The following is a 63355-nucleotide window of genomic DNA, read 5'->3' as shown; positions in this document are numbered from 1 at the left end:
GGGAAACTTTCTCTGAGGCAATGTGCTGTACTGACACAGCTGACTGCACTGCTGGCAGCACAAAGATGCAGTTATTTCTCAAGAGGAAGCTTTATTCTCTTAATGCACCAACTTCCAGCACAGATGCAAAGGACACACAAAAAGTCAGGGTCAAGATGAGTCTATAAAAGAAGACAAATTTCTGGACCTATATCACACCATGACAATCTGGCAGCAAGAAGTAGCTCAAATCTTACTTCACTTGAACCTCCAAAGTGTTCAGGTTACAAATACTATGATCACATTCAGGAGGTGAAGTGCATTTTAAAGACAAATTGCTAAGCATTAAGTGAATATTTCTTAATTTACTTGCAGATTGAAAAATCTCTGCAAGCTTATGAAACAGGCAGTTATCCTTGCCATGCCATAACAAGCAGACAGGAATTCAGCACCCACTTTTTGGAAGCAGTCTTCAATATCCTGTACCCAACACTCAACACCAATAACTGTCTTTAAAGTCAGCAGCAGCATTTGGCTGTCACATTTGTGGCAGTCTGACTCCAGGCACTGTGGTTTCAGGCACAGGACTGAGGAAAATCAGCTTTGCTAATAATACACCCTGCACTGCCACATTGGGAGCACAGATACATGTAACTCCAAAGTGGACTGAGATATCCTCTGCCATCAAAACAGTTCATCTGCTCTTTCCTTATACCCCCAGCAACAGATCCCCCTGACAGCCCTCAGTGGATCACAGGAGTCCCTTGGATTAGGTCTCACTGATCCAATCCAGAAGTACACTTGCAATTAGGTTTCCTGAGAATCAAAAACAGCAGAGTTCAGATTGTAAAACTGCTATAAGCAACCATGGGAGGGGAAAGTACACAACTGGAACACAAAATATGCTAAGCAAGTAGAGATCTCAGAGACACACAATTATTTCTCCAAGTTTTAAGATGTTGTCTACTAGAATGAAGAAAAAAACCAAAGCAAACAAGAAAACACCCAGAAATGCAATTGCCAGGGACAAAGACCTTAATCCACTGGTGAAAACAGGAAAGGACTGGAACTAGTGGTGGATGTAGAAGTCCACAAACAGCCGAGTTAATGAACAATCTTGTGATAGTTATCTTCTATAAAACTTTGAGATCCAGTTAAATCTTCATCTTCTAAGGAATGAGAAGTCCTCACCACACACAAAGTACATCCACCTTTTCCTAGAATGTTTCCTGAAAACCCCAAACTGCTGGAGGTAAAGCTACTGTCAAAAAGCAGGCAATTAAACACCACCTTTTTCCCAGCATTATTTCCACTGTAACTTCATCTGCAAGTCTAGGTGAGAAGTGCAGAACCACGCATGCCACCTAAACTGTTACTCCAAAATACAATACTGTCAAACTAGACAGGAACAGGGTGTTGAACAAACTGTAAAATGTTTTGACTCAAAGTGTTGTACAGCAGATGGAGCTACAAGGATGGCCCACAAATAGCCACCTACACTTGAGAACACCCAGCAATGACAAATACACAGAATCTACCCCACCAAGGGAGTGTCTTCAATTTTCTTCTACTGCAAAATGACATGCAGACGTTCATAACAAAGCAACTCTCAAAGTTTCACACCAACAAAGATTTAAAAGAAATAAATGCAATTAGTTTGCAATGCTTATTCGGGTGTCACATAGAAGTTCAAGTTCTTCTGACCAATATCTATAATTGTGTCACCCTGGCTTCTCTTAAGAGCTATAAAAGCAGGAGAGGGGTGGGAACTAATACAGTAGTTTCTCCCTTTTATCAGAACTAAGTGCACTGCAAGGGTTCCACAGGTTCCCCTTCACCTCTTCTATGTTCCTCTCTCCAGAAAATGATCCATCTGGATGACCACTGGATTTGCCAATCAGATCCAGAAATGCTGCCAACTGCCTGATGACTTTATTGAGCAAAAGAGAAGTCACTTTTCCACATGAAAACTTAATCTCCACAGCCGAGTAGAAGTATTCATAGGTTTTAAATTCAGTGCCTACCTTCTTTTCCTTCACAGAAATGAAGGACTTGCAGGTGAGTTTCTCTTGATAATTCCAAAGACTTTGAGAAATCCTGTATGAGAAAAACCACAGAATTCCCTAACTGCTCACACTATTTCACATCAGTTCAAATTGATGCTTGTACAGCCTTAAGAAAATCACTACTGAAATAACCAGCTGCATTCAAAAATAGTTGAATCTACCAAAGTTATTAACATAACAAACCAACAAACACTAGTTTGGAAATCTTTGGATTAAAATACAGGTTCTTTTTATCTTTGAAGTTCAAATGAGGGTTCTGAAAGAGAAATTTTGTATTAACCCTAGGCAGATACATGCTAACATAATGTAATTTTTACTTTGACTGTACTCACAGGGAATGGCCACCATCATCTAATAGCCTTTCATCCCATTTAAAAATAGGTCTTCACACACATAAGCAGGTTATGAAATAACTGACTGACACCAAACGTCAAACAGGCTTTCAAGAAGTCCATCAGATGCCTCTAAAAAACATCTTGCACACTCCCACAAGTCTCAGGCTGGAACAGCTCCATCACTGACACCCTCCTGGTGCTGAGGAATGCAGTGGGCACAAGGATTTCCATGGCAGTGCACATATGGCAAAGTGATAACACAACAGTGCACAGAACATTTGTAAGAGTACGAGCAGATTTTTGGTTTCATTAATAAGACGGAAGAGATTTAATAAATATGTTTTATTTTAATCCAGAAGTAAGATATTGGAGGCCCTCTTTTGTGTGGGCAAAACATTCCTGGCCACTTCCCTATCACCAACCTCACATGTATATGCTGAGGGTAGAATTCCAAATATTTCAAGAGCTGTAGCATCTCCCTTTATGTGGTACCTTCTCATCCTTTACCTGCCTAGGACAGAATAGCTTAAAATTCCTGCAGGACAATATAGGGTTGACCTCCTATACTCCAAAACGTCTGTGGAGTATTTTTAGAGGCTCAAACAAAATGCATCTTGTCTCCTTTCAATTCAGACAGTGGCCCTAAACTAGAGTGATTTATTAAACTGAGAATTGAGGGCCAAGTTCCATAAACAAATTTCTTAAAGAAAATTTCATTCATGACAAACAAGTCTTGTCCAGAACACTGTTTACAAGCGTCCATAAATACAAATGATGTGTGGAACTGGGATAAGACTGAGAATGGTGTCCATGTTGTAGAAACTAAAAAGGGGAAATGCACGGCATCTGCAAATCAGCCACATGGAAAAGGTTAAATGCTTCTCTGCCACACTCTAAAAGTGAAGTCATCAATCCCAAAGAGCAAGTCACTGTGTCACTGCCACTGGCTGGCATCCAGCAGGTACTCAAACATCAAAAAAATCATGTCCAAATGCAAAACTCCAAAAAACAAAGTGCCAAAACCAAAAAAGTAAAGCAACACTCCATTGCAATACTTTCTGAGAACACAATTCCACCAAGAAGATGCTTTTCTTGGGATGAAATTCCTTATCTTAACGGAACATCAAAATAGCCCTTCTTAGGTAAGATCTTCTCTTTTCTCGTGGGCCTGTCATGTTAGGTGTTCAGCCACAATCTTCCACAATTCCTGCAGGAGCAGAAAAAAACACAGAGGTAATTAGATAACCAGAAATATTGTATCTGGCATGTTTCTCAACAACAGAAGTTTTCAGCTAATTGACTTCTTCACAGAGATTAGAATATTATGTCTTGAACTCTGAACTGGGAAAGGAATCACTAAAGTGTGAAATGAAAGCTCTCCTACAAGAAAATAATTAACAAAATGATATTGGTCCCATTTTCCAGTTCAATCACAAAAATGGCATTTTACAAAGTAGAAGGCTCTTATCCTTTGAGGAACTGAGTGGAATCTCAGCCACTCTACTGCTGCTGATAGAAAATCAGCTCTGTCCCAGCCAAAACCAGGACAGGCCAATCTAGCACAGATTATGTAAGCACAAACAAGGATCATTTTAAATCAAAAAACCTAAATGGAAATAAAAGATAATGTTTTTTCTCCTGTTCTCACTTCATATTACATAAACAGCTGCTAACTAATTTGAGATGATTAGCCTGACACATTACATTTATTTTCATGAATGCCACTTACCAACTGCTCTATTCGCTCATAAACAAGGAACTGGCAGAAATCGAGCTTCACGGGCTCCACTGTGTATTTCATTTTTCCATCTTGAAGATTCTCCAAATCATTCAGAGTATTTCTAAAGTGGCTGTAGGCTTCACATGTAACATCCATATGTCTTAAAGTGAAGTTCAGCCTGGCAAAAAAATACTTCACTTAGAACCTCTCTCCTATACTGGACTCTCAGGTAGATGTGTAACTTCCCTCAGCTAATAAAAAAATGGGGCTTGTCAGCATAATTAACTCCCTGCAGCAGCCAAAAAAATGTACACCCCCCATTCCTGAAAAGCAGAAAAGATGTTATGTCAGCATCAATACACAGTAACTCCTGGGTGAATCTTTCCATTGATTTTAGGGCACTTTGCCACAACAGAATCATTGGCTTGGCTTCCTGTTCAAACACCTGGCAGCAAACCACAGGAAGAGTTATTGCTCACATATCTCTGGAGATTTAAGCAAAGCCTATTTGTGTATCAGCTTTTGAATGGACTCCAAGGCACAACTACTTAAAAGCATTCATTGATTCCTTTAAAGCAAACAAGAGAAACTGTTCTAGAGTTGCTTAAGCCAGGAAATAAATACCCTAATCCTAAACCACTTCATTCCACCCTGTGACCTCAAAAGTATATAGCAAATGTTGTCAGGCATTTTAGAATGTATCAATGTAGCCATCTATTTATTCCCATTTGCACAGAGGTTATCTCAGGTGAGGCAAAGACAGGGCAACAAAAGGCAAACTCTTGTTAAACTCAAGTTCTGAACTGATAAAAATTAAGCATGTAGAAAAAAAAAAAAAGGCAAAAAAAAAGCAGCTTATCCTGAGTATATACTGCAGCCCATGATCATCTGATACAATGAAAATCAGAAGCCAACCATTAATTAAAACACACAAAGTGTGCAGTGCTTTTTCTATTAAGTTCTTGGTAATGCTCACCTCTTTTCCAGTGCTAAGTAAACTGTGCAAGAATTTCTCAAGTTGTGTGTGATTCTATACACAGTCCTGAACAAGGCATCTGTCAGGTCATCATCATAGAACACTACAAAAAACAAAATTAAGAGTATGTGTATAATCAAGGATAGAATTTTTTTAAATGTCCATTATGAAACAACAGTTTGATTACTCCAATCAAACAAGTCACTCTTTTATCTAAGTGCAAAGTACATTTTTAATGGCAACAACTGACCCTGTAGGAGTATTCACTGCTGCTATTTGTGCCAGGCTTTCTTTAAACTCTCATCAGAATGGGAATCATTTGTCAGACAATTTACGAGCTTTGACAAGGATTTTCTCAGCCTGGAAATAATCTTACTACAAAGCTAAAAAAACAGGGTATTAGAGAGTAGAGAGCCTCTTTTCTTACAAAAACCCACATCAGGCCATAATTAATTTGCCATTATAACCAAATCTCCTTTGGAAGCAGTCTTGCAACTCCTTTCAATGTCATAACTCAATCCAATTCTCCTTTATCTGTAGATCAAAACAATGGTTTTCCTGTACAGATAAGCTAGCCTGTAATTTTAAAGTCCTTCACATAAGCAAGAAAAAAAAGCTGAAAAGTGATATCCAAAGAGATAGACTCCATAGGAAAGTGCAGCATCTGGAACTGTTATTCACATTATAGAAAATCTTAGTCTAATGACTTATTTATTATTTTTGCACAGAAGTTATGTAATATAAGACAAGGATAGGACAACACAACTCTGATGATTCCTTAGTTATTTGTGATTATGTTTAGTCAAAGAATTAACACACCAAAGAAAAGGAAGAGCTACTAGTTTGCAACATCTGTTCTCTTAATTGCTAATTCAGAATTTGGCCTTTAGAAAAGAAAAATACAGGCAGGAACACTTAAGGCAGAGCTTTAGCAAATTAGGTAAGGATCTGACCTGCTAGATTTTAAAAAACAAACTAGGTATGTTTAAATTATTATTCACAATGTTCGAGTGTTTGATTTAAAAGCTTACTGTTTGTATTTCCCTACCATCAGCTGCCATTATCACAGAACAGTGATCAAGCAGATCAGCAATCTCTTCTTCAGACCAGCTATAAGGAGCTTCAGGATCTGTAAGAAAAGAGTATGGCTTTGGTGTACATCATTAAATATCTCCAATGACTGGAGAAAAGGAACTTCTTAGTTCCTGTGGGCAGCTGCTACTCCATAAACAGAGCACTCAAGGGAAATCAAAACCTTCCCTGTTCATTTTCTGAAGTTCCCCCAGTCCTCTGCTTTCTCTCCAACCCTCCCAAGGCTGACTGGCAAGCAAAAGTTTCACTTCAGAATTCACAATCCTGTAGCAAGATCACTGCTTTAAATACATTTAAAGCAAGCACACCTTTAAACAAAACCCCAGATGTCCTTATGTAAGTTTTGATTGATCTTCCTATTTTAACATGCCTTTAAAAATTGATTCTTCATGAAAAGAATCTTTATCTGAAAGTCTAAAAAACATAAAACCTTTTTAACTGGCGGTATCAAATATTATCATTAACCAGAATAGTCTTTGAGGCCCAAGAGAGGCTTTTGAATATGTAACAGCAAACACCAAGCCCAATCTCCAAGGACCCATTAGAAGGACCTACCAGTGCAGAATTCATCTTTCAGCCAATCCAGTTCTTTCACTTTTATTTCCCCTCCTGGAGGTGAAGAAAAATCACATCAGTCACAAATGGCCTTTCAGACAGCAACTGGGCTAAAGGAAAGAGTCAAGATCTGACCCTACAGCACCTACCTCCTGACTCCATCAGGTGTTTGTTTAATGCAACATTTTGTTCACACATGGCCAGAAGATCTTCACCAACATCTGGAAAAGAAGTGGCAATAATCTTAAAACCAAAAATATTTCGTATGGGCCATGCATGCCTCTCAGACTAATACTCAAAATTGTTTCTCTCAAGCCCATGAGATTAAGGAAAATTCAGAGCAGCTCCGTTCACTGATGAATGCTTCCCTGGCATCCTTCCTCTTTCCTTTTGTCTTTCATCCTAAGCTCTGGGCAACCCTTGAAGAAAGAAGCTGGATCCCTACACTACCTATTTTAATCTGGACACACTATCTTGAGTTCACTGCAACGTATCTTGCTTTTAAACTCTTGAGCTTTCTCAGCCCCTTGAGAAAGTTCCTGTTATTTGTCAAATTGATATGCATTAATAAAAAATTTTCACTATATCTGAACAGATGAGTCTGAAAACACCAGGATGAAAGCACTACTTTGAGAAGTTTCATGAAAATATTTAACTGAAAAGAAATACCTTACCTGTGCAATAAACTCTTTTGGCAACTGTTCCCATGATGATGCTGGTAATCCCAGTGCCACCTCCAAGCTCCAGCACAGAGCAACACCTGAACGTGTCCCTTTTAAAGAGAATGTAATCAGCCAGAAGGAAGGCAGCACGCCAGACCTGGGGACAAGGGAACCACTTAAAACTGAGTCAGCTCTGCAGCACATGCCATGAAAATCAAGACACTGCAAGGCAGGACACGTACTTGTTTACCAACGTCTTCTAAGGGGGTTGCCATAGTGTGCTCTGTGTGGAAAGGAGAGTAGAGCAGAAAACAATTACCTCAAAATTGTTCACACCAAGTTTCACAGTGGCAAGTTTGAAACTCTAAGGCTATACTCCCCTTTCAAATATAGAATTAACACTTCATTCTATAGAATAATGCTAGGTAATGCCAAACAACCACTCTAACTAAGGAGCACTGAGTTTCCCTGTGGTCTTCAACTAACCAAATCATTTCCAGAGAAAAAAGGTAAAATTTTATTGGCAACGTCACAGAATTATGTTCATTATTTTCTTTCACTTAACAAACTGCTGTTCCATTTCTAAAGAAAACCTATTATTCTTTTATTTTACAGGAATGTATTTTCCACATTTCTCCCTGACTGAAAACTTATTATTTACCTATTTTAATAACATCACTGCAAGTGCACTCCTGCTCTTCATCTTCAAAAGCATCTTCTTTCCCTTTCATCAGAATCACAGGGCACACTATATCCCTCAAAAGATCCTCTGCTTGCAAATCAGAGGCACTTCGAGGCCTTCTGACCACTTCCAAGTCTCCATCATCATCCAGCAGAGCTTCTACTCCTTCATTATTTAATTCTCCTTTTTTCACATTACTCCCTCCTTTGTCACACAGTTCATCTCCACTTCTGCACTGGTGTTCTCCTCCTGTGGTGATTTCTCTGGCGTGTTTCCCAGATGCCAAATCTTCTGTGCTCCAAAGGAGTTTGAAATATGACAGGAATACTGTAAGAACACAGTGTGGGGGGCAAAGGTTAAACACCAGATGAGGCAGAATCTGTGCACAACTTCCACATGCAAGAGATTTCATTACAAGTATTGAAAGCCTAGAGAGTAAAAGATGATACAGATAACTTGAAATATAGCTTTATTTGCTATGAAGAAATATTTCTATTATTAAGTTCTGTTAGCAGAAATTAGTGAAGCACTTTCATAGTCCACTGGCTGACCCTCCATCCACACAGCCACAATGGGCACGTTCATCTCATTTAGCAATATTTATTTTAATTATTGGCAGAGGGGATGATTTCTTACATCATCCAAAAGTTCTGTTCACAGAAGTTCAAAGTAAGTTGAAAGCAGAATAAATGTAAGTTAGAATTAGTTTCTTTCAGTGAAGATTCCTATCTTGTAAGAAAGAAGCATGTTCTAATGAAGTTCAAGTTGAATTTTTGCTTACTGCTTTGAAAGTTTTTAAGAATTCAAGCCTTGAAATTGGCTCAGTATGTAAGAGTAGAAATAAGTGTACAGGAGGCAAAGCTGACACTTCTGTAATTTTTTTGTAGGTGTTCAAACTGATTATTCAAAGAGATTAAATGACTGAAGCTATTCTCACTGACCAATTAATTAAAAATCTTTCAGAATAATCCCTCAGTGACATCAGCATCTATTAACATTTTAAGTTATTGAAACATGGACCTGGCATTTTTAATTACAGGAATCTGTACTGCCTGAATACCATACAATTTCACAACTTATGGAGTTCTATTCCAGTTTCTTTAGTAGGCAAGGTGTTTCCAAGGTGGCCTACTGAAATCTGACTGAGGTTCCTCTCTAGTGAGTCGATTTTTAGCTAGACCTAATAAAATCCTCAATGCCTGTCTTAGCATGAGGAATTTTTAAAGTCTCCACTGTTTCCATGATGGCCAGATGAACCTAATTGGACTAGAGGATGCCATCAGTGAATGAAATGCTTTGTTCTCCAAGTCCATCCTGATCTTCTGCATTCCTACAGCATTCAAAAGGTGGAAAGTTAAACTGACTCAAAGGGTTAGAGACTAAATCCCTATAAACTTCCCCAAAACACAGCAAAGTGGCAGTGGTAGATTGTTATAGCATTAAAGGCTGTTATACTACAATCCAATTCTTGTCTCAATAAGCAGAGGAATTTCCCAGACAGAGCTCATTCAGAGTAGGTGGAACACACTGTCACTTCCTTCTGTTGCACCCAGCACAGTCACAGCAACCACATGTCAAACAGCACGAAAACACACCACAGCATTAATTACCTGGGTTTTGACCTGAACAGGGTAAAAATTAGTATTCATTTCTTTGTCAGGCCTACTTTGATAATTTTTCACATTGTCATACATCAGAACAGCTGCAGAAGTTACTCTTTTTATGTCACAACTGGGTTTGAAAAAACAATTAACACTTCTGTCACAGCAGGACTTTGGTACAGATCATTTTGCCAGCAGCTTCAAGGTCAGTTCCCTTGACAACTTTATAGCAACCTACAAGCTGGCAATCAGCCAGGGGCTTTTGCCAACTCATTTCCTCTACAGCCTTGATTCTTCAAATTCTATGTCCCTTAAAGCCATTGCTACTTTGAGTTTTCATGTTGACATTTTTTTTGAAGCAAACACCCCCCCCCCAAAAAAACCAACTCCATCAACAAAAAAAATCAAAATTAAAAAAAAAAAAATAAACACAAAGCCTGAAGAAAGCTGTTATGCTCCCCTGGAATAGATGGTAAATCATCACATAAAAATTTAATTAAACTTTATAACTTAATTACTGATAGTTTACATTTTAAACGTAAGTTACACTGTATAAAACCCCTGGGTTGTCACCTTTTGTTTGTGTATAAGAAACATCACAATCTTATTTTTAATCATGATTCTCGAAGTGCTATATTGACACTATTGCTCAATGAACAAATAGATTAAATTAAACCAGTAAGCGAGTAAATTTGGTTACTTTTTCTCAGAAATTTAATTTTTAAGACAGGCTGTCTACAAGTTTTCATTTCTGGAGTTAATTTCATGATGAGAACACAGCCTGTGTTCCTCTTTCTACAGCCTGTGTAGGAAATGATTCTGCTTATAATTGGAATAAAATATATAACTATTTATATCAACCACTTAGAGGAGATGAGCCTTACAAAGAGATGAGCCCCATCAGTGTGACATCCATTACCTGGCTGTCCAACTGCATTCAGTCGAACCATGAGGTGTCTTTTGCTTGGGCAGTGCAAGTGGACATCAGACAGCACAGTGTCACTTCTAAACGTGGGGTTATCCATCTCCTTCTCTGCCACATCTGCCACGGGGCGCTGGTGAGAGGAACATCTGCAGTGCTCACAGTCCCTTAGGCAGTGCTGCCACAAAGGGATTCCATTCTCTGCCATTTACAGGTATCCAGGAAGTTTTGCTCACCAAGGGAACCTCAGGACATCGTTTCTGAGCAGGTGTGATCGTGTGAGCTCCACCACAGGACAAGTTACTCATCAGGGTATTCAACCTAAAACCAAACACAGGCAGCTTTTAGTTGTAGCCTGACACTGAACGTTGCTCCAGCAGTTCCTAAGAAGATAAAAATCAGGTGACACTGCTCAATAAAGCAGCAATGCCCCAATGCTGTCTTTTACAGCATCCTCATTTATTTAACTGTTAGTAGTTCAGTGGCAGCCACTGTGTATTTTAGGAAGAGCTACTAATTTGCTTGTGTTACAAACAACCTCCCCTGAATAAAACCAAACATTACCACGACTGCACAGAATTACAATCCTAAATCAAGGTCTTCAAAGGGAATAAGACCATTTCCTGTGTTGGCATTAACATCTCGAATGATTATGCTAAATTTGTTATCATCCAGTCGCCCGTATCCCACCTCTCCCGTTCCCCATGAGATCCCACCTCTCCGCTTTTCCCGGCTCAGATCCCACCTCTCCCGTTCCCTCTCAGATCCCACCTCTCCCGTTCCCTCTCCGATCCCACCTCTCCCGTTCCCTCTCAGATCCCACCTCTCCCGTTCCCTCTCCGATCCCACCTCTCCCGTTCCCTCTCAGACCCCACCTCTCCCGTTCCCTCTCAGACCCCACCTCTCCCGTTCCCTCTCCGATCCCACCTCTCCCGTTCCCTCTCCGATCCCACCTCTCCCGTTCCCTCTCAGACCCCACCTCTCCCGTTCCCTCTCCGATCCCACCTCTCCCATTCCCGCTCAGATCCCACCTCTCCCGTTCCCGCTCAGATCCCACCTCTCCCGTTCCCTCTCACATCCGACCTCTCCCGTTCCCTCTCACATCCGACCTCTCCCGTTCCCTCTCAGACCCCACCTCTCCCGTTCCCTCTCCGATCCCACCTCTCCCGTTCCCTCTCAGATCCCACCTCTCCCATTCCCGCTCAGATCCCGCCTCTCCCGTTCCCTCTCAGATCCCACCTCTCCCATTCCCGCTCAGATCCCACCTCTCCCATTCCCGCTCAGATCCCACCTCTCCCATTCCCGCTCAGATCCCACCTCTCCCGTTCCCCGCTCAGATCCCACCTCTCCCGTCCCCTCTCCGTTCCCACCTCTCCCGTTCCCCGCCCGTATCCCACCTCTCCCGTTCCCCTCTCCGTTCCCACCTCTCCCGTCCCCGCCTGTCCCGTCCCCGCCGTGGCTGTGTGCGGAGGTGTCGGCGCCGTCCGTCCCCTTCCGCTGACGCCGCTGCCGGCGGCCGCTGCGCGCTGTGCTCGGTGTTACACAATTACCGGCGCTAATCCCCCGGGAAAAGCCGCCCGGGGAGAGGCAGCGCCGGCGGCGCGTTCTGGAGCATCCGCAGGACTTGCTCGGAGTTACAACACGCGTTCGCTGCTCGCCACCTTTTATTGTTTGTTTTTAGCGTCACTTGCGCTGTCTCGGTTCAGCTGTAATTCCGTGCGAAATCTACAAACGGCTTGAAAACAAAATGAGAAAACCTTTGCGGAGGGAAATAGGCGTTTTTTCCTTAGCCCAGATAATAGCAGAATTCTAGTAGCACTGTAAGATTAGCTGAAGCAACAGCTGTTCACTTGTTTGGGTGATTGGGGGGGCTAGTTGCTTAATTCTGAAGTTTTTAATTACGTATAAACCAGATGAAATGAACAAGACTGAGTTAAGCATTGAGTGGAAACATCATAACACCACAGCAGCTGGCCCTGCTGCCCAGCCCTCTGTGCAAAGTCACAGACAGACGTGTGCTCCAAACTCTCATCTGTGCTCTAGTTCACATTCCTTGGGAAGTTCTGCCAGGACTGTTGAAGTTATCTTTTAGCAGGAGGATTTTGTTCAAAAGTGGGTATTTACATATTAATCACTTGTCATATGATGCTGGGATCAATTGCTGTAGATGATCCTTGTATTTTTCTTGAGTAGTAGAAAGTATTAGTCAATGCTTAAAAACCCCTTGGAATAGAATTTCTGGTCTCTATTTCTATTTCTCCTTATCATCTGCCTCCCTCAACAAAGGCTAAGAATTATTTTAAAAAATTATTAAAATAATTAAATAATCTTTCCCTATTTTACAGTCAAGAGTTTTGAGTGGCAATGAAATGGAAAACACAGAAACCATTCAGATATCTCATTGCAGTTTCTGTGGGGAATTCTATTGGATGAATATCTGATAAAAATGCTTTGGAGATTTGTTCTCCTTTTATCTGGCTCTTGTGAAAGAGCAGAAGATTATTTTACTTCCCGTGGTGATACACTGCCACATAAATTATTACTGCAGTGTCTTTCTCTGCTGGCATGTTCCTCACTGCTGTGGAGAGCTAAGCAGGCAAAGCAGATTATATTTGTCACAAAATCTCACCAGTTTGCAGCAAGAGGCACTTACTAGTACACAGGTTTAGTATAATTAGAGGAGTAGCTAAAAATCTGCATTACATGGGGACTTTTAAACACAAAGGTACATTATGTGAGAAATGGAGCTGCTGCAATTGCTTTTCTAAGAAATGCTGATACATGTGCATAATATTTGGGCAAAGCAGGAATATCTTGGGGCTGCAGAAGGTCTGTGGCTACAGATGTTATAATTTGGGGGATGATAAAAATTGTTTAGGGAGCTGCAGTTTCTGTCCTACACACAAGAAGGCTTCAGCAGCAAATTCCTGAGATGTACCTCTTTTTTAAGGATGCACCTCAGTTACATTTCCTGTCTTCCTCACAGCCATGTGACCTAGGAATTGTTTAAATTTACCTCATATGCCAGACAACTTTATCTCACATGCTAGACGATTTTTCTGAGGTTTAACTGCTTGTTTGAAATGATGAATTGGGTCAGTCCCGTCCATTGATGAAGTCCCAAGAGGCTGGCTGTGCTGGTTGCTTCAGGTATGTCCCTCCTGTTAATCCCATTTTGAATTCAATGTCACGTGTTGACACTCTATGGGGATTTTTTTGGCAGATCAGGTAATACTAAGTCAGGACACTGTATGTCTTATGATTTCTCATCTGTGATAAATTGTGACTGGTCAGTCTTTTTTTTAATTCATTGCAAGTTGTGACTCTTCAAGAGTGGATGTGTACTAGTGCATGATGAAAAGATTCAATCTGAGAAGGAATAGCCAAATCTTAGATCTACCAGCCAATAGTCAGGAATTTCCAAGGGCAGCAAATCTGAAAATTGTAATCATGTATATTGTCTAACAGCTTTTCTCTTTTGAGCCACAGGGGAAGTAATTGTGGTAAGTTTAAAAGAACAATAAACTCCAGAATCCCATTAGCTTTACTGGAAGGCTGAATCGTAAAACTGCGTTTGAATTTAATTCTTCATTCCACGAAAAGAACAACAACAACAACAAACCCCAAAACACAAAACCAAAAAATAAAATAAAACCTAAAAAACAGGAGAAAAAAACGTGATATTTCCTGGAAACGGATTGTGAAAGAATTTAGGTGTGTTGATTGTGCTTGTTGCCATGGCAGCGATTAATTACAGTCATTAGTGCACAGTTGCATTGACTGGCTTTCCTACAGTCAGGTGGGTAAACACTGGGAATCCCTCCCTTCTTCAGTTTACAAATAATCTACTTCCAGTAATGCAGTCACTTCTTCACAAATACAGACAGGGCAGAGGAAATGAAATAAAGAAAACAGAGGAATTCAGTGGGATTCTGCTGCACCTGCACAGCACAGGTTCAGAACAGGTGAGAAGGAACTGCCCTAGAGATGCATTTTACCCGGGAAAAGTCCTGGGAAGCAAAGCTGGTGATTCCCAGGGCACAGTGCCCTCGGAATCCTCCAGCACCGGAGCAACCCAGCAAGCAGAACAGAGAGGGTAAAAGTTACTTCCACAAGATTTGCCATTCTCAGGCTGAAGCAGACTGATATTTTGCTGCATCACTCTCCGGGGTCTAATAATTGACTGAAACTTTGAGAGCATATTCTGAATTATCTTTGTTATTCTGGGCAGCAGATTGATGTTGGCAGATGCAACCAACACCTAGTCTGTGCAAAGCAAAGTGTTCCTTCTCCATATACTAAGCCTAGATTGAAATTTTGAACCTTTTATGCTAAAGATCCTAGTTTGACATTCAAAGGCTTCAGGGAATTGAAACTGAGTCTTTAGAAACACTAATATGCACTACTGGCTTTTTCTTTCATTATAAACGTTTCCCAGTGAACACATGGAATTGTTTTGTTAGCTATGTTTTCAGTTTTCTGACTTTGCAGGAATTATTTGTTTCCTAGCGCGGGAATGAATGCCTAAAAAATTACGGTGATGTGGAAATGAAATCTTTATGTAGAGTTTATTTACTCTTGATATAAATGTTTGTCATTTGAGTCTGGTCAAAAAGGGATCTGGGGTTAGCAGGCTCTAACTTAGGTTTACTGTGAAGTTATTCTAGACAGAGTCTGCAAGGACCTCTGCATATCTCGATGGCTAAAATAGATTATTTAATAATGTTTCTAAAAATGAGCATATGTGCAAATTTTGTGGGCCCCAAGATTAGAACAAAAACTCTCACAGACACAGAGTATCACTGATAAGCATCTTGCACAACACCTGATAAACAGCTTGTGCCCAGCTGGGTTAAATGTTCCTGCAGTTTTATACCCTTTGCTTTCCCTTGGATTTAACTCGATCTGACCGTGGCAGATCATTGCAGGAGAGTGATGATTCAGGGGTATGAGTGCCTCTGGTTCAGATTTATGAGAAGAAAACTGGTGAAACCTCTGTCTAACACATGGTATTTGTGGGGCTAATCGAAACTTTTAAGTAACTCTACAAATGTAGTTGGAAAAAAAGAGACAAGCTTGGGATCCCAGTTAAGACCCCGAGGCTTGTTCATTTTGTCTCACTTCATTAGTTAGTCTAACAAAACATTTCACTTTGCTTCATGAACTTTGTATCACCCAAACATTGCAATTACGAGGAGGTAGCAACTGACTGGTTTGTGGAGCTACAGAGGCATTTTCACAGATTACAAGTGCAACTGGGAGATGTGAGAAATAGATGGCAAGAGCTCAGAATAATGCTATAGCTGCTTAACAGTGTATTCCTGAGTATAAAGACTGTTATATTCCCAGCCATATACATCTTTCAGTGGTTTTGCAGAGCAAAATGTGGTCTGTAGTGTTGATGATTACTGTGCTTATTTGAACACTCTCTCTCAAGGAAAATGTTCCTTTCATCAACTGATCCTACTGCTGAAGCCCTGCTGGTTCACGATAGCTTGTTGCCATGGATGGGTAATGATATCACACATTCTGCCCAGTGTCCATGCCAGAAAATAAATGAGAATGACTTTTTTAATTACTCAGAGTTACTTAGCAATTCCCTGGAAGGCCTGAAGTGAATTACAAGGAAGAAAACAAGATGCCCCGTTGACCCTACCTGCACAGTATCTTTATGCCAGTGAAGAGACGCAGTAAAACACCAGAGTAAATTCTCTGCAGGTTTGAAAACCAGGTTCTATTACTGAAATTCACTTTGTTACTCAACAGATTTCAGCGGGCCGAAGATGAGCAGGAGGCTGGGTGAAGTGTTGCTTTAGGACTCAAACATGAACAGCTTTGTAACTATAGTTTGTGGAAGAGGGAGCTTGTGTCTTTCCCTCCACAGTGACACTCTGACAGGAGAATGACCCCGAGCAGGATACAGACACCACTGCACCATGTCGTAAATGCCACGCTACTGTTTTCTTTCACACCTCCTTTCAAATTAGGTTAGAACTGGCCTTTTGGGGTGGACATCTGCAAGGCACAGAACAAGAGGGAATCTCTTGTAAACACACCAGCAAGGCTGCAGGAACACCAACCCTGCCTCTGCTCCCCAAACCTCGGCTTTGCTTCCTCCTCCCTCAAAGACAGCGGTGTTCGGAATGCGGGAGCTTCCTCCCCTCCGAGGTGAGCCCATGGCGGGGCTGCGGGGCCGTGTTTGTCACAGCTCGTCCCGTGCTCTCCGTGAGGCAGCGCCGGCACGCCCGATGGCGCGGGGCTGGCTCCGCACACGCCTGCTCGGGGTGCTCGGGGCTGGGCCCGGGGGTCAGCGGGGTCTCAGCGGGGTCTCAGCGGGGTCTCAGCGGGGTCTCAGCGGGGCCGGGTCCGGCCGGCGGCGGCCTCAGGGTCCGCGATCCGCCCGCGGGGCGCGGAGCAGCCGGGGCGGGGCTCGGCCGCGCTACCTGCGCTGCCGCGGGGCCGGGCGAGGCGCGGCGGCGGCGGCGGCACCATGAGGGTTAACTTGGGCGCGCTCTCCCTCTTCGTGGCTCTGGTGGGACTTTCGAGCTTCATCTTCCTCGTGGTGGCCATCGCCACCGACTTCTGGTACATCATCGATGCCTCCAAGCTGGAGGAGTCCCGGAACGGCACGGACGCGCTCAGCTCGCACTCGGGGCTCTGGCGGACCTGCCGCGGTGAGTGCGGAGCCGGGGCAGCTCCGGCTGAGGGCTCCGGTGCGGGCATGAGGGGCTGCGGGCCCCGCCTTCGGGCTCTGCGTGCGGGGATGTGGTGTCCGTCCGGCTGCGGGATGCGGTGTCCGTCCGGCTGTGGGGATGGAGATGCGGGATGCGGTGTCTGTCCGGCTGTGGGGATGGGAGTGCGGTGTCCGTCCGGCTGTGGGGATGGAGATGCGGTGTCCGTCCGGCTGTGGAGATGGGGATGCGGTGTCCGTCCGGCTGTGGGGATGGGGATGCGGTGTCCGTCCGGCTGTGGGGATGCGGGATGCTGTCTCCGTCCGGCTGTGGGGATGGGATGCGGTGTCTGTCCGGCTGTGGGGATGGGGATGGGGATGCGGTGTCTGTCCGGCTGTGGGATGGGGATGCGGTGTCCCTCCGGCTGTGGGGTTGGCGATGCGGTGTCCGTCCGGCTCTGGGGATGGGGATGGGGATGCGGTGTCCGTCCGGCTGTGGGGATGGGGATGCGGTGTCCGTCCGGCTGTGGGGATGCGGGATGCGGTCTCCGTCCGGCTGTGGGGATGGGGATGCGGTGTCTGTCCGGCTGTGGGGATGCGGGATGGGGATGCGGTGTCTGTCCGGCTGTGGGGATGGGGATGCGGTGTCCCTCCGGCTGTGGGGATGGGGATGCGGTCTCCGTCCGGCTGCGGGCTCCCGGCTGCGGCTCCGGCCCGGGGGCAGTGCCCGCTGCCCGCGGAGCTCCGGCTCTCCGTGGTTCAAGGGACGGGCGCTCCTCGGCCGTGCCCGGGACCCGTGGGCAGTGTCCTTGTCCATGCCCCCCGTGTCACTTGACGAAGGAGGCATGGGGAAAGCGAATTTTCTGCTACTGTAACCTAATTTTACATTAACTTTTAATTCAAGATAATCCAATAAACGTTAACCGTTTAGAAGGAAGGAGATGTCTTTTCATTTGGTTCAGGAAATTAAAGGGCGAAAGTTCTGGGTTAAAGCCATTGAAATGATAAATAATAACATAACGAATAGAAACAGGAACATTATATAGTCTATTTACGTAAACAATACAATTAATTTAAATATAAGCGTTAGTATGTATCATAAAATAGGATTATTATAATCCTGTATATCAATATATAGGGTTTTCCCCATGTAGTTTATTGACATGCTAGGCATTTAACTTTTGGCTTTGATTCCACTCTTAAAATCCAGGAGTGAGTGATGTTTGCCATCGGCAAGAAAGGACGTTGCTTCCAGAGGAGCAGAGAGAAGGAACAGGTTACAGAAATTCTCTCTCTGCTGTGCAAGGAGCAGATGTTTCCCTGTTGACTCCAGCGGTCAGGCCCCATGGGAGCAGCTGATGCTGCAGGCTCAAAACCCTCTCATTTCCTTCCCTACCTAGGAATGACTGTTTTAGAAGCAGCTATTAGTATATGAATTATATGTACATACAAAATAAAAATCAAATATATATGTATATATAGCAAACAGATATAATAGTGTAATATTTTCCTCCTTGTTTTTCCCCTTTTTCTAATATAGCGAGGAGTGAATGTTACCCTTTGATCAACCCCTTCTGGCACGAGAATGCGAACATCACCGATTCACACAGACACCTTTTGTGTGAGTAGCCTTTATATTATTTTGTATTTCCATCCACCCTTCTCTCCGTCCCTGGCCACTTACAGGGACTCATTTCTCATTCAGAGGGGGAATTCACTGAGAAGGTGTTTTGACTCTGCTTCCGTGCGATATCTGTCACTGCCTGTGGTCTTTGAGTGTGTTTACTGTGGAAATAACCATCTATTAGATGACAAGTTCAGCTAATTTCTTCCACAGGAGCAAGACTCCTCTGACTGGAATGGCACAGGAAGGTACACAATTGTTAAAAATGAAAGGCAAAAGTGTTCACAATCACCTCAAAGGAGTCTGATGACTGAAAATGCTTAACAACACATTTAAACTAATCTTTATCACAGCTACTTTTCTAGCTTTTCAGTGGGATTCCTGGCACTGAATAAAAGACTTAAGTATGTGAGAATTTAAGAAAATAAATCAGTGATCAAAGCAGTGTTCAAAGTCTTTGAAGAACATCGTGTTCAAAAACATTAAGGTTCTAATATATTTACTTCTTTTTCTTTAGATTCATTTGTCAATGCCAGAATGTTTCAAAAAGTCCAAACGGAGCCCTTTTAAATATTTACAGTCATCTCTTAGAGGATGATTTACGTCTTTGCATCATATATTCAGCACAATCCTTTCCTCACACACCCTCGTGTGTGGGCTTTTTACAATTTTTTTTTTTTAATTTATTTACTCAGCTCTTCTCTCTGACTCTGCAGAACACATGAATTTGTCCTGTTTCTTCAAATGGAACTCTTTCCCTCAAAAGCAGCCATTGCCTGGGCTCCAGAGAGGCATGAAGAGTCTTTTTTGGAGCAGCATCTCGTGATGCAGCTGCAGGTGGAGCACACAAAGGAAGCTGGGAGATGCTGGTGCTGCTGGGGCTGTGTCACAGGGGAGGCACAGGAGGGTCAGATCCCGGTGAGCTGCTGGAACAACCATATAACACATCAGCAGCTTCAGTTCTTACAGCCCAGCACGTCTCTCTGTGCTGTCAAATAAGAAGTGCCATTTCTTTAATCTTAAACGAGAGGGTTGTGGCTGTTGGACTGCACTGAAATCAGTGGGAGTGATTGTCTGCTGGATCACTCCAGCCTCTGAAGGGTCACCCTTCACTGAACTTGCCTGAGCATGTTTTAGGTGTCAGCACCTCCACTGTTGTGTTGGTGATAGTCCAACATTTCAGGATGAAACCATTCGCTTTTCGAAAGTTGTCTGCATATTTGCAAAAGGTACATCTGTTATTTTTTTCCTCAGGTGAGAGACTGCAGCTCTTCAGTTAAATAACAAACAAAACCAAACTAAAAAGCAGTGCTCTTTTGGTTATAAAAATGATGTTGGCTTGGAAACAAAGGATGGCTCTTTGTGAGTCACGAAGTGTGAGAAATAGTGGATATGAATAAAATTGGATTAATAATTATGTTTACAGACTCTTCAGGGCCTTGAGGAATTTTTTTTCTCTTGCTTTCACGTCAAGTACTATTTTTATCTTCCTGGAAAAAGACTTCAGGTCTGCAAAGACACTTGAATATTTTATTAAAAACAGGTGTTCTTCTGCCTAAAAATGATGAGAGAAGAAGTCAAAGATACTTCAATTGAAAGAACCTGCTAGGTTTGATTGGAATGCTCTACCAGGTTAACTTTTTGATTTTTTTTATTTTGCTCAGCTTCAGTGAAGTTCAGTGTGGTGAGGCAACAGATCCTCAGCAGTAACAGCTGAACATAGAAAGTAGCATGTCAGTACTTCTTCCTCCCAGGAAATACAGGTATTTATTTATAAGTGAGCTCTAGATTCATCAGGTCCTGAGATAGTACCTTCTACATCAGCCTTACTCGTGCTCTTAAATGTTTCTGACTGTGGCCACTGCATCATATTCAGGCAGATCATGGCAAACCATCCTCATTTACAACACATTTTAACTAGAATTTTAGAGGGAAGTTCTGTGATCGTGGATTGCAGTGTGATTACAGTAGTTTCTTCATCTGCTGCTGTATGTGGCAACCAAACTAATTGCACAGCTTTAATTGGTTACTTCAAAAAAATGACATTTTTCTCTCTGTGTGCCTGTGAAGGTGTCTGTGAGGCACAGTCACGTGGGATAATCTCATTCCATCTGGCTGTACACACATATTTCTCACTGTTTGATTGGCACTGGATTTCCTGAGCTCTGGCAACATCAAACATGTTTCTTTCTGACTTTCCTAAAAAACACTTAAAAAGGACTGCTCCTAAAGTAGGCACTTAAGTAACACATGGTCACATCTCCCATTTTTCAGGGTTTGAATGCACTTTCTGGCATGTCTAAACTAGACACAAATGCCAAGGAGGTTGGAGAAAAGTCTGTATGTAAATGCAAAGACCTGGGCCTAAGGGGAACAAAAGTTCTGGCCATTGCCAGAAGACAAACCCTTCATTAGAGAACTAAAAGCCTTCATGGACCCTTCCCACCCACATTTCCAATATCTCTCCATCCCAGCAGATTCCTTTTAGGCTTATTGTGTGCTTCAAATCGAAGCTCCTGGGAAATTAAAATAATTGGAGTGCACGAGTTAAAATCTTGTGCTAGCAGCAATATTACCCAGGCAGTCAACCCAGGCCTTGTTAAGGCTGGACTGTGATGTATTTTCATATCACAGGAGCACTCCTGAGCTACTCCTCTAATGGATTAGACACAAACACACTCTCTCCTCTGCATTAGCCTTCCATTTCTTCTCTTACCACTCCCCCCAGCTGAACATGCAGTGGTGTACCCTCTCTCGCCCTCAAACCCATGATGGATAGAATACTTCCCTGTTCCAGATTACAGCATGGCCTGGTTATTTATTTGTTCAAAACATCAGCCACTGTCTAAAGAAAAATACCACTCAACTGCCTGCCACTAGCTTTTCTGAAAGTTCTGCATTAATAAAATTGTTTTTCACTGGAGATGACACTTTCCTCTGGCCTGAACAGGAATAAAATGAAAGTATCACTGTCTTTAATTTAGACAGTTTATTAGAGTCTCTGGTGCCTACTAGGATGTAAGATAGCCCTCTGAAACTCCCCTTAGAATTTAAATTTGTCAGCAAAGACACCTCTGATATTTTGCCTTGCCATGTGTTCTCTTGTGCAGCTATGGCAGACAAGATGCAAGAGCAACATTTTTCATGGTGAGCTGAATCCATCTCTCTCTAATGACAGAAGAAGGATGTCACTGACTTCAAGGCAGCTGCACTGAAGTTCTGAGCAGCTTTGCCATTTTGCAGTAGCTGAAATATAATGTCCAAAATCAGATCTAGATGTTGAGGATCACACACAAAGAGAGGGAAGCTGCTGAGTAGAAGGAATGGCAGTGCTTAATCAGCTGAAACCTTTTCCCCAAGAGTTTGAGCTTTTAAGAAGATTTCTTAAAAGAAAAACCCAAACAAGAATCTCAACATGTTACACTGGTGAAAAGTTGCATATAGATATTTTCCATTTACCAAAACCTACATTGTTAACAATGAGTAAATACCAGTACAGATTTAGCTGAAGGCAGCACCAGTGTAATCCTTGCAAAATGAAAAGATCGCAACATTTCTAATCAAAACCAGACTATTTCTCTGAATCTCAGCTTTGCACATGAGCTGCTGCAGAGCTGGGGCTGGAGTTATAAAAAAATAATGTGAGAGGGGACTGCTGTTCTTTCTGTGTGACACACAAACCATCTGCATTAGGCACAAGGTAAGATTAAGCTTGTAGCAATCCTGATTTTTCTCAGACACTTGAACACCATGGCCAGTGGTTGGTTTCCTTTTACAGGTCCATTTTTAAGTGCCCTTCCTCTCTTCCTGACCCATCCAGAAATGAGTACTTAATGGATATACTTTCCACTCATATTGTTTTTTCCTGTTATAAATCAAGTTGTGCCCATGCACAACCGCTTCAAATATTTTCCCCAGAGTATTTTTATTTTTTCTTTTTTAGACATGAATGTAACTGGAACCATGAGGCTGCAGACAAGTTGGTGCTTCCTGCAAGGAAACAATCTTTGCAGCAGAGGCAGCTCTGATACCTCAGTTGTTTTAACGGAGCAGCTGCCTTGGTTTCATCCTCAACAAAATGAGTTCAATAGCACAGATAAACTAGCCTGGATTTCCTTACAGCATGTGGACCCTGTAACAGTCATGCCCAGCTGCTTTCACACTTCACCCTGCTCCTCATGGTGCTGCTTCATTTTTACTGAGTTGCAGGTTTATAATGTTATGAAGAATGCTCAATTCTTTGGCCACCGTGACATTTTTTCCTGAGGATTTACACCTCTTGGCAAATTTTTCTTTTGGTTTTGAGCTAGCAGAAGGAACCAGCTGGGGCTGGAGCAAGAGCCATTTCAGAGGCCAAGTGAAATAAGACCCAGATGATACACATAGAAATTCTGGTTTAATTGATCTGGTAGGTGTGTACCTGTTTCTGAGCAACAGTGCACTGTTCCTTCTGAGAGGTGCCAGTGAACATCTGCTTCAGTACTTACTGTGGATATTACAGTAAATACATACAGAAATCTGAGATAACTGCAGCACCACTGCAGCTGAGGCCTAACAAGTGACAAGTTCTGATGAATGTTCTGGTTTTCAGACTCATTGGTACCGCAGCAAGAGAACGTGATCCACGGTGCACTGCTCACATTCATCATTCTTACCCATTCCTGCTGCTGCAGGTTTTTGTCAGTGCCACCTGCTCCAGGTCTAACATAATTTTATTTCTGCTCTCTGCAATTGGTCTTCCGCTTAGCTCAGAGATTTTCTAGGAGAAGCACTAAGCCCAAACATGTACACACAGACCAGAGCCTGGCTAATCATCCTAGAGACCCCTAACTCTGTGAGCAATCCTCCTCACAAGGTGATAACTTTTCTCTGGAGAACAGGAGGGAATCCACTCCTTCCTGTCCCTGTGGCCCAAGCCAGAAGAGTCACTTTTAGCAACAGAAGAGTTCTTTTCAGTTGTTCATTGGTTTTCTAAGTTGTTCTCTTGCTTTTTTCCTAGCAAGCAGGTCAGACTTTCCTCTGTGCACTGTTCCTTCCTGGCTTTGCCAAGTCCTCCTGGAGTAGCCCCATTGGTTTTAACAACTGCCAGGAGCCTGTTTCAGCCGGAGGCTTTTGTCTTTCTAACTGGCTGTTTAGTTACTGCTGGGGTAAGATAAACAGGCCCTTAATTAAGCTCTTCTGAGCCGCTGCCATTTGGAGTATTTCTGATGAGGTGATATTACAGATTTCTAGGCACTATTTGCTGTTATAAGCTGTGCAAACAAATCCAAAGTTAGTTTGAAGCAATTAAGCTCCAGGATGTTAACAGGAGATGATTAACAAAAGTGCTGGGCTTGCGCTTGGTTACTTCTGACAGCGCTCAGTGTCTCCATTTCATTCCACAGATTTCTCTCACAAACAACTCCTCAACAACTGTGTCGGGTGGTAATTTAGAGACGCCTGCCAAATTGTCATTTTGGACGCACACTGCAGATGTCACTCTTACAGATACTTGGCCAGACCTCTAGAAAAAGAGCTTTGGTTAGCTAATGTAAAACTTCAGTAACTATGAAGAAGCGATTTGATTCTTTTATGCTTCAAAAAAAAGGGAGTGTTTTTGGGAAAAGTTTGTGAGTTTGTTTCAGTATTTCCAGGATTAAACCATTGGATTTTTCATGTTGGACTAAGAGGGAACTCAGGTGTTGAGAAACAGATGTGGGAAACTGAATTCTGTTTTACAAGAAAGTGCACATGCCTCTTGTGCAAAATGCTTAAGGTTTTTTTTTTTTTTCCCAATACTAGATTAATTTCATCAATATGAAGATGTTTATATGTTTAATACATAACGCATAAATGCATATTTCAACAGACACTAAAAAAACCCACTGAAATGACTGCAAAATTAATGTTTTAACTTCTTTCACAGATGATTATTGAAGACAGAAACACAGTAAAGATATTTTAAGTCATGTTCTTCTATAAACTAATTCTGTTCCTCTAATCAAGGAATATAATGGCATAATATCATATGCCAGATGGCATGAATTCAGATTCCTGAGTGGTTTCCATGGCAGCATTTTAGAATAAGTTTTCCAGGCAGTTGCAGATTTCATAGTACAAATGCGTATTAGATATTGAACTAGAACACTGGGGATTATAAAAGTACTATTTAACCAAATAGAATTCACTAAATATTTGATTTTAAAAAAGCTGCAGGTGATTAATGAGAAGCAAGATCCCAGCTGTGTGTAGGAAAAGTGAGGCTCTGTCACAGCCAGGTTTGCAGGTTTCAGCTGAGCTATCCCTAAACCCTACATTTTCATTGAAGAGGACATAAAATTCAGAGTTATTCTGATATTTCAACTCTCACAGATCATTAATGTAACCTAGGACACTCCCAAGGATGCTCTGGAATGGTTTTCCTTTCCCTTTCCTTCACAGGGTTCCATTCAGAGCTGTGTTTTGCTCACCCACATGTGTCCTGGCTCAGGCTGCAGTGGCTGAAATTACACCATGAAAGAAAAGTGAAAGAAATGGCAAGTTAGTGCTGCTGTCCTGAGGTGGAGTTTGTTAGCAGTGACTTGGACTAGTTAAGGAGACCTGAAAAATCACAAGGCAGAGAGCCAGCCACGAACTTGTTCATGTTGTTCTCTCTCAGCAAGGCCAGGCCTGAGGACAGAGTTGCACCATTCTTACATTCACACTTTTCAAATGTTAATTGCGGCCTCCCAAGATTTTATTCTCCCAGGGCTTTTCCACCTTTTACATGCAAGACCAAATCTAAGAGGACACACGGATGTCAGAATGGCGAGGAATTATCCAAATGGGACCAAATAACCCTCAGGAAGCTCAAATGTGGCTGAAGACACGCTGCCTCTCCAGAATATGAGAACTGAATTGGGTGCCCAATCTTTATTCTGTCACATCGAGTTTCATCACATCCCAACAACCACTTCTAACCATGTAAAACTCCTGAACTAAGTTCCATGGCTATTTCACACCTTGGAATTCAGCTAAGGTTTACAGGCAGTTTTGACACTCTGGTTTGTTCCCAGTGAGCTGAAGATTGATCTGGCTGTTAGTACTGAGAATTGCTTTAGGTCTGTGTTTCTTAGCCAGGAACAGCAGCTGTGGCCAGTTTTTGCTGAAGGAAGGCCAGGGAGTGTCCTCAGCTTTAGAATCAAAGAGGAAACTGCTCTCTTCAATGCACAATGTTGAATTCATGATTCTGAGCATCAGCTGGTCCTGATGTGAGCATATGTGGGATTGAATATGAAAATATAATATCAGTGTAAATAAGAAGGGAAAAAAAAGGGTCACCTCCCAAACTTTGTCATTTGCCACAATTTTTTTTTTTTTTTCTTTGTGGGTATGTTCTGTGCTACACAAAACAAATAATTATGTCTGGAAACCACATTCTACTCAAGTACAGACATCAACAGCGTCTGCCTTGATGCCATGCACGACCCTTCCTAACCTTCCAGGCTTCTGGAACTGAGCAGACACATGTACAGAGTTGTGGTCTGATCTTTATAATGCTACTGCAGAGGATGAGCTGGATCCTCAGCCAGTGGCAGATCCAGTATCTCCAATTCCGTGGGCAGTACAGTGACTTGAAAAATTGATTATTTGATCACACACAAGCTGTGAACTTTTAACTGATTCTTTTTCCTAAGCTAATGGTGTATTGTTCCTCTGTGAAATTAAATGAGACAGTGAAGCTTAGACCTCTTCAGAATATGGATTTTACATTTTCTTTTCTCAGTTACTCTGCACTTTACTCTGGTATGAAAAAAAAAATTGATACTAGAATTACTTTTTTTTTTGTTATTATTCTAAAAAAGGTTGAGTTGAATGTTGTGGATAGATTGGTTCAGAGGGAACAATGACACAATAATGGTTTATAATGGAAAAAACAGGGTGATATGGAAAAATACATAGCAACCCTCTGTTTACACAGCTATTAAAATGTTATAGGGATCAAGAAAGACTAATGTAAAACATTTAGCATGGGAGGGAAGCAAGCAGAATAGGTTAATGCACTTAGTGAAGCTGCTGTAGAAAGCAGTGACAGAGCTAGATGGGAAAATTTACCTCTAGTTGATGGTCAGCTGCAAGAAAGGAAAAGGTCAACAATTTGCTACATCAATGCAGCAGAGGACACGTGACAGAAGAGAAACCTTTAATGAAAGCATGGCTGGACCTCACCAAACAGAACAGTGTGATTCACAGAACTGGGTTACTTTTTGTTAAGGTTGCCAGTGCCTACCTGGTATGCAAGTGCATCACCTGATATCCAGCTGGCTCAAGAGCTGGAACAGTTAAATTGCTCAAATATATTTGTGTAGACATATCCTTTATAGCTGTGGACTCTGTTTGAAACACAGGCTATGATCCTGTAAGGGTTTGTTACCTTTTCCTCCATGCCATATGTTGTCCTGCTGATTTACTCTGAAAACCCAAGGGCTTGTCCACTTCTTGTTTGTGCAGCACAGAATGAGGCTTTGATCTTGATCAGAGACAAGATCTTTATCTGCACATGATAATTATAGGTACATCCACTGCACCATAATAAAATATTACAATATTGACATTCTTTCGTTTTTCCCTCAGATATGCACGGAACATTTGTCATCCTGATGCCCCTCAGCCTGATACTGATGATTTTTGGAGGAATGACTGGATTCATCAGTATCCTTGCAGGGCCTACCTACTGCTCCTAATGACGGGACTGCTTTTCCTTTTTGGAGGTACTCAATCAAACTCCTGGCCTAACTGTTTTAGATAACAAGAGGTTGTATCTGGGAAACACCACTTGGTTCCCGTGGAATAAAAGGCAAGCAGGAATTTGCCTTCAGAATAATGCTGGTGTTCATTTACCTGGTGTCTGCTGGGGTCTTGATTCTGGAATAGAGCTACTGAGGAAAGGCAAATATCCCTCCTTGGGGAGTGAGTCACCCTTTGAACAATCTGTGTTTTCTGTGCCCATTAACACAAAAGATTTAATAACTTCTCAGCACGCTGCACAAATTCCTTACAGACAGGGTAATGGGGTGATGGAAAAGAGACTGTGGAATAACTACGTCATAAGGTTGCACAGATTTTGCAACTATTAAGAAAACTGATGTTTTTAAAAAGGCATTTGTATTGACTTCATGAAAAGTGTCTTGTTAGGCATTCCTGGGTTAGCCTCCCTGCTAGTTTTGATCTAGAATGGTGTCCCCAAACTGTGGGTCACAAAAGGAAACCCCCAGAAGTTATTTTAGTTGGAGTGTAACATTTCAATTTAAAGCTAACAAAATGCTTTTTACACTTCTTTTTCTTTTTTTTTTTTTTTCTTTTTTGCTGTATCCAAACCCACTGTGTTTTAGAGAGTAATTTATGAATTAAAAAAACATAAAATCATTCTGTCAAAGTAGGAAAACAATATTTAAATCTGCATTTTCTGTTCCAAACAGATTTCAGTGTTGTTTTACAATGTAACTTAAAACAGAATTTTTTTCTGACAGAAAAGGGGATCCTCAGAATTGGCTCTCATCAAGTGCTCATACAGTCCTATTTTAAGAAGAAATTGCTAAGAGATTGCTAGAAGCAAATGCTGCTGTCTCAAAGCCTTGACTGAGCTTTTTAGTCTGAAATGCTGTAACACAGACCAACCATCCCCCATTATGATTGCCTCCTAAAAAGAAGAGCAGGTTCTAATTCCTCAGAAGAGCAGAAAGCTGTATTCACTGAAAAGGCTCGTGGAAAACGGCTCTAAATAGTCAGTGAAAAATGAAAAGCTGGGAAGTGCTAAGCATGATTATCCCAGGGGCCTTTCTGAGCCATTTGGGGCTGCAAAGAGGGAAAGGAAAGCAGAGGCAGTGTCAGGAGAAGGGTGGTTGATGAATTCTGGGCATGCAGTTGGAGCAGTTTCCCAGGAGAACATGAACAGACTGTGGGGTGGCCTTTGGCTGAGACCAGCCCCTCGTCCTGCTCTGACTGGATGCACAGAGCAGTTTTGTAGGACACTCAAATTCACAAAGTTTAGTATTAATTGGATAGTTCTGTCTCAGCAGAAAGAGATTTTTGGAGATGCCATTCCAGATATGGGGGGGTTTTAAAGCCCTCAGAACTGATATGTTCCAAATGTCAGGACATCCTGTATGTTTCCCCATTTTTTATAAAGTGGAATCATAGAATTCAATGCCCTTTGTTGAAAATGTCAACAAATCAGCCATTTCTATTTCTGACATTTCCATCACTGACAAAAGGTATGAAGTGATTTCTCCCCCTCCTTGCAGAGGGCTAGAATAATGTACAGGCATCATAGGATGGTTAAAATCAGGAATATGAGTATGAATATGGACGGATGGATAACCAAATATTTTTTTGTCTTGGTTTGCCTCTAATCAAACATATATTTGTGGCAAAAAGGCAGACTCATCAAGACTTACTGTAATTTAACAGAAAGCTATACTAAAATTTTCTCCCTCAGTATCAGATAAGACACTCTCCTGTCCTGAAAGTATTTCAGTATTTACTTTCCCTGGGCTGCAATCTTTTTATCCAGGGCCTTGTTACTGGATCTTTTCTGCTGCTGATCCAGTGAAAGGCTGATTTCCATCAGTAGCAGTCCTTTGACTGACAGGGCTGCCAGGCTCAGGATGTAGTGTATACCTGCTCCAAATGTGCCATTCCCTACATTTACCTCCTTTTGAACAGTCTTTTAATTCTGAAAACATCTGGCTCCTTGATGGAGTGCCCTTATTAGTTTATTTTTAGTCTGTCCTAGAGATGTCTTTGACTCAGGTATCTGGAAGTGATGGAAAGCCATGACAGCACAACCCTTGGTGGGAGGTGAGAGTGAAGACCAACAAATTTACATTAAACACTCAAAACTGACAATAGTCAGAAAACAGCCTCAATTCAGTGACCTGAAATAGAAGAATCTGGGTCTCTATGGGCTTTCTTGCACACAGGGAGACAATTGTACATGGTGCTCAGCAGTGAGGAATCAGGATACGTTATGACACAGTACTGAACACAGAGATGCACATGCATTAGATATCTGTAAAATATAGGACTCGATTTTTGTTGTGGGAAGCTTGCTGCTAGAAAATGTGGTTCAGTGTTTAACAGTGGGAACATATTAAACTCAGTGGACACAAATAACCCTGCCTTTGTTTCCCTCTTCCCCAAGAAGCTAAGCTCAGCTAGATTTCAAAGATAATCTCTAAATATGGCCAGGCTAGAATAGCAAGGTGTGACAAAGAGACCCTAAGACATACCCAGCTGATTGTTTTTAATTTCTTCAGTGGCTGCTAAGTAGCTGAACATGTTTCTCTTTTCAGCTCTCGTTACCCTTACAGGGATCAGTGTCTATATTGCATATTCAGCTGCTGCCTTCCAAGAAGCTGTTTGCCTCCTGAGGAGCAAGGATGTCCTGGTGGAAATCGATATCAGATTTGGCTGGTCCCTGGCACTAGTCTGGATCTCCTTTGTGGCAGAAGTGCTCACTGGGGCCGTGTTCCTCCTGGCAGCAAGAGTGGTGGGTCGGAAAAGGCAGCGTGAACAGGCTTTATGAGCAACAGATGCCTTTGCAACAACAGAGCCCTGCAGAGCCTGATAATTTGGATTACTTGGTCCATCTGGTGACTAGGGCTAATAAGAGTGGCTAGGCTGAGCATCTTGTCAGCTGTTGTAAGCCTTTTTCCTCACAGGTGGCTATAAACCTCAAAGATTCTGGTAAAGCAGTAAAGCATTCCAGGTGTTGTCAGTTAGGAAACACTTGTGTCCTTAGAAGAAAGTCCATTGCAGTGTTTGTATTTCCAGAATAAGTTCAGCTGGCAGCTCATCAGGCATCTCCATCCATTGATTGGAACAAGGCAGATCTCTTGCTTTCTTCTCTCTTTTCTGCTGTCTCAGCAAAGTGCCTCAGAGTACCTTGCAGGCTGGATTTTGGTTTCTCCTGAGAGTTCTAAGAAGGATGTGGACCTGTTGGAGTGAGTCCAGAGGAGGCCATGAAGATTCTCAGAGGACTCAGCACTCTGGAGATGGACTGAGAGGCTGCTCAGCTTGGAGAAGAGAAGGCTCTGGGGAGACCTTAAAGCCCCTCCCAACACTTAAAGGGGCTCCAGGACTTTGGACAGGGGCTTGGTGGTTGAAACTAGATGATATTTCACATCCTTTCCAACCCAAACCATTCCAGGACCCTGCAATCCAGCAGATGGTAATGGCTGTGATGCTGAAGTTCTCGAGTGCAGAGCAGTGGTGAGTGCACTGCAAGAGAAAGATGCAGCTGTTTTCCAGATGTTTTAACTAACTGCTGGAGACAGCCCCAATCTCTCAATGATCAGGCTACATACTTCTCTCCTTCAGCTTATTACTAACTGCTTTTCCAACTCTGCAATGCAATGCAGAAGATGTATCTGATGTATTTTCCGTTTTTTACTTTGCAGTTTTGATGATTAATGCTTCTTTTTCATGAAGTTTGTGCACGTGCTCTGTGCTAGAATATTTCTCTTGTGCTAAAACTGCTGAGTAAACTGAATGTGCAGGACACATGAATTTCATTTTGGGTGCCAAGCATTCTAGCTTTTCCTCTGGGTAGTGGTATTTAAGAGAATATTTACTTCAGTGCCCACTGAAGTGACTGAAGAAATTTCCCCCTGACTGCTGTGCTGAGCAGAGACTGGAATGTGGTAGCAGCTTCACTGCATTTCTGTTAGATCACGTATTTCTGGAGGCTCTCAGCACACTGCAGTGCAGGACTGTGACTCAGGAGCTGTGTCAGGCACTCTCTGTCATTGGGCAAGTCCCTTGTACATTTTCCAGCCGCACAAAGGGCATCATTCACCTACCTCTGTTAAACACCAGAACAATATTATCACCGTGTCCTGTGTTAAAGATTGCACACTCAGTCTTGCTGAGCTCAGCTCTAGTCCTAGTCCTGAAATACCAATTCTGTTATGAAAAAAGTGGCAAGGAGCTCCTGAGAGCTGACAGTCTTTGGAGATGGAAGGAAGCATTTTAATGTCACATTGTGAATGGAGAACTGAGCCAGGAAACTCGTCCAAGGTCACATGAAACCAGAGTTTCTGAATCCTGGGCTAAGACCTCACTTGTCAGATCTTGCTTGTTATCAGAATTAAATAAAGCTCAAAATCCTGAATGGACTGAGCAGTAGAAATTCTGTGACTAGCCAGTGTAATTTGTAATTCTTAGTTGCTCTCACAATGGTTTTCAGGTATTTTCCATGTTGCCTTATGTTGGGACCATGTAATTGAGTCATTTTACAAGTTAAAGTGTACCAAATCAGCTCTATAAGAAGTGTAAGCAAAAAATCCTTTGTAGTCAAAATTCCATGTGCTTAAGTGAATTATGTAAAATATAATTCTCTGTTTTGGTGCTGGTGAAACTATTTATAATGTAATTTGTATGATGTTACTCAGACATTACTGTAAGGTGTAACTAAAATATCATCTGAGTTATTTTTTGAATATTTATTACAGATGTCCTTTTAAAGTGGTTCTGAATGTTATAAAAGTAAATAAAATGACATCTCAGAGTGGGAATTATTTACCAAGACATGAAAGAACGAAGATATTTATTTTTTGTTAACTGTTTCTGCAGATTTATTCTAGTGTTTTTTATGATGCTGTTGAAGTTCCTGTGTCAAATGTGGTAGGTATTTAAAAGATATTTACACAGCTACAATATAAAATACTCAAGTGATCAAATCTAATTAGAAAGCCAATGAATCTCTTATTGAGTTAGAGCAATTCTCATTTCCATGGCTTTTCTAAATTTCTCATTCTGGCTTCCTGCAATATCTGGCACAATGGTAATGAAGAGTATCTTCTGCCCCTGAACGTTTGAATAACCCCTGAATTTCTCTGAAATTCCTTCTGAATACAAGGAACAAAAGATGGTTTGGACTAGTCAAGTTAGCATTGAATATTTTGAAAAATTATACTGGGAAGAGGAAACATCCCAGAAAGGATGTTTTATGTAATTTGAAACAAATGACCTTATCAGCTTCTTCCTCTGATTGAAATTAATGTTTATTTAATACCGTGTTCTTTGCTGTGTTATCCCCAAAATACTTTACTGAGATGAGGACAGAGACTGCTACCATTGCTTTCTGGTGAATTGCAAACTCATTGGTAATTTGCCACATTGAAAGTGAAGAAAAACAGATGTACAGAACAGAGCAGCACTGTCTGAGGGGGCACACAGCTCCTGCCCAACACCAGGCACTCCTTTGAGGACTCCTTGATGGGTGGCAGAGAAGGATAGGGGAGACAGAAGAATCCTTGAGCGTGAAAAACATGGAAATGCACAAGATACTTAGAGGTCATGCTGGTGACTATAATGCAGCCATGAAACCATAAGGATTCTCTGTGTGTATCTGCTGTCCCCGAGCTGGTTCCTAAAGAGCAATCTCTGTGTCCCCACCACTGATGGCAAGGAGGACAGCACTGGTTTGGACACAGCTTCAGTTAAAGGAGCCCCATGTGTTTGTTATCTCTGATCCACAGCCAATAGTTCCTGTGGGAATGCCAGGTGCCTGTCAAAGTCTATCACACCCTTCTCAACTGGACAGGGCACAGAAAATCTACTAAGTTTGGGTCAAGATATGGGCAGGGAGAGGTCACTCACTAATTATTGTCATGGGCAAAACAGACTCAACTTGAGGAAATTAGTTTAATTTTTTAGCAATCAGGGTAGGAGAATGATAAATAAACCCAAATCTTAAAAACACCTGCTCCCCATCCCTCCCTTCTTTCCAGGCTGAACTTTATGCAGTTCTCTACCTCCTGCCCTCTGAATGGCAGGGACAAAGAACGAGGGTTCAGTCTGGTCATCATCACACAGTGCTTGAGAAGCCCCTTCCTACTCAGGGAGTGAACTTTTCTCACTCTCCCCCTGCTCCAGTGTGGGGTCCCTCCCAAAGGACACAGCCTTCCATGGACTTCTCCAACGTGAGTTCTTTCCATGGAAGTTCTTCACAAACTGCTGCAGTGTGGGGCCCTCCCAGAGGCTGCAGTCCTTCAGTGATTGCTCGGGGCTGGCTTCCCTGCTGGGTCACAAACCCTGCTCCAGCCTGGGCTCCTCTCCCTGTGGGTCCTGCCAGGAGCTGCTCCAGCGTGGGCTTCCCAGGGGATCACAGCCTCCTGCCCCTGCTCCATTGTGGGCTCTCTGTGGCTCCTCAGGGGATCACAGCCTCCTGCCCCTGCTCCATTGTGGGCTCCTCTCCCTGTGGCTCCCCAAGGGATCACAGCCTCCTGCCCCTGCTCCATTGTGGGCTCTCTGTGGCTCCCCAGGGGATCACAGCCTCCTGCCCCTGCTCCATTGTGGGCTCCTCTCCCTATGGGTCCCCAAGGGATCACAGCCTCCTGCCCCTGCTCCATTGTGGGCTCTCTGTGGCTCCCCAGGGGACCACAGCCCCTCTGTCCTGCCCCTGCTCCATTGTGGGCTCCTCTCTTCAATCCGCCCTCCCAGAGCCGTGCCAGCCTCGGCCTGGAGCCACTGGCCTCGACCCTGTTAAACACCAGAACAATTTTATCCGTGTGTCCTGTGTTAAAGATGGCACACTCACTCTTACTGAGAGCTCAGCTCTAATGTTAGTCCTAAAGGACCAAATCTTTTATGAAAAAAATCGGCCAGTAGCTCCGGGCTGGACCGGCCACTGGCCAAGGCTGAGCCTGGACACGGGGCAGCTTCTGGCAGCTCCTGCCACCAAAAACCTTCCCATATAACACCAAACCAACTCAGCTGACTGGCAGCTCCTGACAGAGCCCATCCCTGCAGCCTCTGCCACCAAAACCTTCCCATATTACACCAAAACAACTCGGCTGATTCTCTGCAGACACAGGTGCTTCATAGTCTCCTCCTTCCAAATGGAGAAGCAATCCTAGTTGGAGACCCAACAGTTTTATTGCTTGTTTTCATCATTTTGCAAATGAAATCCAACGGTCTCAATTATTTAAAGTGGAAAAACAAAGCCTGAAGAAATCTGAGCCTCCTTCATAAATAAAGACGTCCTTTCCTCTGGTTCCTTATGTAAATTCCTTGCAGTGAAGCAGTGTCTAGTTAGCCAAGATGGATCAATAAAAAACACACTGTCCCCTGGCCTCCTAAATGTCATTTCCATCTGAACAGACTTAATTGCCCAACCTCAGGATGAAAAAGGTTACAATAAATGCTCTGGCTTTGTGTTAGAGAGTCAAACTGCCCTGAGAGTTGATATAACCATGCTCAAGAGACATTCCCTGCTGCTTCTAAGTGGGTACAGCTGTTGGCACAGCAATGACGAGCTCACAGCAATTCGGTCAGGTGTTTTTAAAGGCCACATTCTGCCCAGAGTTTTAGCTATCCCTGCTTTAGATTACAGGTTTTTAATTACTAAAATACATTCTAGTTAAATTGCAAAAATGACAATTTTTTCCTGTTACTGAAGCGCTATAGTGCTGTGTGACTGCAGCAGCTTTCTCTGCTTTACACATCAGCTCTAACCCTAACGAGGCACTCAAACCTCACCCTCCCTTTTTGCCAGTGTTTTCAGCAGCCGTGTCCCTGGAACACCCAATTTTGGGTGCTGGCAGTTTGTCCTGTGGGTTCACATCCCACTTTGAATGTGTGAATGCTCTGATCAGTGTGAACGCTCTTTGCTAAGTGACCTGTTCCCTTTGGGAAGGTTTGCCCACAAACAGTGGTCTGTGCTGACATCTCATGGCTGCGTTGAGAGCTTGGCTCTGATTCAGAGGAATTTCTGTTCATTTCTGTGCCTGCAGTCCTTGCAGGGCAGCCAGGCAGGTTTATGAAAGACAGTGGGATTTCATGCTCTTAAAGGTCTTCTCCAACCTGAACTATTCTGGGATGCTGCGTTAATTTTTATATTGTTCGAAGAGCAGAGGAGACTGTCATGCTAACTACAGTCTTGCTCCTGTGTTTTAAACACAGGATGAGAGATTCTCCTCTAGGAATTGCTGAATCCCAGTCAGCATCACCTCTGAGCTGCTGGGCCGTCTGGAGTTAAAATGTCAGCTGCTGGAAAATGTGCTGTTAACCATCATCTGTTTAAAACAAAATAAGCAAAAAATGTCCTTAAAGGTTTTTATGCCACTGTTCTTAGGAAATGTAGCTGTTCCAATGATGGTTATGTTTTGATTTAGATCAAACAGCACAGATTTTAATACAGTTGCGGCATAAATGCTGAAATTATTAGCTAGAGCTAATAAAATTGAATATCTGAGGATGCAAACAATAAAAAAACCCTCAACTCCCCAGCTTTATATTATGGCTTATTTCCATAATAAATTTACTATTATTTATAATAGTATAAATTATTATAGTTATTATAACAAACAACATAATATTTATAATAATGTTATAATTATACCATTATATATTACAATTATATTATTATATTATTATAATACAATATAATTATATATTATATATAATAATATAACGTTACATTATATAAAATGTATTATATAATGTAAATTATAATTATAATTATAGACAGAGCATCTAAGAATTGAACAATTGAACCTGACTTCAGGATTGGTCCAGACAATCTAAGAGAAGTTCTGATGGAAACGACATGCTACATTTTATTGTGGCTCTTAATTTTTACCCTCTCTCCTGTTTTTTGCAGAAAGTCAGGAAGTTGTGCTCCAAATATAAGCTGAGAAACACCCCAACGTAACTGAATTTTGAAACTATGCAACAACTATCAAAGCAAGGGAGACCAAATCTAACCTCTCACATATATGAGATTCAATCTTCCTTTCCCAGTAACTGTGACAGCATTATCCACTCCAGAGCCATGAATATATCTCTGCACAGACTGTTCAGACACAGCTGTAATTCTCCCACACCCAATGGCTAGGGTAGAGCATCTCCTGATGAAAACCCCATTCTTAGCTGTGGTGCAGCACTGACCCTCCAGGCTTACATATTGGATGAGCAGTATTTGGGGATAATTCGTTCATCCCTGGACTCTGGTCCCCAGGCAGATGAACAGCAACTGGTTTAGAATCTGCAGGTGTCTGAGGGGAAGGAAGAGGGAAGCAGTGCCATACCCCACTGGAACTGAAGTGGCATTGACAGATTGAAATCTTTTCTGTGCGGCCAAGTTTCGCAGCCTACTGGTGAAGGAAATCCGTCCTTGTGATCTTACAGGGACCTTTCAGCTTCCAGCAACATTGAGGACAAGGCACTAAAGTTAGTACTTGTAAAACTGCCAGAAAGAAAGGGATATTGGACTTTAGGAAGGCAAATTTTCATCAGTTAATGAGTTACTGCTTATCAGCCAAGCTGTCACAATTGAATGTATTTATGCTCCCAAGTCACCTCCCATCATTCTTGGATGCTAAAATGCATTAATTCAGCACAGCACCTCTCCAGCCTGGTCCTGTTCACACAATGGTTTAAGCTATTTGGTTTAATATTTCATTTGGAGCAGACTGGAGCTAATGAGCAGTAAAGTATTAAAAACTAGCACTTTATGTGCTGGTGGTAATCTGCTTGTTCCCTTCATTTCAAAGGCAACTGAAAGACACCTTGGTTGGGGTTGAAGGGATTGAGGCAGCTTTTGGCTCATAATTTTACCATTTTTGTTTTTGCCAAGGACAAAGCAAACACTTGTCATGGAAGGCTGGGATCCTCGCAGTGTAACGCTCCCTAGGTGTTGTGAGGAATCTTCGTGCCAATAACTGAAGAGCATTTGCTAATGGCTTGTGCTTCTGGACAACACATCTGTCTGCTGATGGGGCCAACATATTTCTCCATCCAACCTGGCCTTCTCAAATATTTATAAGCTAATGTTCTATGTAATGCCTGTAGCATACAGAGAGGCTGAACTGAATTGCACTGCGGAGGAGTGTCTATTTTCACAGCCTTTTGGAACTGACTGCATCAGTGCTGTGAAAATCCTTTGGCATCGTAAACCATTTATTGCCACAGTTCCCACTTGACTAGTATTATACAGTGAAACATTTAATTATGCAAAAAAAAAACACCCCAAAAAACCAAACCACCAAAAAGCCTAACAAAAACACTCACCATAAAAAAGAATTTTATAACTGTCAAGCAATATCCATAGATGGAGCAAACTTTTTAGAACTTGCAATTACAAGTCTTTTGAGTTGTGTGTCTCTCTGTTTTTATGAATGGTACCTTCAAGCATGGCAACAGCTGTAGCCAGCAGACCTGGCAGCTGTATCTCCTTATCTGTGGCATAATTCATAGATGACAAGACTTTTATTAATTCCAAGGCCCTTCTGACAAAATGGACAAGTTCTACATAAGTCACTGAGAAGCCCAGGTCTGTTTCCTTCAGTGATCAGACAGATAAGGCACCTATTGAATACAGTGTGCAGTGAAAAAGTGTAAATATTTATTTTTCAGAACTCAAGAATGATGCAATATTTAATGAAAACAAAAGAAGAAATGGGTGCTTTCTCAGCCAATGGCAATCACGACAACCCCAATCTTGTCCTTTTGGTTCACACCCAGCTATTAATTGTGGAAGCGTCTACTAGAATGTATGCAAACAGCCCAGTGACAGCACTTACTGCTGGCAGTTTAATTTTGCTGAGCAGCTGGCAAGTTGCTCCTTCAATCATCCAGGCCCCTGCCCAGATGCATGCCCCACATCCACTTGGAGGTACCCAGCACCTCGTGGCAGGGAGGGTTTGCTGCAGCTCTACCTGGCTGTCCTGAGGCATCACTGCAATAACAGCTGCCAACAGCTCGAGAGGGAACTCCATCACTGGTGATCACATCCTGGGAGACCTGCTCTGCCTGACTGCTGTGCCTTGCCACGGATGAACCTGGCAGTGGAAGGTGCTGTTACTGATCCAGCTGATCCACACCTTTGCTGGATGAGCTGACTGACAAAGAGAGGACAGTGCAGTGTCTTTAGGGTCCTACTTTAGTGACCATTTGCTTGTCACATCAGTGTGCAGAGACACAGCACTGTAAGTCTGTGCAGGGAGTTCTGCTGGGCTGGCTTCCCTGAAAACGGGATTTGTTATTCCTCCTCAGGGGTCTCTGTGTGAGTAGGCAGGAACATCAGCAATATAAATGAGAAAAAAGTCCACTCCTCATACAGCTATCCAGTAGGAAAACCATTCCCCTGCTTCCAAGCCTCTCCTGGACACAGATCTGTCCTTCAGAAATTCTGGGGCTCACTTTCCTGCTTTCCCGTTCACCAGAATGTTCTGTCACTCCTCCTTGGCAATGACAGCAGGCATGGGGACCCTCCGTCACCATAACAACTGGGCTATTTGTCTTATAATTCAAACTGCCCTCTCTAACTTCAAGGGCCTCTTCCTACACACCATCCAGAGCTCATCAATCCTTCCCTGAGCAATTCTACATTCTTTATTGGAGTAGTAACTCCCACACCCACTCCTAAAGCTGCCTCTGCCATTTTATCTCCAGAATCCTGATGAACCCTTTACTCACCCATTTGGAAAGAGAATTGCATTGGATGCAGGAAAGCCTTAGTTTTTTCAAAGACCAGCTCAGCCTGTGATTAACTCTGTCATCGTGGGTTTGCCTGGGGGAGCAGTGACCCCAAGGAGTCCAGAAAATAACCCCACAGAGAGCAAACCTCTCACACAGTAAATCCCCTTGTAACTGCAGATTCCTTTGGAATCTAGGTGACATGACAAGCATTAAAACACTAAAGACTCTTAGAAAGCGGCATGTCTCTCCAAAATGACAAGTGCAACCCCAAAATCTTACTCAGCTACTATCTTTTTGACACGGGACTAACGGAATCAGTTTCTCTACTTCACCACCTCTAATGCTCCTACTCAACTGCCTCAAGCGGAATAACTGACTTTACTGCCCCCCATAAGTCATTTAAAGATTGAATCATTTCAATCAGATTTGCTTTCATTTTATGTGGAGACTTCTGCCTGCACTGTCAGCTGCAACCTATACACACACTGCAAGTCAACACAAATATTTTCTACTAATTTGGAAATTAGGTTAAAACGTGATTACCCTCTAAACAGCACTGTTACATGAGAGAGAAGCATACAGTATAAATTAGTGCTTGAAAAGGGGTTTGCCACACACAAACCCGTAACTTGGCGTTTCACCAAACTCATTTGTGAGCTGTTATCACGGCGTGGGGAGCCCGGCTTAGTGGGAGCTGTTGTGTGCGAATGGGATTTTCCGCGGTGATGGATCACAGCCCTGCGCCGCTGTGCTTTGCCCGAGCAGCCACTGCACGTCACTGTTGTTCCACACAAGAGCCTCTCTGCCGGGAGCTGGCAGCAGCACTGGCACAGTCTGTTTGCCTCGTCAGTCAAGGGAAGAAAATGTGCTACACACCAAGGGATGAAGCCAAGGGGAGGTTTTCCCCCCCCAGACCGGAGGTCATCCATACATGTTGCTTTTTTCCTTTGCCTGTGCAGGAAAAACCCCCATCCACCATTTTTTTTCCTTAAAGGTATAAAAAAAGAGTGATCACTAGACAGGGATCACAGATCCTGTGGGAATTGCCAGCTCTCCGTGGGAAATGTGACAGGGCACTGAAGCTCTTGATGCCCAAGTCCTGCAGCAATGACACCTGCTCATGGTGTAACCGTGGGGGCTGAGACCAGAGCCACGAGGTGCTCAGATATAATTGCAAGAGCAACATCATGTTCTTCTTAGATCTGGAGTGTTTATTCCTTTCAGGAAAAAGGGAGAATTTGGAGCGTTATGTCGTGATTTTTCAAATAAAGAGCTTGCGAATTTGGCATAACTGTAGAGCCAGAAGGTTGAAAGGTGTTTTTTGTAGGAACACGACACTCCAAGAAGCTTTGTCATCAGCTATGTCAGGTCACATAACTGCATAGCACTGAGCACCTCCTTCCAGTACCTGCCACTTTAAAAGTACAGACATATTTCCAGTTCTTCATGGCTTTTCCCTAACTTTTCAGCAATTCCCATATTGTCTGAAAATTATTTATCAAGTACAGACCCTCTGTGCCACTCAACACTCTGAAAACAATGGCTCCCCATCCATGGGTGTTCATGCTGTGCTTCCAAGCCACCAGTGACTGCTGCACTGACCAGATCCTCCTGCTGCAGCCTGACTGGACTCTGTCGGTGGGGCAATTCATCTCTCAGTCCGTGGGATCAGAAGGAGGAAGCCACACTTCATCTGCAGTGACACCAGGGTGCTCTGTGTGCATTCTCAAGGCAGGTTTACCCATCTAACTCCAGCTCCAGCCTGGGGGACACGTTCCAGTGTGCAGTGGCTGTGTTCCTGCCAGGTTTGTGTGGTGCCTGGTGACTCCCATGCCACTGCGCTTTTCCTGATATTGCTGCCCTGATTTGTGATGATTACAGTTATTTCACAGATGCTTTCCAGCATCTCCAGTGTGCAGAAGAGATAAAATCTGAGAGAAGCATTCTGCTCTCGTCCCCTAAGGCCCCACTAAAGGTGGTAGGATTCTGATGCCAACTTTGTAATGCTGAGCCCTGGCGATTTCCATCCTGGGAATGTCTGCACTGACACAGAAATACCTGCATCCCTCTGCCTGTATGAGGGAGCTGAACCTCTGTGTGCTTAACCTGTAAATCCTGTGCCACAGAAATAAAGAAAATTCTAACAAGAAAACATTCTGCAACCTCTAGCCATAATCTTAATCCTTAGAGAGGCCTAAAATCAGGCCAGAATTCCTCATGCAGCACAAGAACAAGGAGTTTTGTTTCTGAGGTTTCGTAACCTCAGAATATTTATTTCATAAGCCCAGAGCCACAAACATGAGAGGAGATCACACTGCCAGAGGGAAGGAAACCCTTTCCTGAAGCAAATGGCTGGGCTGTAACACGGCATCCTGCTGAGACAGGGATGATCTACAAAGGAGAAGACATACACGGCTGGGCAATCAAAACGGTTGCCTCAAGATTGCCGAGCTGAGGGAAGCACTGAAGAGGCACAGAAGCAAATCAAAGTCCAGAACTGAAGGCAGAGGATGGAAAATGTCCATCCTTCTTCTTCGGGCATTGTGAGAAAATAGCTTTCCCTTTGCCTGCAGGTTTTGTTGTGCTGTGGTGTGCCCCTCCTGAGCTGTCCTGGCAGATGTCCTGCTCTCCCCTCTCTCAGCATTGGGGTGATCCCTGCTGCTGCACTGCCCCGAGAACTCCTGGCCTGCAGCTCTTTTCTTTCCCACAAATAACAGATGAAAGACATCTGACAAAAATCCACGGGCCAGATTCTCCTCTCAGGCGAAAGCCTTGGCAGACAAAGTGGGGCCTTGGGGAGCCACAGATGCTGCATAAAAAAGTCCTGATGCCCTCTGGCTGCTGAGCTGGACTGACTGCAAGTCCATCCTGGGCGAAGGAAGAGCTGTGCTTTGCCTTGTCCATTGGCTGAACTGAGGATTAGCATTTAAACCAGTAATACCTGATTTTATGGGACAAGAATCACCAGCAGAGGCTTTGCTGCTGAAGTTTTTAGCAAGGCAGCTCTGAACAGCTTCAAGTTCTTTGTGTGACTAACCTCCTGGATGGCTGGAGCCAGACAAGCCAAGTCAGGTCTTTGCCTGACACCATAAATTGTTGTTGTCTGTATAATCACAAGATTTATTTATGTCTTGTTTGCTATAAAAACCCAAATGGAAGCTTAGGGGGTCTCTTTGCAGACCCAGTTACCCGAAGCTCTTCAGCATGCATACTGGTAGGTCCAGCTTTGTGTCATTTAGAGCTTTTTCTTGTTGTTTTACGTTTAATGTGTTTGCTGTCTTGATGGCTCCGTCAATATATATTCTCTGCTGAAAACGTTAAGTATCAATATATATTTAAAAAGAAAAGGGGGGTGGGGAGCGGTGTCAAAAATACCCATCCAGAATTTGGAAATGGAAGGCAAATTGCAGGTTTGTCAATAGTGTGTTTGGGAGCCTTTTAAGTAGTGAATCACTTGATGGTAGCTATTGTAAATATTGGTTTAAAGGTGCTATGAAATTGATGGTGCAGTTAAACCTTTCTCCAAATACTGGTCTATTTATGCTGCCTCACTCAGCACCAGATCCAAAGACCACTGAAGGTAGCAGGAGTCTTTACCAAGTCCTTCACAAGCACGGTGTAGTTTCAGCAGATTCACATAATCCTGGGGTGTGAGCATTTTCTTACAGTTTTTGCTAAATTAGGCAAACTATTCTGCCTTTTTTTTTTTTTTTTTTTTTTTTTTCCAATTTAACAGCTGGAAGAAATGATTTACCATGACATTCAGAGAAGGGTATCACTCTCTACCTTAGCTTTTCCTGCTGTAAGGTTAGACCCTGAAAACAGCATTCAGCTCCCAGCACAAATCGTGTGGGGCTGAGGTTGGAATCCTGAGCTGACCTGGGCTGAACATTATTTTGAATAGCAATTGGGTGAAGTTTGCTGTGTCTGCAGAGTCCTTCATTGAATGCTGGATCTGATCAAAGTAAAACATTTGAGTTCTGATGCCAAAACTGTGAACCTGAAAAATGATTAATGTAACTTCTAGCCGGGCCAAGCTCCACTCTGCAAAATTTGAGGGAATTCTTTATCTCACTGACCCTTGTCTCTACAAAATCTAATTTTATCTTCTCAGAGGCATGTAACTGTCCCAAAATCTGTACATTACATTAAGTCCTAATTTAGAAGTAATGAATTACTATTGATGCCTAGATTCCACAAAAAGGTTTAACATCATCAGCACAGCCATATTTGCCAAATATTTAATGGATGTATATGGAAGAGTCTGGCCAACACTGTCCTAACTCTGGCTTCTAGACTTTGTTTTTTGTTTCCATGGAGACACCTAAGTGGAAGAAATGTTTTGATGTAAGGGGAGCACCTGAAAACCTGATGAATAAATGGGAATTCAGGCTCCACAAAGGTAAATCAGAGCTTTGCTGTTGTTGGCCTGAATGGAACTGGCATATGTAGGTTTGGAGGTCCTGGCATGAAAATTCATTTCTCAGCCTTGCAAAGTCAAGCATTTAATTCAGCCCAACCCTTATGACACCACGATTCTTGCCTGGAGTGTGAGTATACCCGAACTCCACACGGAGAAAGGAATTAATGAGGAAGAAAACCCAACAGGAGAGTTACTCATGCTCACTTGATTTTGGTGTAGCTGTCTATTGTAGCACATCTGCATTTCCATCCTTGTCTCCCCGCTTTCCCCCCCATCCTTTTCCCAGGGAATAAAGTGAAAGAATTCTGCTGTGGGCAAGTCTGGAACCTGTCTGGTCCTTCACCTGTGGTTTCCATCAGAGAGCAAGCCGTGATGAAGGTGACAGGGCCCCTAGGAGCCTGGGAGCTGAGATGGAAGCTGCAGAAGGGAATGACAGGTCTCTGGAATTTCCTGCTCCCCTGGAACAGGTGTCAGCACTGGTGGGTCAGGAAACGCCTGAAAGTTTCAGTGCTGCAGGCGGAGCTGAGAGGGGAAGATGTGTTTGCAAAAGGGCATCTTCACTCACTCACGGAGTGCAAGTGTTGTGCTAAATGTCCTTAAATCCCCGCGGTAATGCAGCCGTCTGTAACAATAAATAGCAAATGACTGTTGTCTCCTCTGGGACCTCAGCTATCATGCTTCCAGATAGGAGTCCTCCTGCTCAGTGCTGAGGTGTGAGAGACCACACACCTACCGTCAGTTCGGGGGGAAAACACTGGAACATGCATAATTTAACCTGAAATCTTCGATGGCTTCTGTTTACAGTTTTGCATAAAAACAGTGCTGACACTTTCAAAATCCCCAGCAGCCTGCTCCTCCCAGCTATTCCATCTTTAAAAACACCTGGCAGGTAACAATTGCTGCTGTGTTAGGACTGAAAAATGTTATTATTTATCTGCCTTTCCACTCTACTTCTTGCCCCCTTGTTTCCAGGGATATTCTCATTTAAAATTTCCCCCCGAGTAAAGACAGAATTGAAAATCCCTCATTGTGCCATTTTTGGGATTGGTAGGAGTATAAGAAAGTGGATAGATCAGCTGAGAAGTGAGGAATCTAGCAGATTATGTGCATATTATGTTTTAAAAATGACTAGCAGCTCTCCCTCTTTGTTTTAAAATGTTCATGTATATTTCTGGAAAAAAGGATAGCAGAACATCTAATAATAGGGAAGGGTTTTATAAGCCAAGACACTCAGTGTCTGTAAAGAATTTTACAAACATGAGCATAACTATTCTTGATGACTCATCTGCAAGTAGCTCTCATTATTTCTTTTCTTCAGATGGGGGAAGTGGCATCCAGAGAGACCAAAAAACTCAAATAAGCAGCATGTGTTAAGACAAAAAAAAAAAGACTAGTAAATGATCTTGTTACCTCAGTTCACTGCCTGAAATTATTGGAATAATAACACACCCCAAAATTCCAGGATCATGTTTCACACTGAAATACGCAGAACAAGAACACTCCAAGGAAAATAGAAATAATTTAATGCAGAGGCTGTAAAGAACACTGATGTTTTTTGAGATGATCACAGTTTTCAGACCAGGCTCAGATTTAATAAAACCTTTAACAACCCTCCAAATGCTGAGATGCTTTCCCACTGCAGTATCCATGCCCAGTTACACGACAGTTTCTTTCACGTGTAAACCAATATTTCCCTCCTAGACCTGGGAACAGAATTCAGCACTGTAGATGCCTGTTGCCTCCTTGTTGTTTTCCAAATAGGTGCTTTAGCCCGCAAAGGAGAACATACAGAGTTCCATGGTTTTGAAGCAGTCTTTTAGAAAGGCAAAATCTGCTAGATTAATTCCTACATTTCTGACCACTGAACTATTTCATATTTTGAAAGGTCCGTGAGGAGGCTGCCACCCAGTTGAAAGCTGAATTTTGCAGTGAGTTTGGTGAAGGACAAAACTGGTCTTACAAGAAGATGGTAAAACCTTCTAAAGCCTGAAGAGACCTCAGATTAAGCTATTTATCTTCTCAATAAAAATGATTTTGCTCTTGGAGTTTTGAGCTCTAGAATCTCACCCTACATAGCAGTCCTAGATGACAGTCACAAACTGTATTGCTATAATATAATAATATCAATATAATTGATATAACATAGGCAATACTTATAAATGTGGAATCAGGATTTAGCAGCTCCTCAAGGGAAAGGCCAAGGCCTACTTTGTACATGTTCCTCTTCCTCAATTAGAGAAGTGAAAAATTGTTTTCTTCTGGCTAGAGGTCTAGCACGCCCCCTGCCATATTCACCTCAGACAGCCACATAAACCATAGTGGACCCTTAACAAGGATGCCCTTTCCACTAGCTGCCTCCAGGATGGGATTTCCCAAATCACGCCTTCACCATTTATGAAAGCACTTTCGTTGTATGGAATTGCTGAGGTTTTGTTTCCTCCTCATACTTGCTGCACTGCCGTGGTTTCATCTGGGGTCTGGTTCTAGTCTCAGTTTGTGGTTTAGCTCTTCATGTTCTTTCAGTTCATTTTGCTCTGCTGTTGGAAAACAAGCAGATGATGCTTGGCCCTGCAGAAATGTTGGTGCTGCTCTAACCCCTAACTAAGCCTGCTGGTCCCTGCTATTCCCTGGAGAATGATGCTTCTGTTAGTCAAGTCCTTCCAAGTGCCAGCATTAATCTCTTCCTTTTCAGAGCTACTGACTAGCAGCCTTTGTTCACTCTCTGGGCTCAGCATTGCTCTGTAACTTTCCAACATCTGGTTACATTTCTGCAGCCTGACGCTGCTGTTTAACCCAGCTGCTTGGATTTCACTGAGCTGGAACTGAGCTGGTCACTGGCTTATTAACACAGCTGAAAATATGGCAGTGGGATGGCTGAGAGGCTGCTTCAGCAGTGCACGTGTGCTGGGAATCCTCAGATTTCTTCCCAGGGCCCTAGAGCTCAGGGAAGGCTTTTGAGGAGGAATGTGCTTTCCTGTAAGATTTGGGGAGCAGCAGGCAGCAGAGAGGGGCCACAGGCTGTACCCAGGTTTTTTTTCTGACCACAGAGGCTGTCAGCTCTGTCTGAATCATCTCAGGCTTCTGAAAACATCTCATTTACAAGGGGCGTGCTGAGAGGCTTCACAGGGGTATTAGCACAGTCAGTTCCATTACAAGAACATGACATCTGTCTTTCCCTCCCATGTCCTCCTTGTCTTTCTGCTGATCACTCAAACTCTGCAGAATCACTTTCTATTTTCAGCTTTTCCCATTATTTTTGCACACATCTTCCACCTCCTGTCCTGTTCTCATCCTGGTTGCTTTCACTTTCTGTGGCATCTTTCCCCACTCCCTTTCACAGTGTTTAATCATTCTTATTCTTTCCTTATGAAATCCTAATTCTCCCTTTGCTTTGCATTTGCTCTCCTTCACTTCTATTATAATTTATCAGGTTTTGAACTACACAGGTCTCAAAATTATTACAAAAGGGATTAAATTACATCCATATTATGATTAAACTCAGATGAAAACCAAATATGGGGATGTTTGAATGTAAACGGCTCAACAATTGCATTAAAAGGGACCAGTTGTATCTCAAAGCACTTGAATCAGTGCTACAGTTTGGAAAGGGTGACCATGCCAAAAGATCATGTGTGTGTTAGTACACACTCATGTGTGTGGATACGCACCCAGAAATAAACCCCATGCAGCTGAGAGTTAAACTGATGAGTTTAAGACATTTTCCAAAGGTTTCTGGCACACTGAAATATCCACACAGGCAACTATTCCCATCTGTGTGCTGGCTGGAAGCTGCACTGCTGCTATGTGGGCCTTTGAAAGCAGGAGGTCTGTTATGTGCAAGAGAGGTGATTTTTTATTTTTGTAATTCTGCTTTGCTTGTCAGAGTTAATTAATTTAAAAATAGGCCAATTTACAATGTTTCAGAATACCACAGCCCATTTTAGAATCGAAACAGGCTTGACTTCCCAGTTAGCTGCAATTACTGGTAAAGGCAAGGCAGAATGCCTGAGAGAATGACCTCCTATAATTCTTCACAGGTGCCCAAACACATGGTCAGATGCTAAAATCGTTGCAATGGGCACAAACAAGAGTGTTATCCAATGTCTTATTTTAATGGGTAAGAACTGTTTCTGTCCTTTAAAACACGGTGACAACCACTCATTTTCCTTTTATTGCTCACTGAGCATTTGATTTTATTGCAGCCTGCGTGGAGGATCCATTACTGCAAGCAGGGCTGGGCAGATGTGTGCAGCAGTGATGCTCTGAAGGGGTCAAGCCATTGTTTGGCTTCTCGTTTACTATTGCTTATCTCTCTTTTGCATATCTCTGAAAATCCCCAGTTTTTGATCCTCCAAAACCAGAGAGAAGCACTCAATCGAACTTCATAAACCTTCAAAACCTGGACCCAAAAGCATTGGGATGAGGTGTAGCCAGAAAGGACTTCATTAATTATGTTCATAAGGCAAAATAAACTCCACCACTCCGTGTTTACTTTGGCCAGATTCTGGTTTCCAGAGTCATTGGCAGGGACATAATAGGTCTAGATTCTCACATATTTTCTCTCAAAGAACCTTTCTAGATATTTCATGTTGATTTCCCCTTATGCATAAGCAGTTATACAGTTGACTTGACTCTAATGTCTATATTAATTTTGGTACATTTTTAATTAACAGATAGCTAATTAATGTGGTATAAGGTTATCTTGTTAAATGTTAATTGAATATGTAAACATTCTTTACAAGTTAATATTCAGAGGAAAAATATGTAATATGCATTTGTTGCCTGTGTCATTCTGAATTAATTACATGACAACCAGATTTATCCCTTCCCAACTTGAGAACCCTCAATAAGTACTCTTTTAAGAATCAATTGATACTTAATTAATATGTACTGGCTGTCCTATTTAATTTAAATTAGTTTTTTTCAACAAGTTACAGCGCTGCTGAAAGACGCAGCAGCCCCATAGTGACACAGAGCATTTTCTGCGGAGAGCACACGAGGGTGCTGTGAGAAAAGGCTTGGTGCTGCCAGCCCCGATTCCCTGACTGGGCACACAGCCTCCTCCTTCCTTCTCATCGAAAAACCAAAAAAAAGTGCCCACACAGAGATCTTTTATCAAAGTTGCGTGTGCTGCGCTGTGTCTCATTCCGTGGGGTTCCCAGCGCTCGGGGCTCCCCGCCTGCAGCGGGGTTATTACACGGGATTGATGGGGCAGGAACCTTCTCCCGCGGTCAGGAGGGGAGCCAGGGCCACATTCCTTCACTCAGCCCCCTTTTGTGTTCTTCACAGCCTGCCCTGATGGGATACACCGAGATTTAGCTCGTGGTTTCAGCGCATTGACATTCCCAGCGACAGGAGAACGGCGTGATCCAGTCCCCCAGGGGCTGAATCCTGGGATGGAGGCACGGCAACAACGTTCACGTGTAATTTATGATGTGTATGAAATCCTTTACATCAGCAAAATGGGGGCAGAGTTTGCCTTTCCTTTCATCGCGCAATGAGGCTGGTAATGCATAAGGAGGGTTTGTGCTGCTGCAGTTTAACACGTTCTGTGCCCGGGCAGTGCCACGGGAACCTGAGTGAGCAGATTTCTGGTCACAGGAACCTGACAGAGCAGCTTTTCTGCCTGCCCTGACACAGATCCCTTCCTCTGCACCTTCACTGCAAATGACTCTGGGGTTAATTTGGGGGTCGTTAAATCTCCAGCGATTCACGAGCATTTTATAAAGAACAATGAAGTGTCACCACATTTCATAGGGCTGGAAGTGTTGCAGGTGGGTTGGATGAAAGGCAGAGGCAAAGCCTCTTGCCCAAAGCCATAATGTGATATAATAGCATCTCCCAAGAGCTCTGACTGTCAGCTTCCCCCTGTAAACAGAAAATCACACGTCCTTTCTCAAATAACTGCACTTCCCGACCTCTGTCTGGACAGGTGATCTGTCATAATAAGAAAAATAAAACCCCTGGAATTCTGACTGGACGCTGGAAGCAGGAGTCTGGTCTGGCTCTCTGAGGGCAAAGCAAAAGATCCCTTTTAGCCTTCCGTGGTATCAGAATGACAAATGGTGAGGATTAAAGGCTCTGCTTTTCATAGGTACTTAGACCCAGGGCCTGCTAGTAACTTCGGGAGGAGTTTTAAATCCTTAACCTTTCTAAAGCCACATGTGAAGGCTTGCCCAAGGTCACACAGGCAGCCTTTTGCAGCGCTATGGCAGCAGTAAATCTGGCCGATTGTCTCTCAGTTTGCTGCTGTTACTAAATTTTTCTTTAAGGAGGTTTGCCCCGTTTGTTGCAGCTGAAAAAAGCTGTTCTTACAGCTTGGAGCAGCTGAAAGAATCTGAATACATTGTATTGTAATCATTAAATACCAGTTTTCTACTGGATATAAGCAGAACACCTATTTTTAGTTAAAAAGCTGCTGTTAGGTTACACAATATCTTTTATGGCTGAAGTAACGCAGCAAGCTGGCACAAACCAAATGGTACTTGACTGTTTGCAAATTGAGCATCAACAGGAACAGCAGGTGGTCACTCAGCTCCAGACTTCCATGTTACAACAATAGCTGCAGTAATAATGCTAAATAAATAGCACCCAGCAACCCATGTGCTTTATCACGGGGGTTATCATCATGAAGGCCCCCTTTTACAAGTCACCTCAGACAATTATTGCTGCAGCTTTATTTTTATCCTCACTTTCTCCATTTTTTTCTATTGTTGAAGGTTAGGATTTGGATCCCTGTAGTCAAGACCTTCAGATCAGATGGATGCTTTCCTGGAGCTCCAGGGTGCCTTTTTATTGTACCTGACTGCTGCACCTAGTTTTGTCTAGAGCACTGTAAACCCTAAAAGTAGGAATGCATGACCCAATTTAAAACATCCAGGAATTACAGCAAAAAAAAAATTCTAAAATAGGCATGTTTGAGAGCAGTCTTCTTACAGCATTTCTCCCAGCTTCACTAAACATTAACCATCTACTTGGCTTCCCTGTGTCCACCACTGCTGCCAGAAGAACTGAACAGTCACTCAGTGTGGAGCCTTTTATGACACTGTGTGGGTACATGGGAGGAATTCTGATTGCCAGGTAACAGCCAGGAATTTTAAACTGGAAGCCAGAAGTTAGGCTAAGAAAATCTCTACGTGTCCAGAAATGCTGAAAGTTTGTAGATACCCATCACTATGGGCCTACCTTCTTCTATTTCTTACTTTTATTTCCATCATCAACAACATCATTGTAATTATTATTACATTCAGCCAGCTTTCTATTTTTGTCCCCAGTGAAGAGCACTACTGTCCACGAGGACTGCAGTGGAAGAAGATGCTTGTCCATACAGAGATGGCCCAGCCTGTCCTCAAATCTTTTTACAGCTCTCACTGTTTGGCATTTAAAATTGACTGTATTTACTGTGAGGAGAGTTTGCTTCTCATTCCATGGTGAGGGTGAGACTGGTGCAGAATGAAAGGCCTGAGATAAACAGCACCTTGGATGTAGAAGGAATAAGAAACAGCTGATAAAGGAAAATTCTAAGAGAACCTTGTGGGTCTGGAAGAAGAAGTTGAAAGCGAGCATTGTAAAAATGAAACCAACAGAGGCTTTATCTCAACAAAGTTTAGTTTCATGTATACAGTATTTAGTATTTATCTTGTGCATAAAAGCCCTCCCAGGGGTGCTACAAGCCATACCCAAGAGGAATGCAACACCTAATTATCGCTATTAGAAGACAATGAAAGACAACATTAATGCTGAACACATAGAGCAGATACAAAGTTTAATTTTTAATAATTTTCAGTGCATTCCCATGGAATTTCAGATTCCCAGAAGCAAGCAATATACAAATGCAGCTTGCAAGTATAACAGAGCAGCTCAGTTCTCCCAGGAGCAGCCCAGCCCTCATCCAAATGTTCTAGCTGCCCCAAATTCCAATTTGAGGCGACTATCATGCAAATTCATGAAAAAAAAAAATTATGTCAGGACAAACCCCACTGTATTGAAACATTCCAATGTTGACTGGACTGTTTGAAACCAGATTTCCCCAATCAGCTGAAAATAAGCAACACAGAGCAGGTTAATGCATGGACAGTGATAGGCCCTGAGGGATGAGCAATCTGAGCTGAAGTTCCAGAGGCTGTGGACAGGCAGATCCTCTGTGACACACCTGCTGCATTTGCACACCCCTGGGGGGTGTTGTGAGCACTTGGCCTCGCTGAAAATTAGAGCAGGGAAAGTGTGGGAAAGATTCAGCAGCACTCTTGCACATAGATGCCCCTGGATCCCAGATAAGCAGCAGCCTTAGCAGAGAAGGAAGCAGGCACTGTGCTCTAACAGGTGTAACACACAGGGAGATTGCTGCAACAGCTCTCAAAGCTCTGCAATTCCCAGAGCTGACAACCCCAAAGATCATACAAATACTTAAAGTGAAGCATTAAACAGGGCCTTGTCGGCTGAGTGGCATGTCTGTTAAACCTTCTAAAGCAACACAATCAACTACTGTCAGAAAATTCAGATTCATATTTGTGTCAACATTTGTGCTCTCCGGTGTCAGCTGAGATATCCTCTTCTCTGCTTGTCTCCTGAAATGATTACTAGACCTTGGGAGAGCTAAAGCTATTTCTGTGAGCAGCTGGTTCTGATACTGTAAAATGAATCCACTCTGCATTCTTCTGAAATCTGGTGACAGGCGTGAGTCTAATCACAAATGGCTGGCACTTCATGGAGAAGGGGGAAAAGTAGGGAGTTCACAGGAATTTTTGCATTTTCCAAAGTGTGCTGGCTTTGGCTGGGGTAAAGTCAGTTTTCTTCGCAGTAGCTGGTGGTGGGCTGTGTTTTGGACCTGCCCTGAAAGCAGAATTGGTACTGTGGAGATGTTTTTGTTACTGCTGAGCAGTGCTTACACAGCACCGAGGTCTTTTCTGCTTCTCACCCCAGCCCAGTGAGGAGGCTGAGGGTGCCCAAGAACCTGGGGGGCACACAGGATGGCACACAGGATGGCACACAGGATGGCAGGGATAATTCCAGACTACATGGCATCATGCTCAGGGTACAAAGCTGAGGAAGAAGAGCAGAAAGCGGGGACACACAGGGGGATGCAGTTTGTCCTCCCAAACCTGTGACAGAGCCCTGCTTTCCTGGGATGGCTGAACGTCTTCCTGCCCATGTGAAACGGGAAACAAATTCCTTGTTTCGTTTTGCCTGCACACATGGCCTTCGATTTACCCTCTTTATCTCAACCCATGAGCTTTTTCATTTTTACTGCTCCTTTTCTCTGCCCAGCCCTGCTTCTGGGGCAGACAGAGAGGGGCAGGGTGGTTCTTTGCTGCAGGCTGAGGTGAAATCACAACACAAATGAACCACAAACCAAGGGGATCTCCAGTGCCCACAAACACCCTCATTCTGGTCTGGGGCTGCTGCAGGAGGGGGCTGTTTGCCCACCCTGGTGCACCCTGCTGTGCTTGGTCCTTGGGCTGGGATGTCCCCCATGGGTGCAGCACACGCCTGGGCTCCCCTGCTGCTGCTAATGAGGGAAGAGCCCTGCTCCTTGTGCCTGCTTTACTGGCTGTGACAACACAGAAGCTCTTTAAGTGGAATTAAAAGCCCTCCCTGCCCTTAATATGCGTGAGAACAAAATGACTTTGTTCAGCAAGATACTCTCATTTTTGTGAAACTTCAAAGAAAGCTCAAACTCCCTGTTTCTTCAAGAATAACCCAGTTTGAGGAGTATAATACTAATAAATGCATTAGAACTATTTTTAAGTAAGCAAAGACTGGATGATAGTCATCCAAATTAATGAAGGGTATGAACCTAAAATTGATTATGTAAACTGCATTAAATCCCTGCACAGATTTAATGATTTAAATTCAAATTTAATTTAGATTTAACTCAAACACTAACTTGAATTAGAACCACTTTAATGCTGAATGAGAATGCCCAGAATGGGCTTTAGTATAGGTTAAAAAATCTGCTCTGTGCAAAGATTTTCTTAAACTGCGTTATTTTTCCTTAATGCCATTAAGTCAGTAGTCAGTAGATTGAATACAGTGGGCTCTGAAAGAGAGCCTGAGCTTGGAAGTAGAGCATGACTCACCAAAATGCATAAGCAGCCCCAGCTATAAGCATAGGAGAAAAGTGGCATTTTTCAGGCTAATTAAATCCCTAAAGGAGAGCTTAGTCTTGCACTTTTCAAAAGAAGAGGAATTCCTTTCTCTGATGTCCAGGACAGTGGGCTGGGGCCTTGGATCTTCTCCTTTTAGCCATACCCTGTCCCCTAGGAACAGAGCTGGAAGGGAAAGGAAGTCCCATGTTACTGATTCCTGTTGTTGGAGTTCATAAAATCCCCAAGATCTGAAGCAAAACTTGACTGTTGAAAAGGAGATGGAAGCTCCACACTTTTCTCCTGCTTACCAGTGGGTCTCACGTGTGTCTCACACAGGGCAGGTGCCTGGTGGTTCCGCAGGAGCCCTCCCTGGCAATAAATCAGATGAATCTTCCTCATCACATGGGAAAAAAAGACTTTTTTCCCTGTGATGGCAGCTGGGAAGGGATCTCCCTTCTTCACCTTGAGCCATGAACTTTTCCATTCCCTGTCGAGGAGGGAGGTGTGACAGTGGCTGGCCACTGGTGTGACATACTGCTGAGCCTCACCTTGCTCAGGCCAGGGCAGGTCTGAGAAATGCTGTGAAAATTGGGGGTGGTTAAACACCCCTGTCCCTCACAAAGGCATTGAGTGCTCTGGTGGTCACCTGGAACATCCTGCTGAGGCAGCTGGAGGGTTGGTTATCCACACCAGTGTGCCCCAGGGTCACTGATGCCACCCACCCTTGTTCCAGCACTTGTCCCCTTCAGCTGAGCACAGTCAAAATGACAACAGGAGATGGGAAGGGTCTCTCTAAGTCACAACCCGAATCCTCTGGGGTGGCTGTGGATGGGACAGCTTCCCCTCCTCCATGCAAAGGCTTTTGCTGGAAACAGCCTTTGAATTTCTGAGGCCAGAAGAGAGGGGTGCCTTTGCAAGCTGCCCGCCCTGAGCAGGCTGGGTTTCTCTTTAAGAAGGCACACCGTGTGCTCCAGCTTAATGGTACGTGTTAAGCAAGAACATCTGCTTATGAAGAGATAGATATGCTGAAACATTTACTGATGTTTTGCTTCCTCCCCTTGTGTCACCTGAAATCTATCATCTCACTATGGCATCCCAGCACAGTCCTGCTTGCAAATCTAGGGAAGCAGGGCAGCGGTGCACAGCCTCCAGAAAATGATTAGTGGTCTGTCAGGCTTACGTCTAAACATGGGCACTGACTCAGACGTGTTACCTATAAATCTGTTCATCAGCAGCTGAGGAACATATGTGCCTCCTCTTCCTTAAACATAAAAACATTAATTACATTATATTGTACCACGGTAATGGGCAACATAGTGACAGGAGCTTGCCAAAGCTTTAATTTTAACCATAAATCTGGTGGGTCTGGAATGGTGATTCAAGCTGCTTTAAGAGATGAAGATAAAGCTGAAGTCAGGTGTGTGGGAACAAGACTTGGTGGGGGTGGAGAGGAAAATTAGCATAGACTGGCTGAAATACTTGAAAATGAGGTAGTAAAACTACAGTCCTCCCTGGACAAGGGTCAGAGCAGAACAAATTGCAATTCACTAACAGATCCTCTTCTGACTTTCTGCAATAGTTGGGGGATAAAAAGTTTCTTCTCTCCTACTGCTGGATCCTGGCTTCCTACTGTTTGGTTTTGCTGTCCCTCTTTTTTTCTTCCCTGGTGTAATCATCTAAGCACAGAGGGAATACTGAACAAGCAGCCCTTGGTGTCCTTTTGCTGGCTGGATTTTCATTTTAAATAGAGCCGATCAGGAGAAAAGATGAGGCACAGCAGGTAGCTTGCACTGTCCTTTGTGTCTGGATAAAAGCAACGAGAAGGAACATCCAGATTATTTATCAACAGAAGCAGGAGGAATATGGAAATCCGTGTGTACCATTAAACATGAAAGGCACCAGGAATAGGTTCTCCTGTTGTGTTAGGTGCTGTACCACCGACTGTTCAAAGGGTTTATCAGATGGAGCAGTCCTGCTGCTTTGGGAAAGAGCTGGAGGCAGTGCTCTGTGCCCCTGCCTGCCCCACGCCTGCCCCACGCCTGCTCCTCCCAGCTCTGCCTCAGTCCTGCCTGGCTGCCCTGAGCTGCTGATGCCCACAAAATCAGGGCAAAGATGTGCAGGCAGAGATTGCTGCTGCACCTGCCCCAGTCTGCCTTGGTCCACCCCAGGTAAAAGGGCAATAACTCCTCTTTCTGGAATTTGTGTGGATTCCCTCTGAACTCCCTGCCTTCGTTTTAGGATGTGACTGCCCAGTTTCAGAGCCATCTGGCCATGCACAGGCAACAAATCTAAAGCAGCACAACAACCTGCATCAGACTGGGCTGGTTTTGGTACCAGCTCCTGAAAATCTTGTCTTCCCTGACAGCTTGTGTCCACTCTTTTAGGAAGGAGGAAATGACACTGGAGATGGGGCTCTGCTGAAGGGAAATCTACACCTTTCTATTCTCATTTGTTTAATTCTTTTCTCATGTATACCAAATTCATCTCCACAAGTTGTAAATAATCTTTTCCATGCTCCTTTCTGCTGTGAAAAGCTTTGAGAAACTCAGTATTTGAGCTACAGATGTGTTTGCTTTGACTGAGCAGCGCTTTAATTCATCTCGGTCCAGCTTCAACTGGCCATGTTATCACTATTAATAAAGAGCAAAAAGCTGGACTACCATCTACAAATGATCAGGCCAGAATTTCAGAGGCCCCAGATAATATGTGGTTATTCAGAAATTCTCTAAGGTCCGTGACTTTTTTGTTGTTTCCCTAGGCAGGAATCACGACATGGAAAATGCTATTTACCCCTTGGCTAAAGGAATTTAACTGTCTGCCAGATGTATGAGCCTGGAGAAGAGAGAGTAGCAGCAGAATATGGCAACTCCTCTGACACAAAATCCAGGCTGGGGTGCAGCTGCTGTGGGGGGCGTTTCTGCCCTGTCAGAGCAGCACAGGATGTATCTATCATAGAGCAGAACTCTGAATATTCACTGTGCACTGGACAGCAATATTTCATTTCATGCATCATTAAGAACCTGCATTGATTCCAAGTAGTCATATAACCTCGTCCTGCACTTGCTTCAAAGCAAAAGGGGGAGGGAAAAAAATGTCCCCTTCCCAAGTCACTGGATAACTTTAAAACTTGGGTACTTGAAGAAATATTATTTCTTAATGTTATCTCTGCTGGGGACAAGGATGTTTGTGTAGTACCCCATGACCTGGAAGCCAGCAAGGACTCCAGTGAGGGTTTTGGTTTTCGTAGATTTGCTTTGCACACATCCACTTGTCAGTGGTTTAATTTGGAGTATCTTTGAGTTCAAATATAATAAAAAGAGAGGAAATAGAAGAGAATAAACTGGCACAGTAGCTGGTGTTGGTTTCTGCAGCCAGCTGAGCTGGCTGGGAAGCCCATGCTCCTGGGCAGAGCTTTTGGTGCTCTCTGGTGTGATCCTGTAAAACAGAATATCAGCTTAAAATAAAACAACTCCTTAGTACATGTTTCAGTTTGAAGCTATTTGGATTTCACTCAATTTCCCATTGGTGCCCAGAGCTACAGCTGAATTTGGGCCTGGATTTAGGCTAAGAACTGTGAAAGGATTCAGTGATTCTGAGGCTGAGTTCTGGAGAACTTCCCTGCTGGAGAAGGCAGAGGCCTGTGAAGAACAGGAGAGGTTTGGACAGTGGAATCTCCCTCCCCAGGCTGGAGCACATCAGTTGGACCATGGCCTTCCCAGGGATTCTCTCTGGACTCTGATGGGGTTGTTGGCTCCATTGTGAGCTCAGTTTAGGGTGAGAAGATCCCAAGTAGGATTATCTGGGAAGACTCAATCTGCCCTGACTGGATCCTTCCAATGGCCATTGCTCATTTCTAGCCAGTCTTTGGCAGTTTATTAACATTTTAAATTGAATTTTCCACTGATCACACACACTTGTCATTCTCCAAGGGAGGCTGAAAATATTTATCAGTTGAAGGAAGGAGCCCCTAAGACTGAAAGAGGGAATTTTTGAGGAATGCTGCTGCTTGCTCATACCAACAGTCCCTCCTGCTCAAGGAAAGGCGAAGGGGAAAAAAGATGAAAGTTTAGCTGGCATTAGCACCAGCTGCTCTCACTGACATCCATCTTCTCAGTAAAAAACTCTTTGAAGGCTTATTATCTGCCTTCAACAGGGGAAGCTGCCTCCTTGCCACTAATCTGTACATCAGCATGTCCCAGCATGTAGAGTAATGCACTACAGGAAATAGTATCAGTTTCACATATTATTTGATTTTTGAATGAGACACAATACCCTCCATGGGGTGTATGGACTGTCAGGGACTCTCACCTTCCATGAAAAGGCAATATTTGTTGTACATGATCTAGTCCAGGGTAGAATAAGAGCTCTGCATTCATTTCTTACTGTAATTTAACAAAAAAACCCCTCTTTTTTCTTGTATTTCAGTTTCTTATTGCTATTGTTTGACGTGTTTTTATTCTCTCTCTATCTTCAGATCCCACAGCATCTGGTGGCAAATCAAACACGGTAAAATGTTGGTTTTGAGCTTAATAATATTTTCCAAGTCATTTATTTACCAAATGCTCTTGGTGGAAGTGCTTTGTTCTGTATGTTAACAGGTGGGATGTACTCAGTGTGAATGTATGGGTAATCAAAGCAGAGCAAGTCTCTCAGGGTGGTGTGTTCGAGTTGGACGAGTCCTCAGTGACTCAGAGGCTTCATGCTTTGATTGTCTGAGTTTCCTGGCCACTCCTCCCAAACACGGCCATGGATTTTGCTGTCACATTTCTTTAGCTGTGATTTGTTTTTCTGTACCTGTTTTATTTATATTGCAGAGCACTGGTGGCCCTTATTAGGGAGAACAGTGAATGAGCTTATCCAGGACAAACTTTCAGCTGAAAGGTCAAGATTTGGATAGAAAGTGTCCTCAGCTTTAGACTCAAGCCAGACCTTGGCACTCTGAGCTCTCTCCTTGGCAGGCTGAGCTTGCCTTTAGAGCTTGCCAGATGTATCTTGTTCTCCAGGTGTTTACTCACATTCCCCCAAACAGAACAGAAGCAGCAGTAAAATGTCCAGTTGCTGTTCTATACATTGGCTTTGGATCAGGTCACAGCCTAGTTTATCATTAGTTACCTGAATTCTATAGGTCAAAGGAAATGAAGAAAGAAACATTATAAGTAAAGCAGCCTTTTTTTTTTTTTTTTTTTTTTTTTCCCTTGGAATTTCTACAGAATTATGGTGTTACCCTTGATCACCTCTGTGGCACCAAAATATAACGGGCTTTTGCAACATGATACCATTTATTAAAAAAAAAGCACTAGAAATATATCTTTGTTAATCAACAAAAGAGAAACCCATTATAATGGTATCAGACTGCCTAAAATCATAACCCTTCTAATGTAAGAGCATTGGGTAAACTTCGACATGGAAGTTGTTTGGTTTTTTTTTTTTTTTTTTTCAATCCACCAAACAACAGGAGCAGATGTAGATTATTTTTTGGATGAGACATCCCTCTTTTGGAATGATTTCACATGCTAACTTTGCTTGGGAACTGCTCCTGTTGGTGACCATGTGTTCAGCACATCTGCTTTGGCTTGTTGTTTTCTCTGAGACTGACAATATTGTGGCAAGGCGTCAGAGTGAATTGAGGTGAAGGGAAAGGAAAAGGAAAATTAGCATGAAAGAGCTGCATTGCAAGTTCAAATGAACCCTGAGAGACTTCCCATCCCTTGATCCTCCATGTGTGTATCAGGGTGGGCGTAGAGGGATTTGCAGAGGTGGGAGGAACTGACAGACTTGAAGTAATACCTGGGCTTGTCTTGTCACAGTCAAAAACTGAGCTCACTCAGACACACTGGAAGGACGTTTCTGACTTTTAGCCCACGGGAGAGGATGCCTTCAAAAAGTGGGGAAAATCCTGCCAATGACTCATCAAGTCACTGTTCACTGCATAATGCACTCATTCATCAAACCAAAAGGGTTTCAATCAATACTGTCAAACTAAAAAGTTATGTATTATGTACACATGCACCCACACATGCACTTAGTTATGCATAACGTGTGTGATGGCCATCATCAAATAAATCACAGAGCTGGCTTCCAAAGTGAATTTACCAAAAATCCTCCTCTCTACCTGTCTCTTTTTTACACTGAGATTCACACATAAAATCCAGTGGCTTTTATCTTCTTCAAGCACCTTCATCTTCCCTCCTTTTCCCTTTCCCTTTCCCTTTCCCTTTCCCTTTCCCTTTCCCTTTCCCTTTCCCTTTCCCTTTCCCTTTCCCTTTCCCTTTCCCTTTCCCTTTCCCTTTCCCTTTCCTTTTCTTGTTGACTTCTCACAGTGCCATTGGTGGCTCCTGTCACCTGCTCTGTGCAGTCATGTCCGTGTGGCTTCACTCTCTAGATGTCCATGACAAAAGAGCTGGCTAAGAATGGCTTTTAAAGCAGACCAGTGATGCAGATGAGGATTGAGTACAGAATTTGCCTGTCAGGTTGAAATCTCACTCATATGAAGCATTTTTATATGAGAATCACAAAGAGTCATAGAAGGTAGATATATAAAACCATAAAAAGACATAAGAGTTGAAGGGATTTTTTTGAATATGCACAAAATAGAGCAGTGAATCATGTAGTAAAGGTTTAATTTGACATGGGATATGTACTGTACTGCTTAGTCTAGAAAAGTACTTATATACAGATTTTAAATGTATGGATGTGAATAGGCTCAGTGGATTTAATGTCAGAATTCTGTTAGTGTGGGGATGGATGCACTGAGCATTCTTCAGCAAATATACTCTCCTTTTCCTTGTGGGTTTGGGCTGCATGAGGCAGGCTCAGCTCAGCTCCTTGTGCTCTCTGTGTGTGCACTTTGACTGCTCTGATGTCCATGTCTCAGTTTTCTGAATGGCCAACCCAAGCATCTCAACCAGCAGCAAAAATCCCTGCCATTCTCCAAGGAGTGGCAGATATCACAAACCATGGGACATTGGAGTTGGGCAGGGTTACCAAACTACTCTGTTGTGGTCACTATAGAATGAACAAAGTTATAACTGGGTAATTATTTTAATTGTTCTTACTTAATTGTTCTTAAACAGGAGGAAAAAAAGTCCTGCTCTTTCCTGTAGATCTGGCCTGAGCCTTGTTTTTTTGTCCATTAGGTGTATCTGTAGGGACAGTTTCTCTCACTTTCTACAGTTTATCTTTCTTTTCAGAGCTTGTTCCTCATCTCCACTCAGCAATCAAGTACCAAATATTGAGACAGCATTTTCAGATCACAGCCTGGACACTTAGGTAGCCTTTTGGCAAAACCAGAGGTCATTAACACTCAGAGACTTTGGAGCTCTATTTTCTGGAGCATTTAGCTACTAAAAAACCTAATCCTTGACTGCTTATTCTATTTTTGAGAGACAGAGTCAACGTTTCTCTGCTTAATGTATTGAGTACTTTATAAAATCAAAGAATTTGTGCCAGGGTTGACCTTACTGTGCCTGGAGTTCCCTCCTTTGCCAAGGTTGAAAGCTGCATGGGCAGGCACAGATGGGAGAGGTTTATTGCAGGTATGGGAACCCAGCTGATGAGCTGCAGTGCTAGGTGAGGTATTTTATTCAGCATTTAGCTTTGCCTCACATGTCTGCAGCCTATTAATCCATTCCCAGGAGACCTATTGTAATTTTCCAGACACTTGAAAATTTTCAAGCAGATGTCACTTTAAACAAAACCGAAAAAACTTGGAGAGGTATCTGCTGATCCTTCCTGGTGTCTGCAAGCAGAATTTCTACACTGAAGTTGTTCATTCTTAAAGTAAGAGAGAGTCAGGCTGCAATATCTGACTGGCAGCAATATTCTTTACATTTGAAAATGAAAATGTGGAAAAGAGATGCCTGTTATGTTGGAGAAGGAAAATTTGGGAGTGAGCACTTGGGTTTAATCCTGAAAAAGTCTGGAATTGTCAGCTTTAAACTGGGCTGTTTCTTGATAGGGGAAACCTTTACAAAAGCCTCTCTTTGAGCCTCACTCAGGCAGATAATGAAATTATCTGGAAGACGAATAGGAAAATACACTTAGGAAAACACCAGTGCCAAAAGCTTTGCTAAGTGACATTTAAGTAGGGAGCATTTCAGCAGGTGGCTCACACCTGAGGAATTTGAAAGTTTTATTGCCATATGGTTATAACCTCCCCTTTACCCAACTCCACACAATGATGTTTGAAACTGGATAATCAATGTATCCCCTTCCTCTGCAAGACCATAGATTCCCAGCACAAACCCAGTTTTCTGCACCTTTTGAGGACAACCACAGAGGTAACAGCACCAAGGTGAGTTCCCAAGGTTTGTGTTACCTACACCTATACGTGACAGATGAATACACTCATTTTTCCAGTCATCTCACTTGCAGCTGGTTCTGTGGGGAGGTTCAGGATGCTGACTGCTCAGAGTGCTGAGAGCTGTTGGGAAGCTGAGGTGATGCTGGCCAGAACCTCTCCTTGTCCTCCTGAGCCACATCAGGGCAGATGTGAGAGGGCTGAACAAGAGCACAGCAAACCTGGCAGCTCTAGCTCAGCCACCTTCAGACTGAGCCATTAAAGCTGCTCAGGAGGGTGGTCCTTCATTCATCCCTTGTGTCAGAAGAAGAGAGGAGCACAAACAGAACTCGTTTTCTGTCTCTCCCACTCAAGAGTTAACAAAACAAGACCACGTGTGAAAGCTGGATGCTCCCTGAGTGCCAAGGTGGTGAAGCATTAGGAACTTTGCTGGCTCAGTCAGGTCACTTCATGAGCATCAGAAAATCAGGCAGTGGACTGTGTTACCCATCTGTCAGGAAAGCTACCAAACAGCTTTCAATTAATTATTTTTAGGAGGAATGCAGATTGTCTTCGCCTGGGACAGGGCTGCTGCAGGCCAGACTCTGTGCTCCATAAAGCAGCACTGTTCCAGAGCAACCACTGCAACTTTGGGCAGCCTGGGGCAGCTGAGGATGCAGCCTGTGCTAATTCTTGCTTAAGCCTTGTACAACAAAATGCTTTAACACATGAGGAGCGTTAGGTTTCTCAGTAGTTCCAGGTAATAATGAGATTCTGCTTGATCTGGGGAACTCTTGCTGCTTGAGTCTTCATCAGCAACTGTTCCAGCTGAACAAGTTGTGTATTTAATGCCTTTTTCCTATGAGCCAGAGGAAGTGGTTTGCAATAGTTATAGAAATAAAAAACATGGAGATAATAGGTGTAATGTGTAAAATCAAACCATGTATCTATGAATATGTGAGAAGACATTGAGAGGAAATACTCATTGCACAAAGCACTGCACATGCAAGGCGAGCTCGTGCAACGCCACCTGATTTATGGCAGCAGCTTCCCAAGACAAGAAGTTTTCAAGGTTCTCTTCCCCTGCACTGTCATTCCCAACCCCTCCCTTGCACACAGACAGGCCAATTACAGGGAGAGCTCAGAAGTTTCTGTCACAACTCCTGCAGTTTCTCAAAACAAGTATCAGCTTAAAAAAGCATTGGAGGTTGAAACGGAAGAAAGCTACAGGGATATA

The 63355-nt window shown here is 43.1% G+C and overlaps 2 protein-coding genes across 2 annotated transcripts; one reads left to right on the top strand and one right to left on the bottom strand.

The window, feature by feature from the left end:
• Positions 1–2707: 2707 nt before the first annotated feature.
• On the bottom strand, positions 2708–11655 carry METTL22 (methyltransferase 22, Kin17 lysine). Its single transcript, XM_066330231.1, is given in 12 exon segments — positions 2708–3587; positions 4110–4278; positions 5077–5179; positions 6125–6205; positions 6724–6777; positions 6873–6944; positions 7398–7542; positions 7628–7668; positions 8047–8394; positions 10588–10751; positions 10753–10911; positions 11622–11655. Coding segments are annotated over 11 exon segments (1359 nt in total). The 5' UTR covers positions 10899–10911; positions 11622–11655; the 3' UTR covers positions 2708–3551.
• A 5425-nt stretch (positions 11656–17080) lies between these two features.
• Positions 17081–30429, top strand: TMEM114 (transmembrane protein 114). Its single transcript, XM_066329602.1, is given in 5 exon segments — positions 17081–17264; positions 18801–18881; positions 27477–27560; positions 27563–27613; positions 30197–30429. Coding segments are annotated over 5 exon segments (633 nt in total).
• The last annotated feature ends 32926 nt before the right edge of the window (positions 30430–63355 follow it).

This window comes from Sylvia atricapilla, chromosome 15, assembly GCF_009819655.1.
Source record: "Sylvia atricapilla isolate bSylAtr1 chromosome 15, bSylAtr1.pri, whole genome shotgun sequence".
In the NCBI taxonomy this organism is placed as follows: Eukaryota; Metazoa; Chordata; class Aves; order Passeriformes; family Sylviidae; genus Sylvia; species Sylvia atricapilla.
Note: the sequence above shows the minus strand (reverse complement) of the source record. Positions and strands in the feature narration are given on the sequence as shown.